The sequence below is a fragment of the Rutidosis leptorrhynchoides genome, chromosome 2, assembly GCF_046630445.1.
Source record: "Rutidosis leptorrhynchoides isolate AG116_Rl617_1_P2 chromosome 2, CSIRO_AGI_Rlap_v1, whole genome shotgun sequence".
Classification (NCBI taxonomy): domain Eukaryota; kingdom Viridiplantae; phylum Streptophyta; class Magnoliopsida; order Asterales; family Asteraceae; genus Rutidosis; species Rutidosis leptorrhynchoides.
In genome coordinates, this window is record NC_092334.1 from 384,348,949 (window position 1) to 384,421,037 (window position 72,089).

Sequence of the window (72,089 nt, forward strand, 5' to 3'; positions counted from 1 at the left end):
ATTACCAAGGACTGCAACTGGTTTTGATACTATTTGGGTAATAGTTGATCGTCTCACCAAATTAGCACACTTCCTGCCAATAAAAGAAGATGACAAGATGGAGAAGTTAGCACGACTGTATTTGAAGGAAGTCATCTCCAGACATGGAATACCAATCTCTATTATCTCTGATAGGGATGGCAGATTTATTTCAAGATTCTGGCAGACATTACAGCAAGCATTAGGAACTCGTCTAGACATGAGTACTGCCTATCATCCACAAACTGATGGACAGAGCGAAAGGACGATACAAACGCTTGAAGACATGCTACGAGCATGTGTTGTTGATTTCGGAAACAGTTGGGATCGACATCTACCGTTAGCAGAATTTTCCTACAACAACAGCTACCATTCAAGCATTGAGATGGCGCCGTTTGAAGCACTTTATGGTAGAAAGTGTAGGTCTCCGATTTGTTGGAGTGAAGTGGGGGATAGACAGATTACGGGTCCGGAGATTATACAAGAAACTACCGAGAAGATCATCCAAATTCAACAACGGTTGAAAACCGCCCAAAGTCGACAAAAGAGCTACGCTGACATTAAAAGAAAAGATATAGAATTTGAAATTGGAGAGATGGTCATGCTTAAAGTTGCACCTTGGAAAGACGTTGTTCGATTTGGTAAACGAGGGAAATTAAATCCAAGGTATATTGGACCATTCAAGATTATTGATCGTGTCGGACCAGTAGCTTACCGACTTGAGTTACCTCAACAACTCGCAGCTGTACATAACACTTTCCACGTCTCGAATTTGAAGAAATGTTTTGCTAAAGAAGATCTCACTATTCCGTTAGATGAAATCCAAATCAACGAAAAACTTCAATTCATCGAAGAACCCGTCGAAATAATGGATCGTGAGGTTAAAAGACTTAAGCAAAACAAGATACCAATTGTTAAGGTTCGATGGAATGCTCGTAGAGGACCCGAGTTCACCTGGGAGCGTGAAGATCAGATGAAGAAGAAATACCCGCATCTATTTCCAGAAGATTCGTCAACACCTTCAACAGCTTAAAATTTCGGGACGAAATTTATTTAACGGGTAGGTACTGTAGTGACCCGGACTTTTCCATGTTTATATATATTAATTGAGATTGATATTTACATGATTAAATGTTTCCAACATGTTAAGCAATCAAACTTGTTAAGACTTGATTAATTGAAATATGTTTCATATAGACAATTGACCACCCAAGTTGACCGGTAATTCACGAACGTTAAAACTTGTAAAAACTATATGATGACATATATATGGATATATATATAGTTAACATGATACTATGATAAGTAAACATATCATTAAGTATATTAACAATGAACTACATATGTAAAAACAAGACTACTAACTTAATAATTTTTAAACGAGACATATATGTAACGATTATCGTTGTAAAGACATTTAATGTATATATATCATATTAAGAGATATTTATACATGATAATATCATGATAATATAATAATTTAAAATCTCATTTGATATTATAAACATTGGGTTAACAACATTTAACAAGATCGTTAACCTAAAGGTTTCAAAACAACACTTACATGTAACAACTAACGATGACTTAACGACTCAGTTAAAATGTATATACATGTAGTGTTTTAATATGTATTTATACACTTTTGAAAGACTTCAATACACTTATCAAAATACTTCTACTTAACAAAAATGCTTACAATTACATCCTCGTTCAGTTTCATCAACAATTCTACTCGTATGCACCCGTATTCGTACTCGTACAATACACAGCTTTTAGATGTATGTACTATTGGTATATACACTCCAATGATCAGCTCTTAGCAGCCCATGTGAGTCACCTAACACATGTGGGAACCATCATTTGGAAACTAGCATGAAATATCTCATAAAATTACAAAAATATGAGTAATCATTCATGACTTATTTACATGAAAACAAAATTACATATCCTTTATATCTAATCCATACACCAACGACCAAAAACACCTACAAACACTTTCATTCTTCAATTTTCTTCATCTAATTGATCTCTCTCAAGTTCTATCTTCAAGTTCTAAGTGTTCTTCATAAATTCTACAAGTTCTAGTTACATAAAATCAAGAATACTTTCAAGTTTGCTAGCTCACTTCCAATCTTGTAAGGTGATCAACCAACCTCAAGAAATCTTGGTTTCTTACAGTAGGTTATCATTTTAATACAAGGTAATAATCATATTTAAACTTTGGTTCAATTTCTATAACTATAACAATCTTATTTCAAGTGATGATCTTACTTGAACTTGTTTTCGTGTCATGATTCTGCTTCAAGAACTTCGAGCCATCCAAGGATCCGTTGAAGCTAGATCCATTTTTCTCTTTTCCAGTAGGTTTTTCCAAGGAACTTAAGGTAGTAATGATGTTCATAACATCATTCGATTCATACATATAAAGCTATCTTATTCGAAGGTTTAAACTTGTAATCACTAGAACATAGTTTAGTTAATTCTAAACTTGTTCGCAAACAAAAGTTAATCCTTCTAACTTGACTTTTAAAATCAACTAAACACATGTTCTATATCTATATGATATTCTAACTTAATGATTTAAAACCTGGAAACACGAAAAACACCGTAAAACCGGATTTACGCCGTCGTAGTAACACCGCGGGCTGTTTTGGGTTAGTTAATTAAAAACTATGATAAACTTTGATTTAAAAGTTGTTATTCTGGGAAAATGATTTTTATTATGAACATGAAACTATATCCAAAAATTATGGTTAAACTCAAAGTGGAAGTATGTTTTCTAAAATGGTCATCTAGACGTCGTTCTTTCGACTGAAATGACTACCTTTACAAAAACGACTTGTAACTTATTTTTCCATCTATAAACCTATACTTTTCTGTTTATATTCATAAAATAGAGTTCAATATGAAACCATAGCAATTTGATTCACTCAAAACGGATTTAAAATGAAGAAATTATGGGTAAAACAAGATTGGATAATTTTTCTCATTTTAGCTACGTGAAAATTGGTAACAAATCTATTCCAACCATAACTTAATCAAATTGTATTGTATATTATGTAATCTTGAGATACCATAGACACGTATACAATGTTTCGACCTATCATGTCGACACATCTATATATATTTCGGAACAACCATAGACACTCTATATGTGAATGTTGGAGTTAGCTATACAGGGTTGAGGTTGATTCCAAAATATATATAGTTTGAGTTGTGATCAATACTGAGATACGTATACACTGGGTCGTGGATTGATTCAAGATAATATTTATCGATTTATTTCTGTACATCTAACTGTGGACAACTAGTTGTAGGTTACTAACGAGGACAGCTGACTTAATAAACTTAAAACATCAAAATATATTAAAAGTGTTGTAAATATATTTTGAACATACTTTGATATATATGTATATATTGTTATAGGTTCGTGAATCAACCAGTGGCCAAGTCTTACTTTCCGACGAAGTAAAAATCTGTGAAAGTGAGTTATAGTCCCACTTTTAAAATCTAATATTTTTGGGATGAGAATACATGCAGGTTTTATAAATGATTTACAAAATAGACACAAGTACGTGAAACTACATTCTATGGTTGAATTATCGAAATCGAATATGCCCCTTTTTATTAAGTCTGGTAATCTAAGAATTAGGGAACAGACACCCTAATTGACGCGAATCCTAAAGATAGATCTATCGGGCCCAACAAGCCCCATCCAAAGTACCGGATGCTTTAGTACTTCGAAATTTATATCATATCCGAAGGGTGTCCCGGAATGATGGGGATATTCTTATATATGCATCTTGTTAATGTCGGTTACCAGGTGTTCACCATATGAATGATTTTTATCTCTATGTATGGGATGTGTATTGAAATATGAAATCTTGTGGTCTATTGTTACGATTTGATATATATAGGTTAAACCTATAACTCACCAACATTTTTGTTGACGTTTTAAGCATGTTTATTCTCAGGTGATTATTAAGAGCTTCCGCTGTCGCATACTTAAATAAGGACGAGATTTGGAGTCTATGCTTGTATGATATTGTGTAAAAACTGCATTCAAGAAACTTATTTTGTTGTAACATATTTGTATTGTAAACCATTATGTAATGGTCGTGTGTAAACAGGATATTTAGATTATCATTATTTGATAATCTACGTAAAGCTTTTTAAACCTTTATTGATGAAATAAAGGTTATGGTTTGTTTTAAAATGAATGCAGTCTTTCAAAAACGTCTCATATAGAGGTCAAAACCTCGCAACGAAATCAATTAATATGGAACGTTTTTAATCAATAAGAACGGGACATTTCATAAAGCCATGCTTTAAGTGATGAATTTCAGGTAAGTATCGACATAGTTGAATGATCTATGACGAAACTCTTAAATATTGAGTATGAAATAGGTATTTATCTGCAGATATCGGATTATTTTGTTGTGATCGGTGTTGTCCTAGCGTTAAATTATTTGAAGAATTGGCTATTTTCTTTGTGTATAGAGGTTAGTGTTAGCCTTTGACCTGTGACACGAACCTAACTAATAATGAAAATTCGATGAAAATGACTTAGTAAATAACCCCACGACGAAATTGATTGATATAAAGTGGAGAGTCGATAGCGGTATTTAGTGACTCTAGTATGTGAACCTGGACTTGTTATGAGACTTTGTGTAGAAATGATGTGGTAGCGGAGTGGTATAAAATAGATATTAATTTACTACGAAATACTATTAAATACGATACAATTTTACACAAGATATTTATTTATTTATAGAATGGATAAACTTAAACCTTGCTACAACACTTATAGGCAGTGTACCTAATCGTACAGTAGTGTAGTTTTTAGTAAGTCCGGTTCGTTCCACAGAGAATCTTTTTAAACAAAGCTTAACGCTATATTAGTTTACTTTTATAAAAATACAAATACATATATATATATATATAAGTAATATTATTATTATAAAGGGGGTTTTTACCGTTTAATGACCGGTTTGTCGATTTTAAAACTTTAGTCGCAGTTAAAACCAAATGTAAAATATTAAAAATAAATACAAGACTTAAATTAAAGCATAAAGTAAATATCGATAATGAAATTGCGAATAATAAAAGTGCGATAAAATAAACTTGCGATAATTAAAAAGTACGATAATTAAAAGTACAATTAAATACAATAACAATAAAAATGCGATAATTAGAAGTGCAATTAAATATAAAATAAAGGAAATTAAATATGAAATAAAAGAATTATGCTTATTTAAACTTCCGTAATCATGATGTTTGACGTGTTGATTTTAGTTTTATGCCCATGGGTTAATTGTCCTTTGTCCTGGATTATTTAATATGTCCGTCTGGTTTTTGTCCATAACAGTCCATCAGTCATAAATATAAAGTGCGAGTGTCCTCGTCAAATTATTCTTATACCCGAAGTTAAATATTCCAACTAATTGGGGACTTAAACTGTAACAAGATTTTAATACTTTGTTTAATAATTACACCAGGATGTCGACTGAGTGTAACCCAAGGTTTTAATATTTTGTTATCAATTATACCAAGTGTCCTTGTACATAATTTCACCCCTGTTTTAATTATTCTAGTGGCTATTAATCCATTCCCGTGTCCGGTTAGATGAACGATTATTCGTACATATAAATACCCCGCCCATCGTGTCCGATTGAGTGTATATGGTAATTTATAGGGACGCCCAATTGTAAATCTTTATATTAACATTAACAAACTATCATTTAGTTAAACAAATATAAAGCCCATTAATAGCCCATAGTCTAATTTCCACAAGTGTCGTTCTTTTGTCCAAACCCCAATTATGGTACAAAGCCCAATTACCCAATTTTAGTAATTAGCCCAACATCATGATTACTTCGTTTTAAATAAGCATAATAATAACTTAGCTACGAGACATTAATGTAAAAAGGTTGAACATAACTTACAATGATTAAAAATAGCGTAGCGTTACACGGACAGAATTTCGACTTACACCCTTACAACATTCGCTAACATACCCTTATTATTAGAATTATAATTAAAATTAAAATATAAATTATAAATATATATATATATATATATATATATTTTACGTATGAGGAGAAGAAGAAAAAAAAGATGATTTTTGCGATCAGAATTCGGTTGCTTTTATAGGGATTTTTGAAACTTGGGGCTCCGCGACTCGCGGCCTTTTTGGCCTTCAAACTCCGCGAGTCGCGGAGTTTGCAATTACAGCTCACTCTGGTTTGGAGTCTTTCTTGCCGACGGTTTTTATTATTTATTATAATATATAAATAATTATAAGAATTATTTAAATATTATATTATATTTATGTGCATAGTTGACTTGTAATTTTTAGTCCGTTGCGTCGAGCGTTGAGAGTTGACTCTGGTCCCGGTTCCGAATTTTCGAACGTCCTTGCGTACAATTTAATATCTTGTACTTTGCATTTTGAATCTTGTACTCTTGTAATTTCGAGACGTTTCTTATCAATAATTGGAACCTTTTTGATTGTCTTTTGTACTTTTGAGCTTTTTGGTCGTTTGCGTCTTCAATTCGTCGAATCTGTCTTTTGTCTTCACCTTTTATTATTTAAACGAATATCACTTGTAAATAGAACAATTGCAACTAAAAGCTTGTCTTTCTTGAGGAATAATGCTATGAAATATATGTTCGTTTTTAGCATTATCAAGAAACCCATTTGACTGACGATGAAACAAGGTGATTAACGAGAATCACTTAGTGATCATAAATAAATTGTACGTAACTGACGATGACCAATGACTTAGTGACCTTTTCAGTTTGAGGTGACCTTTTAATTTTGTGTTGACTTTTGACAGGTATTTGCAAATGTTGTTTATATACTTATATATAATGTAGATTTAATTAATGTTAGACTGATTTTGACGAGACCCATTAATTTCCTTGCGCAAGTTTCGAAGAACTTATATGTCCTTAGTTGAAATGTGAAATTGATTGTGTTTAGGGACGAACTAAACATAGTGACGATCACAATTGTAAGACGTGTTAAGACTTAGATCTCGACGTGACCCGTGGTAGTGATCACAGATGCCTAGAACCCTAGTTGATCGTGACTGACCAGATTCTGAGGACGGAATCTCTTTAAGGGTGGTAGATTTGTAACATTTTAATGACGGACCTAGTTGAAATTTACCTTTTTGCCTTTTTTGTCCGTTATATGTTTTAAAGTGTGTTTTTGTAAATTAATTAATTAATAATTGTTTTTAATTAATTATTAGTCCGGTAGATGCGTTTTATGACAATGGTCACAGAAATATTTTATTTATTAATTTTGGACCTCGTTTGAGTTGTCGAAAGAGGTGCGTAGCGTTACTAAAAACTTATAAATACCCGTGTTTCATAGGGAGTGGATTTAAACCCACTAAATAAAACAAAAGGCTAAGGAAAAAAAAGGTATTTACTCCCCCTGTTTTCTTCAAGTCGCGATCGAGACACACACACACACATGAATCAACAACAAACCCTAAATTAATTTGATGAACATGAAGATGAAATTGAAGATTAAATTTGTGGGTTTGTTCTTCCCTCTCCCTCTCTTTCTCGTTCTCAGCCGCGACCCATCCATCACCACCATGAAAACCTAGATTTTTAATAAGGAAGATGATGATGAAATTGGAAGCTTACACTTATGGATTATTGCTTCCTTTAACATTTAGCTTCAAGGTTTGTTCATAAATTGTACTAAATTCTTGTTTATTTATGGTTTTGCTAGTTGTTATTAAATGATGTAAATGGGTGCTTGAATCTTGATTTTTAGTGATGAAATTACTTGTTAAATGCTAGATTGATGTTAGATAATTATTAGTGGTTGTATGTACACTTGTATTTGGCCTTAATTTGCAAGGAACGTCGAATTTGGGGGTACACAAATGGGCGGACAGCAGCTAAAAGCTGCTGTTGCTGCTGTTTCTGGGCGGCTGACCGCCGCTGCCGGCTGCAGCTGGCGGCCAGCGGTGGTGGTTGGCCGCCGGTGGCGGTGGTTGTCATTTTTTAGTGCCCGGGACGGTTTAATTTGATAGTTTAGACCTTGATTCGCTAGTATTAACTATGTTTGATTTGGTTTTATATCATGACCCATTTTGTTAGTTTATTTTGGATAGTAATTGGTATAGATGGATTTTTGTATAAAATGTTCGGTTTATCGCAGACGTGCTCCTTTAATGATACTTATATGGTCATGAATGGTTTGATGTTTACTTGCCATTTTGCCATGACCCATTTGGATGAATTTGATATAAAGTGTATGTTTAAGTCGTTGGATCGCCCGTTTGGACCCCGTGACCCAATTCTAGTTTGACTTGGGTTTTAAAATATTTAAGTATGACGAATTGTATATTTTGTATAAGAGGTAAGACCCGCTCATTTGGACGAAATGTGTATATATATATATATATATATATATATATATATATATATATATATATATATATATATATATATATATATATGAATATATGTATATGCGTAGATGTGTGAATCATCCATTTTGACCCCGTTGACCCGTTTGGACTAATTATGTCAAAAAATTGTTATTAGTTGATTATGTTATGTCCATAAGATCGAGTCAAAGTGAAAGTGCTTGTTGGACATATTTTAAATAAGGTCTTGAAGTTATTTTGGTTAAAGTAGGGAATTATGACCCAAATGGGTCATAATTGTCCCGTTGACCCGTATTTATGTATTTGTGATTTATGTATGGTGTGTTCACCCGTTTTGACCTTGACCCTCTTAGTTGACTTGATTGGTATGATAAAAAATATATATATATTTATATATATGAATATGATGAAAGTGCGTAATATATATATATATATATATATATATATATATATATATAGGGTGAGGATCCATGGAGAACCAAAGGTAGTAGAGAACCCATGGAACTCGTGCAGATTCACATAAATATTTTTTTTTTTTTTTTTTTTGTGTGCAGATTTTTTTTTTTGCAGATTGAGTCAATCTGCGTGCAGATTGATGATTTTTCCAGTTTTTTTTTTTTTTTTTTTTTTTTTTTTTTTTTTATGCAGATTGAGTCAATCTGCGTTTTTTTTTGCAGATCGACTTTTTTCTGTGCAGATTGACTTTTTTTTGTGTGCAGATTGACGTTTTTTTGCAGTTTTTTTTTTTTTTTTGCAGATTCACTTTTTTTTTCTGTGCAGATTGACTGTTTTTTTTTTTTGCAGATTTTTTTTTTTTTTTTTTTCATAGATTGAAGCTCAATCTCCACATAGATTGAAGTTCAATCTATGAGTTCTATGGGTTCTCTACGTACTCTAGTTCTCTAGGGATCCTTTCACTATATATATATATATATATATATATATATATATATATATAGGGGAGAGATCAAGGGATAAGTGGAAATTTGGGGATAAGGAAATAAGTAAATCCGGACCACAGATCCGATCTAGATAATAAAAAACGCGGAGGGGTAATTTCGGAAATTTGTAATTCTTGATTAAATAATGTAAAAGAAAACGGAAAGGAAACAAAATACGGCATCTAGGGTTCAGACATTCTTTGACATTCATCATTCATTTCCTTTCTACGTTTTTTGAAAGAAGACGAAACAACTAAACTACAAAATCCTGAATGGCGTCATCAATATGTGGGTTATCAACAAAATAAAATTGAACAATAGAATTCATATCCCTTGATTAGAGCAAGCCTGCTGTTGCAAATTTTGTGTGTTGGATCCACTTTTGTTTCGTGAAGTAGTTGATTATAAAATTACAGAACATCAACAACAGAGGAGAAAGCTAGCGGGTATTGAAAAAATCCTTAATTAGTTAGTTATCTATTGTTTGAGTGGCGTTTTGGGGCAGGAAGGTGAATTATCTGCTTTTGAACAATAGAATTCAAATTGTTGATGTAGATTTTACCCGCTCACATTTACATCTGTGAAGCGTTCTGGTACATTCGATAGAGTTTTTTTATATAAACATAAAGTATTATTAATTAGCTAGCAATCTTTGTATTACATAAAAATTTGATTTTAAGTTGAAGGTGGACCTTGCATGCCTAGGTTTTGATTTGAAGGCCAGATTTATTGCAATAAAAATGAGCAGGTTTCTTTTCATCTTTTGTAGTCATATTGTTTGGTTCTTACTGGTCCCGACAATTTGTGATAATGAAAATAACTAATACAACTACTTTGATCTGTAATTGTGGCGCTAGTTCTCTAGTGGATGTAATGAACTATGTTCAGGAAACGTAACTATTTCGATTCAAAATAATTAGTCACCAGTTACACAATTCAAATTATATCCTTATTTGCAAGAAATTTAAGAAACTTTGTAAAGGTTTTAGTGGAACATCATCTTGGTAAAATATAAATAAGGAACATAAAAGGCGCGACTTTTGCCAAGTAACAAACTGAAAATTTGAAAGGGCAAGTATTTCAAGATGAATCTTATGATGATGATCTTGAACATACTTGCAAACAGCTAGCTCGCTCTTATGAAAGGATATGAATTCTAAGTCATCATATGTATAATAAAAATCTCTAAACATATTAACATTCATCAGATGTATAATAACATATTAAGACCACTCACAATGGTTCCACCGTTGTGTCACGGAGTCCGTCTTCAAGGACACCATTACTAGGCTACTAGCACTGCGTCATGAGCATGTCTTGGTTAGCCCGTCTCGCATCTCGTTGTTGCTAGGCATAATTGAAGACTGAAGGCTTGCTTCTTTGATTTGTACATTATGCTTTTAATCTTGTACTTTGATAGTTACTAATTCACTGTTTTGTTTGTATGATAATCTCTGACAAGAGGGAAGTTCCACTACATTAACATTCATCAAATATATAATAATCTCTTAGACGTTAACATTCACAAATGTATAATAATATATATTTTTAGGGAAAAGTGGACGGTACCCCAGCAAAATTTTATTTCATCAAAAATAAATATGTACATGGTGGGGGATCACGCCCAAACACTTTGACAATAACACCTACACTACATCAAAATGAAAATCTATACATTCAAAAATGCCTAAAAAACAAAATAACCTCAATCTAAACATCCACTAATACCAAAGTACATGACTATAAAAATTCAAAATACCAAACCAAAATACCTGCAAAAGATCACAATATAGAATAATATCACAATTCATACCTGAGATCCATATGCATAACAATAACTTCAACTGACTTTAAAAATCTTCAAAACTTGGTAATCTTGAAACTTGACAGCCACATCATCCATCTTCCAATCATCAAAATCTTGACCTTGTAAAATCTCTATAAATTTAAACTTCAAAATAACTTCATAACTTGAGACTTCAATGATGAGAATCTTCAATCTTCCATAAACCATGCCAAAGTAAATGAAGTGCCTGCCATAAAATCCTTCCACAGCAACAACAAACAAACACATCACATAATATACTTCTTTATCACATTTGCCTTTACTTCTTTTCCTTTGACATTTTCCACAGTATACATGAACAAAATCACCAAAAGTCAACAACGATAACACCACCACCAAACCAAACCACGTGCTAGGCACTTCAAGGGCCAATGAAGATACCAAAAAATGAACACTAGCACCTAGATAGTTGGAGCCAAGCCAACTACCCATCAAACTACCTCCTGACCAAAAAAAATGGTCAAACTAAAAAAGTCAAAATACACAAGAAAATGGAGGCGTGTGCTACATCCCCTCCACACAACCACCCCTTGAGATTCTAACCCTAGCTTGAACTTTCGGTTATAATGCTCTTGAGCAATTAAGCACACCAAGACTAACACTATAACTTCTACAAAAAATAAAGCTTGACCATAACAAGTCAAACTAGTCAAACTGGCAGTCAAACAGAAATACCAGCAAGATGATCCAAGATTAACCAAATCAACATGACAAAGCTCATTACAGGAGCTATGAAAACTAACAAGAAGGAAATATTAGTTTGTACCAGCATGATTACCATCATGAGCAATTCCACTGTTTGAATGACTAAGAACAGTGAACTTCCAAATAGCAGCAGCACCCAAAGCTTGAGAACTTGGTGTAATTTTAAGACCAATTAGCCTTAGCCGCACAACATCATAAATTCTTTTGCTCAACATAACATGGGTGGATTCTTTTGAATGAAAACACCTTAAATTTCTTTCTTGCCATAAGTGGTAAACCACAGCAGCTGCAACCAATCTTCTTATAATACTCCAGATTGACTTAGAACATGACTTAGCACTAATCAAATGAATGAAATCATGACAAGAACACCGACCAGCCACAATAAGATCAATAATAACATCCATTGCAGCCCTCTTTTTAAATGATTTTCACACCTCGACAGAATAAGAGCAGGTCATAAAAAGATGATCATGTGATTATTGAACTTGACCACATAAATGACAGAGTTGACCTACTATCCTAGGTTGTCAATATATATAATAATATATTGAGTGATAAATATAAAGAAATCATAACAAATAATGCATTAAAAAAACTATTCCGTAATAAATCAGTATAGATTCATCATATGTATGATAACATATTATGTATAACATATTAAGTAACTAATATAAAAAATTCACCATATGTATGTTAACGTTAACATTCGCCAGATGTACGTTAACGTTAACATTCGCCGGATGTAGGTTAACGGTAGCATTCGCCGGATGTATGTTAACGGTAACATTCGCCGGATGTATGTTAACGTTAACATTAGCCGGATGTATGTTAACGTTAACATTCGCCACATGTATGTTAACGTTAACATTCGCCACATGTATGTTAACGTTAACATTCGCCACATGTATGTTAACGTTAACATTCGCCAGCTGTATGTTAACGTTAACACTCACCAAATTACTATAAATATTAACATTCATCAAATGTATGTTAACATTAACTAGATGTAAAATAGAAAATTTCAGGACGTTAACACTCATTAGATGTATAATAAAATATTAAATGATAGATATAAAAAATTCACAAAAATTTAATGGTTATCATCGAAAATATTAACATCGGACCATTAAAAAATTAATAAATTAATATAAATCTATTATTCATATGATAATCTAATAATTTAATATAAATAATCTTAAAATCATTAATTAACTATTTCAAACAACGTACCTTATCATGTTTTACGAAGTGCAGTTTGAAAGGGTGACATTAGTAGAAACCACAACAATATCAATAAGTCCATATTAGCTGTTAGCAAAGGAGCAGTGGTCAACCCATACCTTTGAGGATCTAAAGATGGAAATGGCATCACCATCACTTGGATTTGTTTAGTCCACCTGATGCCTCAGCGTGACTTGAACAGAACCAAAACGACTAAAAGCCAAAGGTATAGAGATTCAAGGATTAGTGTCACGTGTATATCTTTATGTGCTATCATTTTGACATATCTTACAAAATATTACAATTGTTGTATACCTGGCGAATATGTATAGCTTCTTCATTGGGCTGCTGTGAGTTTCGACGATGAAATAGGGCCCCTGGATGATTGATTAAAGATCCCAAATATTCTCGAAAGCACTTAACTCACGTCTAATTTATCACGAGTCTTTGGCAACACATCCATATTCGATGTTCACCATTTTCATCTTATCATCAATTCAATAGTTCAAGTAATGAACAAATGACCCTTTTTTACTAATCAACAGTCAGGAGTCATGGTAACCATTTAATCAGAAGGAGATGTGAAATTAAAAGTAATCATGAAAATGATGAATGAGTACAAAATTTGCAACTAATAATGCATGTTGTGTACTTCATAGAGGCTAAACAATTGATGTTAGAAGAGTATGGAGGGTCAGAACGTATTCAAGGAGGCAATACTAATCATAACATATTACAAGGCATGCTTAATATCTAGAACAATCATAACAAATTACAGTACAAAAATCACTGAGACATTTCATCAAACACTTCATGTGTGTGTTATACATATTAAATTATGTAACGAAAGCCATCTTCATTATGGCAGAGATTCTACACATGTCCATATATTTCAATTTCAAGCAATAAATATGTAATTGTTATAATTCAGTAGGCTTATAACTACCTTTAGTGGTTTGATTCTTGATGTTATAATTCAGTAGGCTTATAACTACCTTTAGTGGTTTGATTCTTGATTAAGAATGCTAATAATGAAGTGTAAGAACAAAGATGATAATGGAGAGAAAGAAAGAAACACTTTGTAAGTGTGAGAAAATGGTGCAAGTTTAATGCTTGCATTCATGGCTATTTATAGCAAAAATATCACAAGTTTAGGTAATACAATAATATTACTTTTGTGTATCAATAATTGACTATCCATTTATATATATATTTATATATTATAACACTCCCCCTTGGATAGCAATTTTGTTTGTTGAAGATCAACTGTAAGTTACTGCCTCGTTAAAAACCTTGCTAAAGAAAATCCAGTGGGAAAAAAACTTTAGCTAAGGGAAAAAGAGTGCAGCATGGAGTTGACTCCCCCTCAAGTAGACATCGCTTCAGTTGTTACATCTTTTGAACATGTCTCATACCAATGTTATGAACGTGTGTTCTGAAAATAGCAGTTGAAAGTGCTTTCGTGAAAAGATCAGCATAGTTTTTGCTGGATTGAACATATCTCATTTCAATCTCGTTGTCCTTAATGAGATTTTGAGTGTATGAGAAGAATCTAGGAGGTATGTGTTTGGTTCGGTCACTTTTGATATACCCTTCTTTCATCTGTGCTATGCAAGCTGCATTATCTTCATAGATAATTGTTGGACTTTTATCGCGTTCTAGTCCACAAGAATCAGTAATGATTTGTGTCATTGATCTCAACCAAAAACATTCCCGAGTAGCTTCATGTAATGCAATCACTTCGGCATGATTTGATGATGTAGCAACAAGTGTTTGTTTTTGAGAACGCCATGATATTGCAGTACCTCCATTTAGGAATACATATCCAGTTTGAGATTTAGCTTTATGTGGATCAGATAAATAACCTGCATCAGCATAACCAACCAAATCTTGTTTTGATTCGTTAGAATAAAATAATCCTAAATCAGTAGTTCCTCGAAGGTATCGAAATATGTGTTTGATCCCATTCCAGTGTCTTTTGGTAGGAGCAGAGCTGAACCTTGCCAATAAATTAACTGCAAAAGAAATGTCAGGTCTTGTACACTTTGTAAGATACATAAGAGCTCCAATTGCACTAAGATATGGTACTTCTGGTCCAAGAATATCTTCATGATCTTCACATGGACGAAATGGATCAGTTTCAACATTGAGTGATCTAACAACCATAGGAGTACTTAATGGTTTTGCCTTGTCCATATTGAAACGTTTCAGAATCTTTTCAGTATATGTTGTTTGATGTACAAGTAAACCATTAGGCATATGCTCAATTTGTAAACCAAGGCAATACTTGATTTTTCCGAGATCTTTCATTTCAAATTCTTTCTTTAGAAGTTGAATGGCTTCATGGATCTCTTTATTTGTACCTATGATGTTAAGATCATCAACATAAACAGCTATGATCACATATCCGAATGTTGTTTTCTTAATGAAAACACAAGGACAAGTAAGGTTATTTGTATACCCTTTGCTTATCAAGTAATCACTTAATCGGTTATACCACATACGTCCCGATTGTTTTAACCCATATAAAGATCTTTGTAATTTAATCGAATACATTTCTTTGGGTTTTGCATTTGATGCTTCTGGTACCTTAAATCCTTCAGGTATCTTCATATATATATCACTATCAAGTGATCCATATAGATAAGCAGTCACAACATCCATGAGATGCATTTCTAAATTTTTAGAAACTGCCAGGCTGATTAAGTATCTAAAAGTAATTGCATCCATAACAGGGGAATAAGTTTCTTCATAATCAATTCCCGGTCTTTGAGAAAAACCTTGAGTTACAAGTCTAGCTTTATACCTTGTAACTTCATTTTTCTCATTTCTTTTTCGGACAAAAATCCATCTGTATCCTACAGGTTTAACATCTTTAGGAGTGAGAATGATGGATCCGAAAACTTTTCTTTTATTGAGTGATTCTAATTCAGCTCGTATTGCTTCTTTCCATTGAGCCCAATCATGTCTATTTTTACATTCAACCATAGATGTTGGTTCTGGATCATCATCATTATTCATGATGTCATATGCAACATTAAATGAAAATTTCTCATCAAGATTTTTCATTTCATTTCGGTTCCATAATATTTTTGAATGTGCATAATTGATTGCAATTTCTGTATTGACATCATCAATCTCCTCTGCAGTAGGAGTACTGATTTGTGGTTCTTCTTGAACACTTTCTTTTACCTTATTATCAGCTGATTTTCTTTTTCGAGGTTTTTTACCTTTGGAACCAACTGGTCTCCCACGTTTCAGACGTGGCATAGATTCTTGAGTGACTACATTATCAGTTTTTCGATTTGGAATCTCAACTCGAACTGGAGTATTAACTGCTGGTATATATGATTTAGTCACCCTTTTTGTATCTGTGAATGCATCAGGCAATTGATTTGCAAGTTCTTGTATATGCATTATCTTTTGAACTTCTATCTCGCATTCTTTTGTGCGAGGATCAAGATACTTTAATTGAGGTTCACACCATGAAACATCATTTTCTTTATTTTTTATTTCTCCCCCTGAAACAATGTTTCATTAAAATGACAATCAGCAAAACGTGCTGTAAAAACATCACCTGTCATAGGTTCAATATACCTTATGATTGAAGATGTTTCATATCCAACATATATTCCCAACCTCCTTTGAGGACCCATTTTTGTACGTTGTGGTGGCGCAATTGGAACATATACTGCACAACCAAATGTTCTAAGGTGGGAAATATTTGGCTCTTGACCAAAAGCAAGTTGTAGGGGGGAATATTTATGACTTGCACTTGGTCTGATGCGAATCAATGCAGCAGCATGTAAAATTGCATGACCCCATATAGATACAGGGAGTTTTGTTCTCATTATCAATGGTCTAGCGATTAACTGTAAACGTTTAATCAGTGACTCGGCTAAACCATTTTGTGTATGCACATGAGCAACAGAATGTTCAACAACAATTCCTATAGACATGCAATAGTCATTAAATGCTTGAGATGTAAACTCACCAGCATTATCAAGTCTCACCTTTTTAATGATGTAATCAGGAAAATGTGCTCTCAATTTAATAATTTCGGCAAGAAATTTTGCAAATGCCACATTACGGCTTGATAACAGACAAACATGAGACCATCTACTAGATGCGTCTATTAGGACCATGAAATATCTAAATGGTCCACATGGTGGATGAATTGGTCCACAAATATCACCTTGAATTCTTTCAAGAAACATTAGTGATACTTTCTCAACCTTAAGTGGTGAGGGTCTAGTTATCAATTTTCCAAGAGAGCAAGATATACATGGAACCATTGTATTATGAAGGATTTTTCTATCCTTCAGTGGATGTCCATGTGTACATTCAATAATTCTTTTCATCATTGTTGATCCTGGATGGCCCAATCTGTTATGCCATAAATTAAATACACCAGGATCAATATACTTTTCTTTAATCACCATATGTGCTTCTGGTACATTTATATGTGTATAATGTAATCCAGAATTAAGTCTTGGCAGTTTTTCAATCACGTGATTCTTGTTAGTGATACTTAAATATTTCTCATTTTCTGCCGTTACTGACTGATAATCATATCCATTAAGGTATATGTCAGAAAAACTCAATAAATTTCTGCTTGACTTAGGAGAGAATAAGGCATTATTAATTAAAAATGTTGTACCGTTTGGTAATATGAATTTTGCCTTTCCTATCCCTACTATCAAGTTAGCAGCACCTGATATTGTATGTATAGTTCCTTCCGTTGGTTTCAAATCAATGAAATATTTTTCAGATTTAAGTATAGTGTGTGTAGTACCACTATCTGCTATACAGAGATCTCCACTACTTGATTGATGTTGTGTTCCAGCAGAATTCATATTAAACTTCATATATAAGAAACAAACAGTAAGTATATAAATGTTACACAAAATGTTTATTACACACAAATAGATAAAACTGAAACATTTGACATACATAGAATTGAAACATCAAACATAGAACTGGAACATTTGATAAAACATATAGAACTGAAACATTTGAGAAAACATGATGACAAAGGTTAAATCGTTTTATTTATAAAAGAAACATATTAATTTAATTCAAGAAATCTTCATATAAATCAGATGGTTGCTCAGTGACTGTTGGATCAATATTATCCACAAAGTTTACTTCCTTTTCTTTACCTTTCAGCGAATCCTGATACATCTTAACAAGATGTTTAGATGTTCGGCAAGTATTAGCCCAGTGGCCCATTCTACCACATCTGTAACAAGATTCTTCAGAATTTTTAGAAGAATTTTCTTCAACATCTTGTTTAGTGGGCTTGTTTTGTGGTTGATATTTATATTTTCGTGGATTATTATTTCTTTGACCACCACGGCCACGACCACGGCCACGTCCACGCCCATTCCCATTACCATAAGGATGGTTTCTACCATAGTTATGGCTTTTGGCATGATGATGGCGATGGTTATTATAACCACGGCCTTGCCCGCGTCCTTGTCCCTGTTTATAATTATTTGCAGTATTTGCTTCAGGGATTGCAAGTGTACCAGTAGGACGGGATTGCTGATTTTTCATTAATAGCTCATCATTTTGCTCTGCAACCAAGAGATATGAATTAAGTTCAGGATATGTGTTGAACTTTAGCATTCTCAAATTTCTTTGCACTGTGATGTTGGCAGCATTCATTGTGGAGAAAGTTTTCTCCAACATGTCTGCATCACTTATTTCATATCCACAGAATTTAAGTTGTGAGACTGTATTATACAGAGCTGAGCTGTATTCATTTACTTTCTTAAAGTCTTGGAACCTTAATGTTCTCCATTGATCCATAGCAGCTGGAAGTAAAATTTCTCTTTGATTATTGAATCTGCTTTTGAGACATTCCCATAAAACATGTGGATCTTCTACAGTCACATAATTATTTTGTAAGCATTCATCAATATGTTGATGAATAAAGCAACATGCCGTTGCTTGTTCTTTTTCAGAACAAGTGTTGTTTTCTTTTATGGTTTCAAGAATGCCCATTGATTTAAGATGCATTTTTACTTTTATAACCCATGGCATGTAGTTGTTTCCCGTTGATTCTAAAGGAGTAAATCTAAGCTTTTCCAGATTCGACATTTTCTATTATCAAAAATTAAAACAAACAACATGATAAATTAGAGTCAATTTATATTCATAAGTATATAAACATTAAACATAAATTTAATATAACATAAATGATAAGTAGGCGACAATGTCGACCATATGTAAGCAATCATAAATAAATGTTATATAACATAAATGATAATTAGGTGACAGTGTCGACCATATAAATGTTAGATAATAGAAATATAAATGTTAGTAACATAAATGATAATTAGGCGACAGTGTCGACCATATATCATTCAGGTGGTATAACCGACCATATATCATTTAGGTGGCAGAGCCAACCATAATTAGTATTAAGATTATCGTGCTGATAACGTGTTATAATTCAGTAGGCTTATAACTACCTTTAGTGGTTTAATTCTTGATGTTATAATTCAGTAGGCTTATAACTAGCTTTAGTGGTTTGATTCTTGATTAAGAATGCTAATAGTGAAGTGTAAGAACAAAGATGATAATGGAGAGAAAGAAAGAAACACTTTGTAAGTGTGAGAAAATGGTGCAAGTTTAATGCTTGCATTCATGGCTATTTATAGCAAAAATATCACAAGTTTAGGTAATACAATAATATTACTTTTGTGTATCAATAATTGACTATCCATTTATATATATATTTATATATTATAACAGTAATTAGCATAAAAATTGAATTAGACAGCCAACAACTACATAAGCTACTTCAACCGACTCTAAATCGTATCTAGTAACCGATACTTATTACAAAATCAATGAAATTTGCACCAGAATAGATTCACCTGGATCGGAGAAAACCGAAAGTAGATAAGATATAGATGAATTAAGGAAGAACTATAATCAACAGCTGACGGAGTCGATCTAGTCGTATGAACTGGAGGTTAATTAGTGATATATAGTAGAAATGAAATCAAACGTGAAACTGATTTAGGTTGGATTGGCGTTGAAAGTGACGAGCGATAATTAAATTTGGTATAGACCAAACTACCAGCAGTGGCAAATTCAGGATGAAAATCCAATGGGGTCCCGAAAAAAAAAATTCAAAGCTAATTATAGTTGAAGGGTACTTTAGTGGTTGTTTACCTCTAAAAAACTATAAATTTAAAAAATATATGGGGTCCTATAATTAAATTTAGTGGTGTCCTATACGATTTGAAGAGTAGACGGTATAAAAAAAATTCAAGATAGTGGGGTCCTATGACCCCACTCCTCTTAAGGTACAATCGCCACTGCAGGATCATTACATATAAGATGGAGCTGAGGTTGATGAGAAGAGATGGAGGGGTAGATCATTGCTTATCTCCTTATCCCAATTTTTTCACTTAGCGCTAGATCTCTACCTATATATATATATATATATATATATATATATATATATATATATATATATATATATATATATATATATATATATATATATATATATATATATATATATTGTTATAATTCAGTAGGCTTATAACTACCTTTAATGGTTATAAGAACAAAGAGAGAAAAGAGAGAAGAAGGAGAGAAGAAATATTGATATTGATATTTCAAGAGAAATGGTGCACCTTAAATGGTTGCCATACATGTCTATTTATAGTATAAAATATTACTATGCAAGAAATATAATAATAATAAAATTAACATCCAATCTAGATATTTTATAACACAATCTAGATATTTTATAACACTCCCCCTTGGATGACAATTTTATTAGAGAATAACTAGTACTGCCTCGTTAAAAACCTTGCTAAAGAAAACTCATTGGGATAAAACTTTAGCTAAGGGAAAAAGAGTGCAGCATAAAGTTGACTCCCCCTCAAGTAGGCAACGCCTGAGTTGTTACATCTTCTGAACATGCCTCATGCCAATATTATGAATGTGTGTTCTGAAAATAGCAGTTAGCAGTGCTTTGGTATAAAGATCAGCAGAGTTGTTGATTGAACGTATCTCATTTTAATCTGGTTGTCTTTTACGATATCTTGAGTATATGAGAAAAATCTGAGATTTTCATCTGATATCATCTAAATCTTTTATGTACAAGTTTGGCCCTCGTAATTTGTCTACAGTCTCCTTCATGGTTTGTTCAAACCGTTGTTTCAGTTCCTATTCCCTTTCAGTCTTTTTCTGAGCCTTACCAATATACCATTCTTTTCCATCAAACTTATGACCGTTAAGACCGTTTATAGCTTTAGCGCCTCGTCAGCATTTATGTTTTGTTCTGTCATTTTTGATACTCTTCTTTCATTTGTATTATGCAAGCTGTATTATCTTCATAGATAGTTGTTACGCTTTTATAGCGTTCTAGTCCACAAGAATCAATAATGATTTGTATCATTGATCTTAACTAAAATCATTCCCGAGTAGCTTCATGTAATGCAATCACTTCGGCATGATTTGATGATGTTGCAACAAGTGTTTGTTTTGAGAACGTCATGATATTGCGGTGCCTCCATTTAGGAATACATATCCAGTTTGAGATTTAGCTTTATGTAGATCGGATAAATAATCTGCATCTGTATAACCAAACAAATCTTGTTTCGAGTTGTTAGAATAAAATAATTATAAATCAGTAGTTCCCCGAAGGTATCAAACTATTTGTTTGATCCCATTCCAATGTCTTTTGGTAGGGGCTGAGCTGAACCTTGTCAACAAATTAACTGCAAAAGAAATGTCAGATCTTGTATAATCTATAAGATACATAAGAACCTCAATTGCACTAAAATATAGAACTTCCGATCTGTTAAAATTTTCATGATCTTCGCAGGGATGAAATAGATCAGTGTCAATATTGAGTGATCTAACAACAATGAGTTTGTCTTTAAAAAAAAATGTTTTAAAATCTTTTCGGTATAAGTTGTTTGATGTACAAGTAAACCATTAGGCATATGCTCAATTTGCAATCCAAGGTAATACTTGGTTTTTTCAAGATCTTTCATTTCAAAATAATTCTTTAGAAGTTGAATGATTTCATAGATCTCTTTATTTGTTCATATGATGTTAAGAACATTGACATAAACAACTACGATCTCATATCCGAACATTGTTTTTATAAAACATACGTGCAAAATAAGTTTATATTTATACCCTTTTTTTTTTATCAAGTAGTCATTTAATCGGTTATACCACATACGTCCCGTTTGTATAAACCCACTTAGAAATCTTTGTGATTTAATAGAATATATTCCCTTGGGTTTTACATTAGATGCTTATGATACCTTAACCCTTTAGGTATATTCATATATATCACTATTAAGTGATCCATACAGATAAGTAGTAACAACATTCATGAGATGCATTTAAATAACTACCAGGTTGATTAAGTATCTAATAAGTAATTGTATCCATTACAGGAGGATAATTTTTTCTCCTAATTCATTTCTGGTCTTTGTGGGAAATATTGAGTTACAAGTCTAGTTTTGCCTTGTAACTTCATTTGCACATTTCTTTTCGGATAAAAATTCATTTGTATCCCATACGTTTCACATCTTTAAAAGTGATAACGATTGATCCGAAAACTTTTCTTTTATCGAGCGATTCTAATTCAGCTCTTATTGCTCCTTTCCATTGAGCTCAATCATGTCCATTTTGTATATTCAATGACAGATTTTAGTTCCAGATCATCATCTTTATTCATGATGTCATTGTAACATTATATGAAAATATCTCATAGAGATTTTAGTTTCATTTCGGTTCCATAATATTGCATAATTTATCGCAATTTTAGTATTTACATTTATCAATATCCTCTGCAGAAGGAATATTGATTTGTGGTTCTTCTTGAACACTTTCTCTTACCTCATTATCAGCTGATTTTCTTTTTCGAGGATTTTTATCTTCGAAACCAATTGATCTTCCACATTTGATGCGTGGCAAAGACTCAACAGTGACATTATTGCCAGCTTTTGGAATTTCAGTTCGAGCTGGAGCATTTATCGCTGGTATATATGATTTAGTCACTTTTTTATATCTGTAAATGCATAAAGTAATTAATTTGCAAGTTCTTGCATATGCATTATTTTTGAACTTTCGTTTCACATTCTTTTGTGCGAGTTCAATATACCTTAATTGATGTTCACATCATGAAGCATCATTTTATTTTTTATTTTTATTTCTCCCCCTAATCTAGGAAACAATGTTTTATTAAAATGACAATCAGCAAAACGTGCTGTAAAAACATCACCCATCATGGGTTCAATATATCTTATGATTGAAGATGTTTTATATCCAAAATATATTATCATCTTTCTTTGAAGAACCATTTTATTGTGTTGTGGTGATATAATTGGAACATACACTGCACAACCAATGTTTTAAGGTAGAAAATATTTGGCTCTTGGCCAAAATCAAGTATTAAGTGAAAATATTTACGACTTCCACATGGTATAATGCGAATTAATGTCGCAGCATGTAAATTTACATGTCCACATATAAATATTGAGAGATTTGTACTCATTATCAATTGTCTAGTTATTAGCTGTAAGCGTTTATCTATTGATTCAGCTAAACCAATTTTGTGTATGCACATGAGCAACTGGATGTTCAACAACAATCCCTGTAGATATATAATGATCATTAAATGCTTGAGATGTTAACTCACCAGCATTATCAAGTCTCATCATTTTAATGGTGTAATCAGAATAATGTGTTCTCAATTTAATAATTTGTGCAAGAAACTTTGCAAATGCCATATTACGGCTTGATAACATACAAATATGAGACCATCCGCTAGATGCGTCTATTCGAACCATGAAATATCAAAATGGTTCACATGATGGATGAATTGGTTCATATATCTTACCTTGAATTCTTTCAAGAAACATTTGTGATTCTTTTTCACAATGTACTTTTCATTAATCACCATATGTGCTTTCCATTAATCACCATATGTGTGTTTTTTTTTTTTTTTTTTTTTTTTTTATAAATCACCATATGTGTTTTTTTTTTTATCATATATCATTTTCACCATATACGCTTTTAATCATATGCGCTGTGTTTTTCACCATATGCGCTTTTAATCATATGCGATTTTCATCATATGCGTTGTGCTTTTCATCATATGCGCTCATCATATGCGATGCGCTTTTTATCATATGCGCTTTTTTATGTGAATAGTAAATTAATTAATTTCGTTTTACTATTCATATGAATTAATTTAGATTTACTATTTTGTTAATTGAGTAATATATATATACATCATATACTTGTGACTCCGAAGGCTCAAATGAATTTGACCATATAGTTATACGTTGTACCTTGCACATTAATTTTCAGTAGAAGCTTTAGATGCATATTATTTTCAGTAGAAGCTTTAGATGCACTTTTTTTTTTAATCACCAAATACCACAAACACTTTGTTTGCGTTTGTTCATAGTCATCAATGAAAACCATTTTCTTTAATTTTATTTTATACAATAAAATTAACGCATCATTATTCTTTTCAAAAACAATAATCTATTGTTATTGTTCACTTGTGCCATGTTTAACAACAAAAGTCAACAACCTCTGTCTTGTTTGTTGTGGCAACCAAAAACAACCTTTGCTTTTGTTACCGAGAATCCAAGACCAAAAAACAATTAATTTTTAATTAATCTTTTATCAAAACCATAAATGATTTTATTGATCTACGTTGATATGGCCATAAAGAATTGACGGCTGACCTACTTTTGTAAGTGTATTTCGGCTATCATCCCGAAAACGCACAACGACCCTTTTTTTTTTATGAACTATTTGTTTCATATCTAGCTTAGGCAATTATTGTGAACATTTGGTCCCTATAAGAGCATTTATTTTTTAGACTTTTAGTTGATTTGTACTTGTCACAATTAGGGATAGCACCCGCGGGTCGTGGATGCGGATCCATTGGATCCATCACCCGTACCCGCGGATTTTTTTTAAGAGACATCCAATTGAACCCTTGTTCGTTGAAACAATTTGACTATATTTTTACTCCCCATTATTAAACGGGCCATTTTGATGCACACTCTTAAAAAAATAATTTGTTTTTTAAGTTTTATTATTCAACCTCCTTTTTTCAACGGTCACGTTTTTAACAAAATATTTGACAAGTTTGAAAAAAAGTTTTTTATTGATTATCATCAAAAGTTTTCTATTGTCACTCTACTGGATGGAATTATGGCATACAACCAAAATTGCAACCCAACACTACATAAGAACAAAAAGGTTGTTTTTAATTAACATATGTATATGTGTTAAACTCGGAATAATAATAACTTATTCTAGAAAATTAACATAAGACATGTTGAAACATTTTTGTCACATTTAGCTCATCAAATCTAATACTTATCATTGATAGATTTTATCACGTCTAGGAGATGTTTACTTTTTTCTTGTATTAAGTCCTACTTTCATTTACCTTTGTTGGGAAAAAGTTTTTTTTTTACTTTGCTTTCCCCCTTTCTGTAAAACTCATTTAAACACTTTCTTTGTTTTTTTTTTTAAAAAAAACTTCCTTTTTTTTACGTTACCCGTAAATTATAAATATATAAAAAAAAACTTTTTGTTTAATTTTTTTTTCTAGTTTTTAAAAGGCCACTTGACCAATTTTTTAATTCTTTCACAACACCTGATATCGTGATCGTGACCTTTCACCAAAGCAAGAGATATTCTTGATAAACTAAACACGGACTCGTGTTTGAAATTGTCGGCCACAAAAAAATTCATTTGATAAAAGTATATATATTTTTTAGTTATAGAAGGAGACCACTTCATTTTCAATACTTCATTTTTGACAAAAAACTATTCCATTTTACCATCCCTTTTTTTTCTTACTTTAACTTTTAAGATATACTTTTAATAAAAATACAAACTACTTTTTCTTATTTTAACTTTTAAGATTTACTTTTAATAAAAATACAAACTACTTTTTGTATTTTAACTTTTAAGATTTACTTTTAATAAAAGTACAAACTACTTTTTCTTATTTTAACTTTTAAGATTTACTTTTAATAAAAATACAAACTATTTTTTTATTTTAACTTTTAAAATTATAAATTTAAGAATAAACATTAGTATGCATGAAATAAATAATGATTAATTGCATAAGTAATCATAAATGTTAGATAACATATAAAGACCCCGTCGTATTCGTATTGATCGGAATTAATCTCGACCCATGGTACCGTGTTGTCAAATGACGTGTTGCGTACATAAAGTACCGTGTTGTCAAATGACGTGTTGCGTACAATCATGAGGTCTTATTAACATAAATATAAATGTTAGTGAAGTTAATAAGAGTTAGATTACAGAAAATATAATTAAGGTGGTATAACCGACCATATATAACTTAAATAACATAAATATAAATGTTAGTGAAGTTAGTAAAAGTTAGATTACAGAAATATAATTCAGGTGGTATAACCGACCATATATTACTTAAATAACATAAATATAAATGTTAGTGAAGTTAGTAAAAGTTAGATTACAGAAATATAATTCAGGTGGTATAACCGACCATATATAACTTAAATAACATAAATATAAATGTTAGTAGTTCAAAATTTGATATATTCGAGTCTGAAAATTATTAATAATTTCATACCTTGATTAGTGATTCGTGATCGTTTGAGATATCTTTTAATTACACTAAGCTTTTCGTGCTGATAACGTGTTATAATTCAGTAGGCTTATAACTACCTTTAATGGTTATAAGAACAAAGAGAGAAAAGAGAGAAGAAGGAGAGAAGAAATATTGATATTGATATTTCAAGAGAAATGGTGCACCTTAAATGGTTGCCATACATGTCTATTTATAGTATAAAATATTACTATGCAAGAAATATAATAATAATAAAATTAACATCCAATCTAGATATTTTATAACACAATCTAGATATTTTATAACATATATATATATATATATATATATATATATATATATATATATATATATATATATATATATATATATATATATATATATATATATATATATATATAGGGGCACGATCCATGGATAAGCTTAAAAGGAGTACAAACGGGATAAGCAAAATAAAATTTTTTTTTTTGAATTTTTTTTTACATTCATAAATCTGCATTAAAATGCACCTCTAATCAATTTTTTTCATAAAAAAAAGTTCAAAATCTTTCAAAAATCGATGATGAATGGTAAAATTAACCATTCATCGGGTTAATTTATCATTCATCTTATTTACGATGAATGATAAAATTAATCAATGCTAAAAAAAACCAGATGAATGGTTAAATTAACCATTCATCTGTTTTTTTATCATTCATCATAAACAGATGAATGGTTAAATTAACCATTCATCTGCTTTTTTTTAGCATTGATTAATTTTATCATTCATCGCGAACAAAAAGAATGATAAATTAACCAGATGAATGGTTAATTTTACCATTCATCATCAATTTTTACCATTCATCATCGATGTTTACCATTCATCATCGATTTTCGAACGATTTTGTTAAAAAACTTTTTAAAATTTTTTCGTTTTCTTCTATTTGAATATTAAAGGATCGTTTTTTTTAAAAAAATTTTTTTTGAAATTTTACTTATCCAGTTTGTGCCCCATTTAGTGCTTATCCATGGATTGGTCCACTATATATATATATATATATATATATATATATATATATATATATATATATATATATATATAAGTGATGTATATATATAAGGAAATATATACATGTATATATATATACATACAAGGAAATATATATATATATATATATATATATATATATATGGGCAGGATCAATGGGGAAGTAATCAATCGGGGGGAAGCAAAAAAAAAAAAATCGTTTTTTTTGAATTTTTTTTTCCGGCATCAAGATCACACGAAAATATGAACATTTAGAAGAGACACCTCGTGATGAATGTTATTATTTAGGCTGGAAAACGATCGACAAAAATAACATTCAATATAATATTGTTTGTGAAGAATATATGAACGTTTTTTTTTCTTCATGTTTTGTGAAGTAAAATTTAGCCCGATTTAGAGTTTAGTGTTTAGGGTTTGGTGTTTTGGGTTTATTCCATAAACCCAAAACACCAAACCCTAAACCCTAAACCCTAAACTCTAAACCGTTCGTGTTAAAAACTCAATCTAAATCCTAAATCTAAACCCTAAATTTAAACCCTAAACCCTAAATTTCTAAACTCTAATATCTAAACCCTATAAACCCTAATATCTAAACCCTAATATCTAAACCCCAATAGCTAAAACCTCAAAATACGTTCGAAAAACACGATAATTGTTATATATTACTTCTTCGAGCGTTTTCTTGCCAAAATAAAAACATTTATCAAAAAGTGTCTCTACTAAATGTTCATATTTTCATCTCATCTATAACGTTCGTGAACAAAGTTTTTTCAAAAAACGAAAAAAAAAGTTTTTGCTTCCCCCCGCTTCCCCCCGAATGGTTACTTCTCTCTTGATCCTACCACTATATATATATATATATATATATATATATATATATATATATATGTATGTATGTATATATATGTATGTATATATATATGTATATAATATTGAGTATACATATATATTGAGATATTATTAGTAAATGGGATACGATTTACGAACTTGTTCAGCATTTATTCTTAGGTGATACAAACGAGGAGAAGACTCGGTGACATTAGACTACCGAGTGGTGCGGGTATCGGTGAGTGGGACTAACTGGAGTATATAGTATAGAGTAGCATGTTATATTATGATTTTCATGCTTGTTAGATATACTTGCTACTATGGTTAGTTAGTATGTTGTGATGACTGCATGTTAGTTGATGCTTGTCTGCTGGAGCCCAGTGCGTCCCTATTGTGTGGTAGCCTCGGTAGGAGAGATCAACCCGCGGGTTGGGTTCCTCATGTGGTAGCCTAGACAATCGTGGTGTATATATGTGTGAATGACGCGTCTGTCGCGTGTGGATTATATATATACAACACGGTGGTGGAGGAACTTATGGTAAGCCACAGTCCGATCAACTGGTGGTTAATGGTTTGGCCGAGCCGCCAGAGTCTCTGTAGACGGCACTTGGGTGATGATTATGTGTTAGCCTTTGTGACATGATTAGTATAACAGCTTTGTATGCTATTACATGTAGTTAGTTGCACCCACTTAGCTTCGTGCTAACTCCCCTCCTCTTCCCTGCAGATTGACTGTTGCATGCTTGATAGAATCCAGGGAGACAGATTGTTGGGAGATATGTTTGACTAGTCGGAACTCTGATGTCGCGTATTTTCTATTAAAGTTGTACTAATGTTTGAATATAACACCCGGTCATTTATTTATTAACGTGTTTATTATTAATGGGATTTCATATATATATATATATATATATATATATATATATATATATATATATATATATATATATATATATATATATATATATATATATATATATATATATATATATATATATATATATATATATATATATATATACATGATTATATTATGTATCTGTAAATTGATCTTCCGCTGTATTTAAAAAAAAAACTGGGGTGTTAAACCTAGCAACTAATGCAAGGGATCCAACACTATGTAAATAGGAAATCGAATCAGCTAAGCCCACTAAGTCTGTTTGTTTTAAAAGGAGCACTTGGACTACATATATTGGGCCTAAAATAAAGTCAAAAATACTTAAACCCGAGTCCACTATTCCGTGTGACAATACGTACTCTGTTTTATCCAAAATACAAGATAATTTTCCTGAAGCAAACGTCATTTCAAATAATTCAAAATACACTTCTTGGATTCTTGACTGTGGAGCGACAGACACTATGACTTTTGATAAAAACGACATTATTTTTAAAACAAAACCAAGAAAAAACAAAATACAAATGGCTAATGGTGGGATTTTTCAGGTTAAAAGTGGTGGAACTATTGAGATTTCACCCACAATTAAGCTACCTAATTGTCTATATATTCCAGCTTTGTCTCATAAGCTGTTATCGGTAAGTCATGTTACAAAAGAATTAAACTGCAAAGTCCTGATTTATCCGACCTCCTGCATCTTCCAGGACATTCGGACAGGACTGTTGATTGGGTGTGGCATTGAAAAAGCGGGGTTGTATTACGTTGATGAGGTTTCTCAACAAGGTACCGTGTCTCTCGCTCACGGAACACCTACGAGGGAAGCCTGGTTATGGCATAAAAGATTAGGTCACCCATCAGCCGGATATTTACATGCTTTATTTCCTAGTTTATTTCCATCGAATGTTATTCTGAACTGTGAAACTTGTATTTTGGCGAAAAGCCACCGTAGTACTTTTAAACCTAGTGACACTAGGAAAGATGTACCTTTTGCTTTAATTCATTCCGACGTATGGGGCCTGCTCTAGTTAATGGGGGGAAATCTTCGTTATTTTGTACTATTTATTGATGACCATACAAGAATGACATGGATTTATTTTTTAACCCACAAATCAGAAATATTTGAAAAGTTTTCCCATTTTTATAAAATGGTACAAACGCAATTTAACAAAAATATACAAATTTTAAGATCTGATAATGGGGGAGAATTTGTCAATACCTCCATGAAACTTTTTTGCGAACAAAATGGGATTATTCACCAAACATCTTGTGCCCACACTCCCGAACAAAACGGAGTAGCCGAACGAAAAAATCAGCTACTTTTAGAAATGACAAGGGCTTTATTGATTGAATCCAAAGTCCCAAAGAGTTTTTGGCCCGAAGCTCTTGCTTCCGCTACCTATCTGATTAACCGTTTACCTACTAAAGTTTTGGGCACAAAAACTCCTAGAGATACTTTATCTCAATTTCATACTCTACCGACCTCATTAAACCTTGAACCACGAATATTCGGGTGTGCCGTCTTTGTTCACATCCCGAAAAGTGAACGTACTTGTGACGCCCCATACAAAATTAACGTGTACGGATCATTAACAACAGGATCATTACAAGGTCAAACACTATATGCTGTTTGAAAACCAGTTTTGCATTCATGAAAAGATAACGTTTTACAAAAGATCACGGGCTTCCTATGAATTGAAGCATTAACATAATTATGTGACCCAAAGGTCGTTACAAAACTATTATTTGAAAATAACGTAAGTTGCGAATGCAAAAATCAAAGTTCCATGATTGGGACATCTCTAAGTAATGCAGCGGAAGTCTAACACAGCAAGTTTGTAACACCAAGGCAGCAAGTCTAACAGCGGAAGCAACAACGTCTAAGCACCTGAGAAATACATGCTTAAAATGTCAACACGAATGTTGGTGAGCTATAGTTTGTCTGTAATCAGTAATGTAATGTAGGCCACGAGAATTTCAGTGCTTCAATCAGCAGTTGAAATCAGTATTTCAAATCAGTAAGAAAAAGTATATGTTCAACCGTGGGCACTTGGTAACTAACTTAACGTAAATATCACCCCCTAATAGTATACTTGGCGAGTGCGTATGTTTACGAAGTATTAAACACCCGTTAAATGCTAGCGCGACTAGTCCGAGTGGGGATGTCAAACCCTATGGATCCATATCTAAGATTCGCGTTCACCGGTTCAAAGACTAATGACTAAACGTTACCGAGCTAAGGGGAAAGTTTATACTGTTGTATAACTCACACATATATAAAGTTTAAGTACTCGTGCCTAGTATGTAAAACGTAAAACGCGCATGTATTCTCAGTCCCAAAATAGTTAAAGTAAAAAGGGATGATATAACTCATAGTGAAAAGTAGTTAAGTTGATACGAGATAAGTTTGCAAGTAGTTGGTCCGAAAGGTCCTCAACCTAAGTAAAAAGTTACTAAGTTAGTAAATCGTTCCCAAAGGTTTAAAAGTATGTAAATTAGGTCTTAAGTATCATCATCATTCATCATAAGTCAAAAAGGGTAAAGTAAGTTTCACTCAAGAATAGAGATCGAAACAAAGGATGACTTTGATCAGCTGTTACGACCTCTACGTAAATCGAAAAAACGCGTAATCAGTGTCTATGGCTCCGTATGTGAGTCCACTAGTTGCTGACCAAAATTCAGAACCAAACTCGTCTTCATTTGACCGTGGCAACGGTTTAAGTGCGAGTAGGTCAGAAATTTCAGCACAACGTTACAAATGTGTAGTGACCTTCGGAAGGCTATAAATCCTAAACCGTAAATCGGATTAAGACGAGTATTAAACGAAAAGTCATCTACTCGAACTGAACGATCTGGAAATTAACTTTTCCAGTAGCCCAGGTTACTGATCAGTTCCAGAAAACAGTAGGTAAGGTGCTCCGGTGGGTTCTTGGTGCTTGATGCTCATCACGGTTCTCATCCTTGATGCGTGTAGCTTCAAGTGTACAACTCATTGATGGGTTTGCATCATCTTTACCAAGTTTTTACCATCATAACACTAGTGTATGTCTAAGATATGTAGCACAACTCATTTAAGTGTTGTAAGTAGTTTGATGAACCAAAGTTACATCAAGATCTTAGATCTGACACATACATGAGGTCTAATAGTAATATAAAGCTATAAACTTGAAAGTAAACTAAATAAACAAGATCTTAAGTTGTAGAACCTTGATCTTAGTTAGATCTTAAAGATCCTAGACTAGAAAGTCTAGATCTAGTGTTCTTAAGTTAGATCCTAAGTTATAAGACTTGGATCCTTACTTTAATAAAACCATAAGTTATGAAACTTAGATTTTAATCTTGTAAAATGTATATAAGCTTATAAGCTCTTGTTTACAACAAAATTGAAAGACCATAAGCTATTGAAACTTAGATCTAACATAAGTGTATGAAGTTATAACTAGAAAGTTATACTTCCATGTTCTTGAAATTATAAAGTTTAACTTTAGTTTCAAGAAATATGAGATCAAGTTTAACTAGTAATACTTGACCAAATTAACAACATCACAACTTTAAATAAATAAAATAAAGAAATAAACTAAAGTTATAAGTATTATGTTCATGTTTGTTTCATACTTGAGAAGATTCAAATCAAAGTTTGGATTTTAAGGAAATAAACTTCAAGTCTACAAAACATGAACACAAGTAAGCTCTCAAGGCTTATGAGTTTTAGATCTTTAAAACATTTAAGTGTAGAACCATAAGTTATAGAAACTTAGATCCTTGTTCTTGGTTCTTCATGAAACAAAGATGGAAGTAACAAGATTGCATGAAGATACAAGCTAGATAACTTGATCTTTAACAACAACAAACAACAAGTAACAAATAAAATGATGATGAACTTGATGATTTTTAAAGGAAAAAGAAGAAAGAAAAGTAATGTTTCTTACTTACAAAGTAGAGAGAAAAGAGTAGTGCAAGTATGTGTGTGTGGAAAATGAAATGATACTTGCAAATAAGTAACAAAATTGAAAAAAAAGAACTCCATCCCCATGCTTGAAAGCCTACGGTTTTGGGGGGTTAAAGAGGGAAGTCAAAAGCCAACTTTCAAGTATTGGGAGATGGTGTAAGCTTAAAATGGATTAAAGTTAAATGTATGGGAAAGAGGTCTTGCATGCTTGAAACATTTTTGTCTCCAACTTAGCTTAATTAATCTAGTTTAGTCTTAATAAATTACTAGCATAAAAGTGGGCTCCTAATAGTCCATTAAGAAAAGTAGGGTGGGCTTCCAAGTCCAAAAATAATAAGGGCCCATGTAAGTAAGCAACAAATTAATAAAAGCCCAAGTAATTAACTACTTACATTAGTTAATTAAAAATGATTAATAAAAATTAATCATGAACGTAAATAATATTCGAAATATTATTCGTGAAAGGCGTGTGTCACAAAGACAAGTCGGGCCATGGAAAGTCAATTACAGTGTTAAGTCCATTAAGGTAACTAGTAAGCATTAATGAACACTAAGTTTAATTAAATAAGCCCTTAAGCCAAGTAATTGTATAATAAATAACAATCAAGTTTACGCAGTCATAATATTCCAATTACGACAAAAGTTTAACGTTTACCAAGTACGTATCTCGTTTAAAACGATAAGTGACACCAACGGTCGTAAAAGCTTTCGAGGATCAAGTTAAGTGATTACACACTAAATAGCACGTAGTAAGATATTAATGAGAGTAATTAATCACGATAAAAGATCCCAGAGCATAAGCTAGCTCAGTACGCACAAATACGCAGTTTCGTGAAAGCACAAAGCACAAAAGCAAGTCGAAAAAGTCGGGTCGTTACAGTACTAAACTTGACCCATGTGCCGAGAAATGTGTTATGGTTGGGTATGATATAAACCAAAAAGGGTATCGGTGTTACAGTCCTAGAAAACGCCATATTTTCACCACAATGAACTATGACTTTATCGAAACTGAATACTTTTATAATACCCAACTCACGAGTGAGGGGGAGAAAGAGAATAATGACACTCTTAGCTGGATAAACTGGGTACCTAAACATGATAACATTCAAACATCGTCACCAACCCTCGGTCTCGAATCACCTAATCCTTGTCACGAATCACCAAATCCTTGTCCCAAATCACCAAACAATTCACCAAATGAGTCACCAAATGAATCATCAAATCCCGGTTCTGAATCACCAAATCCTTGTCCTGAATTACCAAACATCGAACATAATGAAATCCCTTCAAATAATGAACAAAGGGAACAAAACAATTCGACTTCCACTGAAACCACCAAAAAATACGTGTTACCACAAAGGGTCAATAGAGGTGTTCCACCAAAGAGATTCTCCCCAGAAAAAGAAGATCGAAGATTAAGGTACCCTATTGCTAATATAGCACAAGGAAACCTATCTAGTGAAGCTCGAAAATTCAGCTCTGCTTTGTACTCCGAAGAGATTCCAACAACTGTTGATCAATCTATGAAATCAAAAGAATGGGAAAAGGCTATAGAAGAGGAAATAGGAGCACTTAAGAAAAATGACACATGGGAAATATGTGTTATGCCTCAAGGAAAGAAAACCGTAGGGTGTCGATGGGTATTTACAATAAAACGCAAACCAGATGGCACCATTGAACGATATAAAGCTCGTCTAGTTGCCAAGGGATATACTCAAACCTATGGGATAGATTATTTTCGAGACCTTTTTCCCAGTTGAAAGAATTGATACTATTAGAGTTCTTTTTCCTAACGCTGCAAATGAAGATTGGCCTCTTCACCAATTTGATGTAAAGAATGCTTTTCTTCATAGAGAATTAAAAGAAGTTTATATGGATGCTCCACCAGGATTTGCGGGAAACTCTAATGATAGAGAAGTTTGTTGACTTAAAAAATCTTTATATGGCCTAAAACAATCTCCACGAGCTTGGTTTGGGAGATTTACATCATTTATGAAAAAATATGATTTCAAACAAAGTAACTCGGATCACACTCTCTTTTTTAAACGAAAAGGAAATCTAATTACATGTTTAATCATTTATGTTGATGATATGATAATAACATGAAATGATAAAGAGGAAATTTCGAACTTAAAAATGAATTTATTTAAAAAATTTGAAATGAAAGATTTATGCAAACTTAAATACTTCTTGGGGATTGAAGTATTAAGATCCCAACAGGGAATATTTATTCGTCAAAAGAAATATATTCTTGATCTTCTTGTAGAAACAGGGATGATTGATTGCAAACCAGCCGAGACTCCAATGATTCCGAATCAAAAACTATTTATGGAAGATGATGCTGAGCTTGTAGATAAAGGGAAATACCAAAGGATAGTGGGAAAACTCATTTATCTTGCTCACACCCGACCTGATATAGCACATACAGTAGGAGTTGTAAGCCAGTTTATGCATCAACCACAGGTTCATCATTTGGAAGCAGCAATGAGGATTATCCGATATCTAAAGAAGACACCAGGTCATGGAGTCATATTTAGAAGGAATGGGTATCTAAGAACACAAATATATATGGATGCAAGCTGGACTGGTGAGAAAGGGGATAGAAAGTCGACATCTGGTTTCTTTTCAATTGTTGGGGGAAACTTAGTGGCATGGAGAAGTAAGAAACAAAAAGTCGTCTCTTTATCAAGTGCTGAATCAGAATTTAGAGGAATAGCAAAAGGGGTAGTTGAAGCACTATGGATTCAAAAACTTTTAACCGAAATTGGATTTCCCCCAAAAGAAGCCATTCAAATCCTATGTAACAACGAAGCCGCGATTAAAATCTCAGAAAATCCTGTTCAACATGACCGAACTAAACACGTTGAAATTGATCGACATTTTATCAGAGAAAAATTAGATGGTGAAATTATTTCTCTTCCTTCAATTCGATCAGAAGATCAGCTAGCCGACATCCTTACCAAATCCGTCAACGAAAGACTCTTTAGTGATGTTCTTGACAAGTTGAACATTGGAGATCCCACTATTCAACTTGAGGGGGAGTGATAAACTGCAGCACCAAAATAGCACAATGTCAAATTACCATTTAAGGTAATTTGACCTTTGGGATCAGAAAGACACTTTCATCCTTTCCCGATTAAGAACAACTCACAAGATCACAACTAGCAGCCAACATAACGGATCAAAGGCAGCTTAATCTGACAGTATTTCCCAATCTTTATCAAAAATATTGTTCTTATTTTCAATACAAAGATCAGTTCATAATTCTTCCAATTTATTAGCAACACTCCAAATAAGACTCGTTTGTTTTATATGAAGACTTCTAAGGAATTACACTAATCATAAAGAGATAAGCATACTTAGGCATGTAAGTAATGCTTAATGATTAATCAAGTGGAGAGCATCTCTTTAGAATGACCATCCTAATCATGTCTACATTTATTTTAGATTTAAAAAGGATGACTTGCAAAATGACATTTAGCAACAATTATGTGTTTAATATTGATCACAAGCTAAAGTGTGACGACCCGGAAATTTTGACCAAATTTAAACTCAATTCTAATTTAATTTCGACACGATAAGCAAAGTCTGTAATATTGAATCTCAAAAACTATGAACTGAGTTCATGTATACATTTGACCTTTGAACTATTTATATGGAACTAGTAAACCCTTGACTATTCCCGACGATTCACGAACAATTGTGTGTAACAAATATGTAAATATATATATATATATATATATATATATATATATATATATATATATATATATATATATATATATATATATATATATAATATTCTGAATTAGTAAAATATCTTTAATCAATTTGAAATTTGAATTGAAAATTTATGAACATAATAATTAAGTTATTATCATTAATATTAATATAATTAGTTTTAATATCCATTAAATCATTATTTAAGTATTGTTATGAAAATACAATTTATTATTGTTATCATAAATGTTATTATTATAAGTATTGATAATTACAATATTATGGTTATCATTATTAGTATCATTGTTATTAGTAAAATTATAATTATTATTATGATTATTAAAAGTATTATTATCAATTTGATTACTAAAAATATCATTATTATTCTCATTAGTATTATTATGAAATAATATAATTATTATTTCTATTATTACTATTATTAGTTTCATTATTGTATAAATATTACTTAATATTGAATTTTAATGTTTATATTGGTATGTTCCCATATATATATATATATATATATATATATATATATATATATATATATATATATATATATATATATATATATATATATATATATATATATATATATATATATATATATAAAGAACAAATGTAGATATATTATGCAAGTAATTATACAGGATACATATACACATATATGGATATATAATTATATATAAATACATATTATGCAAAAATAAATAGAGAAAATATGCATTCTGTTCCAATCAGTTTCACACTTTATCTAAAGTAAATTTTGTACCTAAAACTAGTACAAATCACGACTTATGGCACGCTAGTATCCAAATGCAGTTGAGAGTCTCAATCGTTTCATTTTCTAATTAATTATTTATATTTCTGATTTATTATCTGAATCGAATCATAAGGCTATAAGACAAAGAGGTTACACTGAAATGTGAGGAACTTCGATCATCCTTACATCCTCAATATCAATTACCACTTCTTACTGCGTTTATTTAATCGAATTAAATTAAAAACATCGAAGAACACAGGCACTGCCCTGTTCTTGATGAAAATTTTCAAACAGATCGAATTGTTAATGAATTTCAAAAATTTGAAATGCAGTGTTGCTAAGAATCCTATACTTCAACTATACTGAAAGTTTCAGATTTCAATTTGTCGAATTGAAATCAAATTTTGGAAGTCAATGTTATATTCAAAAAGCCAAAGCAATCGATCTTGGCAAAAATTTGAATTAATTACGATGTTTTAAGCCTAATTGAAGATCCAGAAAGTTTGTAGGAGTGAATTACAATATTTTTCATGTTGTAAACTCTGTCTAAAAACGCTTTAATTTCAAAATCAACACTTGAGTTCTTGTTTTGTATGAAAACGCTGTAATGATCGTTTGATTTTATTTTATTATGATTAAATCCAAACTGTCAAACTTATGAATCATTTATGCTTTGGTTCTAATCTTGATACTAATCCAATGGGTATTATAGCTATGATGTATATCACTGGTCGATATCACGTCTGGTGGACTAGGTATATTGAGGAAGATGAACAATTTAAAAGTCGGGTTATAATAATTTCGTGGGGTAGAATTTCCAGGAAAGCAGCGATGGTTTGATGGTTGTGGGTGTTAGTGTGTAGCGAGAGGTCGGGATTTCAATCCTGGACAGAGACAAATTTTTTTATTTTAAAGCTATTTAGAGGTAGTTACTTAAATTCCTTATTATTTTTGTTGTTATCATCATTATTATTATCATTAGGCATTAGAATTATAATTATTTTTATTATTATTATTAGTAAATATTATGAACATTAGTTATTAGTATTATTATTATTACTAATACTAGTATTAATTACCCTTTCATATTAATATTATTAACATAACTCTAATTACAAGCATTATATTCATTAATATTAATATTATTATTATTATTATTATTATTATTATTATTATTATTATTATTATTATTATTATTATTATTATTATTATTATTATTATTATTATTATTATTATTGCTATTTATGTAAATATTAGTAATGGTACCATTTTTAGTACTATTATTACTATTATTATTATTAACCCAAGTATTATTATCATTTTTACTGCTAATATCATTATTATTATTAATTATTAATACCATGATTCTTATTATAATAAGTATATGTAATGTTATTTTTGTTAAATTATCACTACTATAAAATACAACGATTATTAATATATATATATATATATATATATATATATATATATATATATATATATATATATATATATATATATATACTTATAAGTAATATTACACAAAAGTAAGAAATTATTGATATTAACAATCTTTATATAAATATTCACTCATAACAAACTAAGTACTTTCAGAATAAATGAATATATATGTATATATAACTATATAAAAGATAATCATTTTTAAACATATATACAAATTAAATATATAATGTATAAGGTTATAAAATATGAAATTGTTCAATTACGAATTATATGTATTAATATATATATATATATATATATATATATATATATATATATATATATATATATATATATATATATATATATATATATATATATATATATATATATAATTGATATAGGTTCGTGAATCCGGGGCCAACCCTGCATATAATTGATATAGGTTCGTGAATCCGGGGCCAACCCTGCATTGTTCATTATAGTCATATGTATTTTTACTACAAAATACATTAGGTGAGTTTCATTTGCTCCATTTTTAATTGCTTTTGCAATATATATTTTTGGGCTGAGAATACATGCGCTGTTTTATAAATGTTTTACGAAATAGGCACAAGTACTAAAACTAATTCTACGTGGGTTTAAACCAGAAATATACCCTTAACTTGGTAACATTAAACTACTTGTCTATGTACGGTAGGCGCGAATCCTAAAGATAGATCTATTGGGCCTGACAAACCCCATCCTGACTATGGAATGCTTTAGTACTTCGAGGTTATTTTAAACACACCTGATCTGGTGTACTTCAGAGGGTAAAACATGAACGTTAAGGCTTGTTACCGGGTGCCTATGTTTATAAAATACTTTTATACACTTGCGATTGTACATATATTTATAAACGGAAATCTTGTGGTCTATTAACATATTGAATTGGTTGTTATGATAAACCTATGAACTCACCAACCTTTTGGTTGACACTTTTAAGTATGTTTATTCTCAGGTATGAAAAAAATCTTCCGCTGTGCATTTGCTCATCTTAAAGATACTATATGGAGTCATACATGGCATATTTAGGTCAGTACCTCGCAATGGGACCAAATGTTGATGACTTCGTCTAGGTGGATTAGGACGGGTCTTCACAGTTGGTATCAGAGCGATGGTCTTAGCGAACCAGGTCTTGCATTAGTGTGTCTAACTGATAGTTGTTTAGATGCATTAGTGGGTCTGGACTTCGACCGTGTCTACATGTCAAAAGTTTTGCTTATCATTTCGTGTCGAAAATTATTTGCTTATCTTCCTTAAAGTCTAGACACGTTTTACTGCCTCTATTTCATGAATAGTGTATAGACAAAAATTCATATCTTAGCGTATCTATTACGATAAACTTTGCCTGATATCTCCCGTAAATTTCTCCGTAATTTAAGGGATCCGGTACTATATATATCTATGCATATTATGCACTAAGAATACCATCCAACTATCAGTAGCAATCACTAATCTTTTCATACCGGAAATCTTTTCTGTAATCGCATAAGATGGCCTCTACGAATCGACCAAGTTCCTCTGACTTTGAAGACAGCGTGACGGGAGCACAACAACCAATCAACTACCGTGATTACTGGAGAAAATGGGGGTGGGTTCGTGACCTACTCACCTTATGGAGAAGGGAAGAAGGTACTCCATATCATGAACCGAATCTACCACCTAACCTTGGAGTACTTGACCCGCTCACCGGCGAACCTGTTCGCAACACCGTTTATACCCTTTTTGCGAGAATTTTTCGTCTTGAGGCTACCATTAACGGAACTAGAGAAGATATCCGATCTCTACCTCACACTGATAACCAACCAGGGTTAGTAGAGGAAGTTAAAGAAATTCGAGCTCGAGTGCTAACCTTGGAGAATATGGTTCAAAACTTACAAGCACCAGCAGCATCATCGGCACTAACAGTACCACCAACATCAGTACCAGCAGCACCAGTATCACTAACAACAACATTCTCATCACACGTCTCGACACCATAATCTATACCTCGAACATCAACATCATACGCACCATAAATACCAAAGAGTACCAACAACAGTGAACGATGAAGTATTGATCCATAACTTCATCGATATTCTGCGAAGAATATGTAGTTCCTAATAGTTTTAGAGATTACTTATTCTAGCTAAAACTAAAAAGCAAATGAGATTAATATCATATTAACTCATTAAATCCATGATTACATCTGAAGAAAATATATATATGTATATATGTTTTCATAAAGATTGTAATTAAAAATTCTTTGGTACAAAATATTAATGGTGAAAATATTTTAACGGGTAGGTAATACCCGAGGAATATTTAGATTTCACATTAATAAGTTACACTGTACATTCTTCGAATCTGATTCAACAGTCATTTACTATCTTACTCACATCCACAGATATATGAATCCGTTCACCACAGAATAACCATTTTTATTCAATTTCATATTTGGATTTTGACTTCTCAGAATCCAACAAGTGGCATAATGAAGAAAACATTGGACAAAATAAAATTTACTAGAAACAAACAAATTAATTATAAAGAATTTTGTTAAGAATCCACGCTAACTGTTCCTAGCTAACTGTTCCTAGCTAACTGGTTACATTTTATTTACCGCAATTTAATTATCGCAATTTACATTCTCGCAATTTCATTTATCGTCATTTAATTTCTGTTATTTACTTTTACGCACTTTAAATATTGGGACACGTATACAAGGTTTTGACATATCATATCAACGCATCTATATATATTATTTGGAATAACCATAGACACTCTATATGCAGTAATGCTGGAGTTAGCTATACAGGGTTGAGGTTGATTCTACAATTGAGTTGTGATCGAGTCTGAGACATGTACACGGGTCACGATACGTATTAATTAATTCGAATATTATATATTAAACTATATATGAATTATTGGACTGTAACTGTGGACTATCGACTGTGGACTAATAATATTGGACAATTAAAATGAATTAAAATATTGAATATAACATATGAAACTAAACATTTCTTCAAGTTTGCCACTTGATTTCATCTTAAGCCTCATTTGAATCTTGACGATTCTAATTCGTGTTCGAACCTTTCATGATTTTTGAAAACACCTCAATCGAGAGGATGAACCAACCGTACTTCATCTACGGAAGGAAAGATTTATGCACATAGTTATGCACCTGAAAAACTCTCGGAACCTGAGTAAACGTTTAACACGTAGTTGTAGTAATTCCTTTGCCATTGTTATTACCGAAAATAACATTTCCATTCTTTTTCAAAATAGCCAATTTTGTCACAGCTCCAACAAGACAACTTCGACTTTTCGTTCGAAACAACCTTATTATAACTTTGATATATATGCGTGCTCTTTATTTTTACCGGAGAATCTTTTATATTCCACCATATTACCATAAGCGTTCAATCATCTAAAAACAAAATTCTCTTGAAACCACCTTGGATTGATAACCGGTAATTCAGATATCGTAGCATTAAATGCCGAGGAAACAGAAAAATTGTAGATGGTCTAAACGGTCAAAAGTTTGATGATAAAGAAGGGAGTGTTAGGAACGCTCGATAAAAAAATTGGTGCTGAAAAACGGATTGAGCTAACCATGAAGGAAACAAAGAACAAATACAAGGACCAAACCCTATATTCAAAGAATTCAGGTAAATCTGGATCCGATGAAATCTTTAGAGAATATCTTGTTCCGTACCCACGTTAAAATCTTGCGGAAATTTTTTTGTCATCAATCTTCAAACTTAGAAATTCCAAAATATCATCATAAATATCTTCGATATTTCTGAGGATATTTTCATAAATATTCTTGTCCGAAATTATCTACCTCTTCGTGTTTTCTGTATTCCATTATATTGGAAACTTCTGTAAAATCTAAGTATAAATTATAAATGAATTGTGGAGAAGTGTTGGGAATTGAAGCATGGGTTAGTATAATATAATGACGCTTGGCCAACGTGATTATATTACAGTAAGTCATGCTGGAAGTTCTATTGGAGCATGATGATTCACAGATCATAACGTCATCATGTGCCATGTTACATAACTCTTTCATTCTACTTAACTTCTGAACATATCAAGAAAATGTATTCTTGATGGTTCTATCTTCCGTGATGTTGATAAATTTGAAAATCAAATCGTGTTAATACATTCCTTCCTGCTTAGAATACTACAATCATTCGAAACTCTATACCTACGAATTCTGGACCATTATTCGCTTGATTTAGAATCGGGAAGAGAAAACAAGAGCATGAAGCTCCGAAATATAACAAGAAATATACAACCGATCATAAACACAGAAATTACAAACCGTGTATATCAATGTTTATGACAACATAAAGACACGGGAGAATTAAAAATATTATAACCCAAAGGGCGAAGTAGAAGAAAACAGATTCCTCCAGTGGTAAAAGGAAAAGGAGAATGATTGTGGCGATAGTGAGGATAAGAACAAGAATCAGAACTGGATTAAGCATTTTCACAATCTTTTGAATTTAGGAATTGAGTATAGAAGTGGTGAAAACTAATGGAACGTAAAAGGTAAATTTATAATGGAAAAATCAGACGTAACAATCGAGACAGATGACCGCATTTAATTAAAGAGATCTTAATTTCCATAAATCCCGAAGAATCAAATCTTTTAGATTTCGAAGATTTTTTTTAAATCCCTTGAATTCCGGAATTCAACCCTGAATCCGTCAAAAGTTAAGACGAAACTTTATTTATTCATTTCACTCTTTTGTGATAGCTTCACTCGTACTCTTCAGATAAACGAATTGTTTATTCCATATTATTCATTGGTGATAAAACTCTATTTATCAACTCATATTCGTCATGAAAACATATTTATGGTTAACCATGACAACCTCACTCAAATTTCGGGACGAAATTTCTGTAACGGGTAGGTACTGTGACGACCCGGAAATTTCGACCAAATTTAAACTCAATTCTAATTTAATTTCGACACGATAAACAAAGTCTGTAATATTGAATCTCAAAAACTATGAACTGAGTTCATGTATACATTTGACCTTTGAGCTATTTATATGGAACTAGTAAACCCTTGACTATTCCCGACGATTCACGAACAATTGTGTGTAACAAATATGTATGTATGTATATATATATATATATATATATATATATATATATATATATATATATATATATATATATATATATATATAAAATATTCTAATTAGTAAAATACCTTTAATCAATTTAAAATTTGAATTGAAAATTTATGAACATAATAATTAAGTTATTATCATTAATATTAATATAGTTAGTTTTAATATCCATTAAATCATTATTTAAGTATTGTTATGAAAATACAATTTATTATTGTTATCATAAATGTTATTATTATAAGTATTGATAATTACAATATTATGGTTATCATTATTAGTGTCATTGTTATTAGTAAAATTATAATTATTATTATGATTATTAAAAGTATTATTATCAATTTGATTACTAAAAATATCATTATTATTCTCATTAGTATTATTATGAAATAATATAATTATTATTTCTATTATTACTATTATTAGTTTCATTATTGTATAAATATTACTTAATATTGAATTTTAATGTTTATATTGATATGTTCCCATATATATATATATATATATATATATATATATATATATACATAAAGAACAAATGCAGATATATTATGCAAGTAATTATACAGGATACATATACACATATATGGATATATAATTATATATAAATACATATTATGCAAAAATAAATAGAGAAAATATGCATTCTGTTCCAATCAGTTTCACACTTTATCTAAAGTAAATTTTGTACCTAAAACTAGTACAAATCACGACTTATGGCACGCTAGTATCCAAATGTAGTTGAGAGTCTCAATCGTTGCATTTTCTAATTACAAGCATTATATTCATTAATATTATTATTATTATTATTATTATTATTATTATTATTATTATTATTATTATTATTATTATTATTATTATTATTATTATTATTATTATTATTGCTATTTTCGTAAATATTAGTAATGGTACCATTTTTAGTACTATTATTACTGTTATTATTAACCCAAGTATTATTATCATTTTTACTGCTAATATCATTATTATTATTAATTATTAATACCATGATTCTTATTATAATAAGTATATGTAATGTTATTTTTGTTAAATTATCACTACTATAAAATACAACTATTATTAATATTATATATATATATATATATATATATATATATATATATATATATATATATATATATATATATATACTTATAAGTAATATTACACAAAAGTAAGAAATTATTGATGTTAACAATCTTTATATAAATATTCACACATAACAAACTAAGTACTTTCAGAATAAATGAATATATATGTATATATAACTATATAAAAGATAATCATTTTTAAACATATATACAAATTAAATATATAATGTATAAGGTTATTAAATATGAAATTGTTCAATAACGAATTATATGTATATATATATATATATATATATATATATATATATATATATATATATATATATATATATATATATATATATATATATATATATATATATATATATATATATATATATATATATATAATTGATATAGGTTCGTGAATCTGAGGCCAACTGAAATGTCCCGTTCTTATTGATTAAAAACGTTCCATATTAATTGATTTCGTTGCGAGGTTTTGACCTCTATATGAGACGTTTTTCAAAGACTGCATTCATTTTTAAACAAACCATAACCTTTATTTCATCAATAAAGGTTTAAAAAGCTTTACGTAGATTATCAAATAATGATAATCTAAAATATCCTGTTTACACACGACCATTACATAATGGTTTACAATACAAATATGTTACAACAAAATAAGTTTCTTGAATGCAGTTTTTACACAATATCATACAAGCATGGACTCCAAATCTCGTCCTTATTTAAGTATGCGACAGCGGAAGCTCTTAATAATCACCTGAGAATAAACATGCTTAAAACGTCAACAAAAATGTTGGTGAGTTATAGGTTTAACCTATATATATCAAATCGTAATAATAGACCACAAGATTTCATATTTCAATACACATCCCATACATAGAGATAAAAATCATTCATATGGTGAACACCTGGTAACCGACATTAACAAGATGCATATATAAGAATATCCCCATCATTCCGGGACACCCTTCGGATATGATATAAATTTCGAAGTACTAAAGCATCCGGTACTTTGGATGGGGCTTGTTAGGCCCAATATATCTATCTTTAGGATTCGCGTCAATTAGGGTGTCTGTTCCCTAATTCTTAGATTACCTGACTTAATAAAAAGGGGCATATTCGATTTCGATAATTCAACCATAGAATGTAGTTTCACGTACTTGTGTCTATTTTGTAAATCATTTATAAAACCTGCATGTATTCTCATCCCAAAAATATTAGATTTTAAAAGTGGGACTATAACTCACTTTCACAGATTTTTACTTCGTCGAGAAGTAAGACTTGGCCACTGTTGATTCACGAACCTATAACAATATATACATATATATTAAAGTATGTTCAAAATATATTTACAACACTTTTAATATATTTTGATGTTTTAAGTTTATTAAGTCAGCTGTCCTCGTTAGTAACCTACAACTAGTTGTCCACAGTTAGATGTACAGAAATAAATCGATAAATATTATCTTGAATCAATCCACGACCCAGTGTATACGTATCTCAGTATTGATCACAACTCAAACTATATATATTTTGGAATCAACCTCAACCCTGTATAGCTAACTCCAACATTCACATATAGAGTGTCTATGGTTGTTCCGAAATATATATAGATGTGTCGACATGATAGGTCGAAACATTGTATACGTGTCTATGGTATCTCAAGATTACATAATATACAATACAAGTTGATTAAGTTATGGTTGGAATAGATTTGTTACCAATTTTCACGTAGCTAAAATGAGAAAAATTATCCAATCTTGTTTTACCCATAACTTCTTCATTTTAAATCCGTTTTGAGTGAATCAAATTGCTATGGTTTCATATTGAACTCTATTTTATGAATCTAAACAGAAAAAGTATAGGTTTATAGTCGGAAAAATAAGTTACAAGTCGTTTTTGTAAAGGTAGTCATTTCAGTCGAAAGAACGACGTCTAGATGACCATTTTAGAAAACATACTTCCACTTTGAGTTTAACCATAATTTTAGGATATAGTTTCATGTTCATAATAAAAATTATTTTCTCAGAATAACAACTTTTAAATCAAAGTTTATCATAGTTTTTAATTAACTAACCCAAAACAGCCCGCGGTGTTACTACGACGGCGTAAATCCGGTTTTACGGTGTTTTTCGTGTTTCCAGGTTTTAAACCATTAAGTTAGCATATCATATAGATATAGAACATGTGTTTAGTTAATTTTAAAAGTCAAGTTAGAAGGATTAACTTTTGTTTGAGAACAAGTTTAGAATTAACTAAACTATGTTCTAGTGATTACGAGTTTAAAACTTCGAATAAGATAGTTTTATATATATGAATCGAATGATGTTATGAACATCATTACTACCTCAAGTTTAGTAGGTAAACCTACTGGAAGTGACAAGAAATGATCTAGCTTCAAAGGATCTTGGATGGCTTAAAAGTTCTTGAAGTAGGATCATGACACAAAAACAAGTTCAAGTAAGATTTTTACTCGAATTAAGATAGTTTATAGTTATAGAAATTGAATCAAAGTTTGAATATAAATATAACCTTGAATAAGAAAGATAACCTACTGTATATAACAAAGGTTTCTTGATCTTATATGATTACTTGGAATGGATTAGAAAGCTTGGAAGTAAATTAGTAAACTTGAAGGGATTTTTGAAGTGTTCTTGAAGTGTTCTTCCTATGATGATTATAGCTTGATTCTTGAAGTGATTTTTTATGAAGATGATGATTAACTACTGGAAAAATACGTTCATAATAGTGTGTGTGTGTTGAGAGAGAATTAGAAAGAGAATTGGAAGTGAAATGGAGTGAATGATGAGTGGTAATTGGTGAGTGGGGTTAAAAGGAGTTCTAGTTAGTTGACTAGCTCATGGTAGAAGTTAAAATTGATTAGTCATACATGACATAATCAAGAGTGGAATCCCATGCTAGTTCCTATTGGTATATACCCATAGTAAGTACGTTTTGAAGCTGTGTATAATACGGGTAAGAATACGACTAGAATTCTTGATGAAAGAAAAGAATGGGAAAGTAACTGTAACCATTTTCGTTAAGTATGAGTGTTTTGATATATGTCTTGAAGTCTTCCAAAAGTATTTTAATACATCTAAATACACTACATGTATATACATTTTAACTGAGTCGTTAAGTCATCGTTAGTCGTTACATGTAAGTGTTGTTTTGAAACCTTTAAGTTAACGATCTCAATTAATGTTGTTAACCCATTGTTTATTATATCTAATGAGATGTTAAATTATTATATTATCATGATATTATGATATATTAATATATCTTAATATGATATATATACATTTAAATGTCGTTACAATGATAATCGTTACATATATGTCTCGTTTCGAAATCCTTAAGTTAGTAGTCTTGTTTATATGTATATAACTCATTGTTAATATAATTATGGAGATACTTACTTATCATAATCTCATGTTAACCATATGTATATCCATATATATATCGTCATGTCGTTTTTACAAGTTTTAACGTTCGTGAATCGCCGGTCAACTTGGGTGGTCAATTGTCTATATGAAACATATTTCAATTAATCAAGTCTTAACAAGTTTGATTGCTTAACATGTTGGAAACATTTAATCATGTAAATATCAATCTCAATTAATATATATAAACATGGAAAAGTTCGGGTCACTACAGTACCTACCCGTTAAATAAATTTCGTCCCGAAATTTTAAGTTGTTGAAGGTGTTGACGAATCTTCTGGAAATAGATGCGGGTATTTCTTCTTCATCTGATCTTCACGCTCCCAGGTGAACTCAGGTCCTCTACGAGCATTCTATCGAACCTTAACAATTGGTATCTTGTTTTGCTCAAGTCTTTTAACCTCACGATCCATTATTTCGACGGGTTCTTCGATGAATTGAAGTTTTTCGTTGATTTGGATTTCATCTAACGGAATAGTGAGATCTTCTTTAGCAAAACATTTCTTCAAATTCGAGACGTGGAAAGTGTTATGTACAGCCGCGAGTTGTTGAGGTAACTCAAGTCGGTAAGCTACTGGTCCGACACGATCAATAATCTTGAATGGTCCAATATACCTTGGATTTAATTTCCCTCATTTACCAAATCGAACAACTCCATTCCAAGGTGCAACTTTAAGCATGACCATCTCTCCAATTTCAAATTCTATATCTTTTCTTTTAATGTCAGCGTAGCTCTTTTGTCGACTTTGGGCGGTTTTCAACCGTTGTTGAATTTGGATGATCTTCTCGGTAGTTTCTTGTATAATCTCCGGACCCGTAATCTGTCTATCCCCCACTTCACTCCAACAAATCTGAGACCTGCACTTTCTACTATAAAGTGCTTCAAACGGCGCCATCTCAATGCTTGAATGGTAGCTGTTTTTGTAGGAAAATTCTGCTAACGGTAGATGTCGATCCCAACTGTTTCCGAAATCAATAACACATGCTCGTAGCATGTCTTCAAGCGTTTGTATCGTCCTTTTGCTCTGCCCATCAGTTTGTGGATGATAGGCAGTACTCATGTCTAGACGAGTTCCTAATGCTTGCTGTAATGTCTGCCAGAATCTTGAAATAAATCTGCCATCCCTATCAGAGATAATAGAGATTGGTATTCCATGTCTGGAGACGACTTCCTTCAAATACAGTCGTGCTAACTTCTCCATCTTGTCATCTTCTCTTATTGGCAGGAAGTGTGCTGATTTGGTGAGACGATCAACTATTACCCAAATAGTATCAAAACCACTTGCAGTCCTTGGCAATTTAGTGATAAAATCCATGGTAATGTTTTCCCATTTCCATTCTGGGATTTCGGGTTGTTGAAGTAGACATGATGGTTTCTGATGCTCAGCTTTGACCTTAGAACACGTCAAACATTCTCCTACGTATTTAGCAACATCGGCTTTCATACCCGACCACCAAAAATGTTTCTTGAGATCCTTGTACATCTTCCCCGTTCCAGGATGTATTGAGTATCTGGTTTTATGAGCTTCTCTAAGTACCATTTCTCTCATATCTCCAAATTTTGGTACCCAAATCCTTTAAGCCCTATACCGGGTTCCGTCTTCCCGAATATTAAGATGCTTCTCCGATCCCTTGGGTATTTCATCCTTTAAATTTCCCTCTTTTAAAACTCCTTGTTGCACCTCCTTTATTTGAGTAGTAAGGTTATTATGAATCATTATATTCATAGATTTTACTCGAATGGGTTCTCTGTCCTTCCTGCTCAAGGCATCGGCTACCACATTTGCCTTTCCTGGGTGGTAACGAATCTCAAAGTCGTAATCATTCAACAATTCAATCCACCTACGCTGCCTCATATTCAGTTGTTTCTGATTAAATATGTGTTGAAGACTTTTGTGGTCGGTATATATAATACTTTTGACCCCATATAAGTAGTGCCTCCAAGTCTTTAATGTGAAAAACAACCGCGCCTAATTCCAAATCATGCGTCGTATAATTTTGTTCGTGAATCTTCAATTGTCTAGACGCATAAGCAATCACCTTCGTTCGTTGCATTAATACACAACCAAGACCTTGCTTTGATCCGTCACAATAAATCACAAAATCATCATTCCCTTCAGGCAATGACAATATAGGTGCCGTAGTTAGATTTTTCTTCAATAACTGAAACGCTTTCTCTTGTTCATCATTCCATTCAAATTTCTTCCCTTTATGCGTTAATGCAGTCAAGGGTTTTGCTATTCTGGAAAAGTCTTGGATGAACCTTCTGTAGTAACCAGCTAGTCCTAAAAACTGGCGTATGTGTTTCGGAGTTTTCGGGGTTTCCCACTTTTCAACAGTTTCTATCTTTGCCGGATCCACCTTAATACCTTCTTTGTTCACTATGTGACCGAGGAATTGAACTTCTTCCAACCAAAATGCACACTTTGAAAACTTAGCGTACAATTCTTCCTTCCTCAATACTTCTAACACCTTTCTCAAATGTTCACCGTGTTCTTGGTCATTCTTTGAGTAAATAAGTATGTCATCAATGAAAACAATGACAAACTTGTCAAGGTATGGTCCACACACTCGGTTCATAAGGTCCATGAACACAGCTGGTGCATTAGTTAAACCAAATGGCATGACCATAAACTCGTAATGACCGTAACGTGTTCTGAAAGCAGTCTTTGGAATATCATCTTCTTTCACCCGCATTTGATGATACCCGGAACGTAAGTCAATCTTTGAATAAACAGACGAGCCTTGTAGTTGATCAAATAAGTCGTCGATTCTCGGTAGTGGGTAGCGGTTCTTGATGGTAAGTTTGTTCAACTCTCGGTAGTCGATACACAACCTGAATGTACCATCTTTCTTCTTGACAAACAAAATAGGAGCTCCCCACGGTGATGTGCTTGGTCGAATGAAACCACGCTCTAAAATTTCTTGTAATTGGCTTTGCAGTTCTTTCATCTCGCTGGGTGCGAGTCTGTAAGGAGCACGAGCTATTGGTGCAGCTCCTGGTACAAGATCTATTTGAAATTCAACGGATCGATGTGGGGGTAATCCCGGTAATTCTTTAGGAAATACATCGGGAAATTCTTTTGCAATGGGAACATCATTGATGCTCTTTTCTTCAGTTTGTACTTTTTCGACGTGTGCTAGAACAGCATAGCAACCTTTTCTTATTAGTTTTTGTGCCTTCAAATTACTAATAAGATGTAGCTTCGTGTTGCCCTTTTCTCCGTACACCATTAAGGGTTTTCCTTTTTCTCGTATAATGCGAATTGTATTTTTGTAACAAACGATCTCTGCTTTCACTTCTTTCAACCAGTCCATACCGATTATCACATCAAAACTCCCTAACTCTACTGGTATCAAATCAATCTTAAATGTTTCGCTAACCAGTTTAATTTCTCGATTCCGACATATATTATCTGCTGAAATTAATTTACCATTTACTAATTCGAGTAAAAATTTACTATCTAAAGGCGTCAATGGACAATTTAATTTAGCACAAAAATCTCTACTCATATAGCTTCTATCCGCACCCGAATCAAATAAAACGTAAGCAGATTTATTGTCAATAAGAAACGTACCCGTAACAAGCTCCGGGTCTTCTTGTGCCTCTGCCGCATTAATATTGAAAACTCTTCCGCGGCCTTGTCCATTCGTGTTCTCCTGGTTCGGGAAATTTCTAATAATGTGGCCCGGTTTTCCACATTTATAACAAACTACATTGGCATAACTTGCTCCGACACTACTTGCTCGGCCATTACTCGTTCCGACACCATTTGTTCCTTTCGTTCTATTAACCCCTGGTCCGTAGACCTCACACTTCGCCGCGCTATGACCATTTCTTTTACACTTGTTGCAAAATTTGGTGCAAAACCCCGAGTGATACTTTTCACACCTTTGGCATAGCTGCTTCTGATTGTTGTTGTTGTTGCGGTTATTATTGTTGTTGGGATGATTGTTGTAGTTGCTGTTGTTGTTGTTATTGTTGTTGTTGTTGTTGTTGTTGTTGTTGTTGTTGTTGTTGTTGTTGTTGTTGTTGTTGTTGTTGTTGTTGTTGTTGTTGTTGTTGTTGTTGGGCCTTTTGTTGTAGTTGCGATTGATGTTGCGATTGTTGGGATAATTGTTGCGATTATTGTTGTAATTGCTGTTGTTGTTGTTGTATTGGTGATTCTTATCACCGTTTTCCTCCCACTTTCTTTTGACTTGCTTCACATTGGCCTCTTCAGCAGTCTGTTCTTTAATTCTTTCTTCAATCTGGTTCACTAGTTTGTGAGCCATTCTACATACCTGTTGTATGGAGGCGGGCTCGTGTGAACTTATATCTTCTTGGATTCTTTCCGGTAATCCTTTCACAAATGCGTCGATCTTCTCTTCCTCATCTTCGAATGCTCCCGGACACAATAGGCACAATTCTGTGAATCGTCTTTCGTACGTGGTAATATCAAATCCTTGGGTTCGTAACCCTCTAAGTTCTGTCTTGAGCTTATTGACCTCGGTTCTGGGACGGTACTTCTCGTTCATCAAGTGCTTGAATGCTGACCACGGTAGTGCGTACGCATCGTCTTGTCCCACTTGCTCTAGATAGGTATTCCACCATGTTAACGCAGAACCTGTGAAGGTATGCGTAGCGTACTTCACTTTGTCCTCTTCAGTACACTTACTTATGGCAAACACCGATTCGACCTTCTCGGTCCACCGTTTCAATCCGATCGGTCCTTCGATTCCATCAAATTCCAAAGGTTTGCAGGCAGTGAATTCTTTGTAGGTGCATCCTACACGATTTCCTGTACTGCTAGATCCAAGGTTATTGTTGGTATGTAGCGCAGCCTGTACTGCGGCTATGTTTGAAGCTAGAAAAGTACGGAATTCCTCTTCATTCATATTCACGGTGTGTTGAGTAGTCGGTGCCATTTCCCGTTAATTTCATACTTAGTAGCTAATATACAATTCAACTACTACAATTCTATTTGAAAAACTGATTATAATAATATTTCACGTTCAAACTTTTACACAATATTTTACAAATTTACAATACTGCTTATTTTACATATAGCATGAAATATAGCACACAATAAATTTGATACAAGATGGTTGTGAAGATAATTCTAGCTAGTACACAAGTTGTTCAGCAAAGGCAATAAAGACACGTAATTCATACGTCCAGAAACAAGTCATGCATTCTGGTTTTACTAGGATTACTTCCCATCCTTGGTCTTGTGGAACATAACCGTTATGGCCGTTGATAAGACAGCGTGTTGTAACGTCGTCAAAGGGACGAGGGTTACGTAATGTCCAACAGTCCCGTAAAAATCTAAAAACCTCATTTCTTACCCCAATTACCGACTCCGTCACTTGTGGGAACGTTTTGTTTAATAGTTGTAGTCCGATGTTCTTGTTCTCACTTTGGTGAGAAGCGAACATTACTAATCCGTAAGCATAACATGCTTCTTTATGTTGCATGTTAGCCGCTTTTTCTAAATCACGAAGTCCAATATTAGGATATATTGAGTCAAAATAATTTCTTAACCCATTGCGTAAAATAGCATTTGGGTTCCCCGCAATATATGCGTCAAAGTAAACACATCGTAACTTATGGATTTCCCAATGTGATATCCCCCATCTTTCGAACGAAAGCCTTTTATAAACCAAGGCATTCTTGGAACGTTCTTCGAATGTCTTACAAACTGATCTCGCCTTAAATAGTTGTGTCGAAGAATTCTGACCGACTCTAGACAAGATTTCATCAATCATGTCTCCGGGTAGGTCTCTTAAAATATTAGGTTGTCTATCCATTTTGTGTTTTTATACTGTAAAATAGACAAGAGTTAGATTCATAAAAAAAAAATACTTATTAATACAAGCAATTTTTACATATATCATAAAGCATAAGCACACTATATTACATATATTACACCACACGAATACAACTATCTTATTCCGACTCGATTGTTTCTTCTTCTTCAGTTTTGGTTCGTTTTGCCAAGTTTCTAGGGATATATGATGTTCCCCTAATACGAGCCGTCGTTTTCCACATTGGTTTAGAAAAACCTGGTGGTTTAAAGGTTCCCGGGTCATTGTTATAATTTAAGGACTTCGGGGGTTGACGATACATATAAAGTTCATCGGGGTTGGAATTAGATTTCTCTATTTTTATGCCCTTTTCCTTATTATTTTCTTTTGCCTTTTTAAATTCAGTTGGGGTAATTTCTATAACATCATCGGAATTCTCGTCGGAATCCGATTCATCGGAGAATTGGAAATCCTCCCAATATTTTGCTTCCTTGGCGGAAACACCATTGACCATAATTAACCTTGGTCGGTTGGTTGAGGATTTTCTTTTACTTAACCGTTTTATTATTTCCCCCACCGGTTCTATTTCTTCATCCGGTTCCGATTCTTCTTCCGGTTCCGATTCTTCTTCCGGTTCCATCTCTTCTTCCGGTTCCTCTTCGGGAACGTGTGAATCAGTCCACGAATCATTCCAATTTACATTTGATTCTTCATTATTATTAGGTGAGTCAATGGGACTTGTTCTAGAGGTAGACATCTATCACATAATATCAAACGCGTTAAGAGATTAATATATCACATAATATTCACATGTTAAAAATATATAGTTTCCAACAAAATTTGTTAAGCAATCATTTTTCAAGTAAACACGGTCGAAGTCCAGACTCACTAATGCATCCTAACAAACTCGATAAGACACACTAATGCAAAATTCTGGTTCTCTAAGACCAACGCTCTGATACCAACTGAAATGTCCCGTTCTTATTGATTAAAAACGTTCCATATTAATTGATTTCGTTACGAGGTTTTGACCTCTATATGAGACGTTTTTCAAAGACTGCATTCATTTTAAAACAAACCATAACCTTTATTTCATCAATAAAGGTTTAAAAAGCTTTACGTAGATTATCAAATAATGATAATCTAAAATATCCTGTTTACACACGACCATTACATAATGGTTTACAATACAAATATGTTACAACAAAATAAGTTTCTTGAATGCAGTTTTTACACAATATCATACAAGCATGGACTCCAAATCTCGTCCTTATTTAAGTATGCAACAGCGGAAGCTCTTAATAATCACCTGAGAATAAACATGCTTAAAACGTCAACAAAAATGTTGGTGAGTTAGAGGTTTAACCTATATATATCAAATCATAATAATAGACCACAAGATTTCATATTTCAATACACATCCCATACATAGAGATTAAAATCATTCATATGGTGAACACCTGGTAACTGACATTAACAAGATGCATATATAAAAATATCCCCATCATTCCGGGACACCCTTCGGATATGATATAAATTTCGAAGTACTAAAGCATCCGGAACTTTGGATGGGGCTTGTTAGGCCCAATAGATCTATCTTTAGGATTCGCGTCAATTAGGGTGTCTGTTCCCTAATTCTTAGATTACCAGACTTAATAAAAAGGGGCATATTCGATTTCGATAATTCAACCATAGAATGTAGTTTCACGTACTTGTGTCTATTTTGTAAATCATTTATAAAACCTGCATGTATTCTCATCCTAAAAATATTAGATTTTAAAAGTGGGACTATAACTCACTTTCACTGATTTTTACTTCGTCGAGAAGTAAGACTTGGCCACTGTTGATTCACGAACCTATAACAATATATACATATATATTAAAGTATGTTCAAAATATATTTACAACACTTTTAATATATTTTGATGTTTTAAGTTTATTAAGTCAGATGTCCTCGTTAGTAACCTACAACTAGTTGTCCACAGTTAGATGTACAGAAATAAATCGATAAATATTATCTTGAATCAATCCATGACCCAGTGTATACGTATCTCAGTATTGATCACAACTCAAACTATATATATTTTGGAATCAACCTCAACCCTGTATAGCTAACTCCAACATTCACATATAGAGTGTCTATGGTTGTTCCGAAATATATATAGATGTGTCGACATGATAGGTCGAAACATTGTATACGTATCTATGGTATCTCAAGATTACATAATATACAATACAAGTTGATTAAGTTATGGTTGGAATAGATTTGTTACCAATTTTCACGTAGCTAAAATGAGAAAAATTATCCAATCTTGTTTTACCCATAACTTCTTCATTTTAAATCCGTTTTGAGTGAATCAAATTGCTATGGTTTCATATTGAACTCTATTTTATGAATCTAAACATAAAAAGTATAGGTTTATAGTCAGAAAAATAAGTTACAAGTCGTTTTTGTAAAGGTAGTCATTTCAGTCGAAAGAACGACGTCTAGATGACCATTTTAGAAAACATACTTCCACTTTGAGTTTAACCATAATTTTTGGATATAGTTTCATGTTCATAATAAAAATTATTTTCTCAGAATAACAACTTTTAAATCAAAGTTTATCATAGTTTTTAATTAACTAACCCAAAACAGCCCGCGGTGTTACTACGACGGCGTAAATCCGGTTTTACGGTGTTTTTCGTGTTTTCAGGTTTTAAATCATTAAGTTAGCATATCATATAGATATAGAACATGTGTTTAGTTAATTTTAAAAGTCAAGTTAGAAGGATTAACTTTTGTTTGTGAACAAGTTTAGAATTAACTAAACTATGTTCTAGTGATTACGAGTTTAAACCTTCGAATAAGATAGTTTTATATATATGAATCGAATGATGTTATGAACATCATTACTACCTCAAGTTTAGTAGGTAAACCTACTGGAAGTGACAAGAAATGATCTAGCTTCAAAGGATCTTGGATGGCTTGAAAGTTCTTGAAGTAGGATCATGACACAAAAACAAGTTCAAGTAAGATTTTTACTCGAATTAAGATAGTTTATAGTTATAGAAATTGAATCAAAGTTTGAATATGAATATTACCTTGAATAAGAAAGATAACCTACTGTATATAACAAAGGTTTCTTGATCTTAGATGATTACTTGGAATGGATTAGAAAGCTTGGAAGTAAATTAGTAAACTTGAAGGGATTTTTGAAGTGTTCTTGAAGTGTTCTTCCTATGATGATTATAGCTTGATTCTTGAAGTGATTTTTGATGAAGATGATGATTAACTACTGGAAAAATACGTTCATAATAGTGTGTGTGTGTTGAGAGAGAATTAGAAAGAGAATTGGAAGTGAAATGGAGTGAATGATGAGTGGTAATTGGTGAGTGGTGAGTGGGGTTAAAAGGAGTTCTAGTTAGTTGACTAGCTCATGGTAGAAGTTAAAATTGATTAGTCATACATGACATAATCAATAGTGGAATCCCATGCTAGTTCCTATTGGTATATACCCATAGTAAGTACGTTTTGAAGCTGTGTATAATACGGGTAAGAATACGACTAGAATTCTTGATGAAAGAAAAGAATGGGAAAGTAACTGTAACCATTTTCGTTAAGTATGAGTGTTTTGATATATGTATTGAAGTCTTCCAAAAGTATTTTAATACATCTAAATACACTACATGTATATACATTTTAACTGAGTCGTTAAGTCATCGTTAGTCGTTACATGTAAGTGTTGTTTTTAAACCTTTAAGTTAACGATCTCAATTAATGTTGTTAACCCATTGTTTATTATATCTAATGAGATGTTAAATTATTATATTATCATGATATTATGATATATTAATATATCTTAATATGATATATATACATTTAAATGTCGTTACAACGATAATCGTTACATATATGTCTCGTTTCGAAATCCTTAAGTTAGTAGTCTTGTTTATATGTATATAACTCATTATTAATATACTTATGGAGATACTTACTTATCATAATCTCATGTTAACCATATGTATATCCATATATATATATCGTCATGTCATTTTTACAAGTTTTAACGTTCGTGAATCGCCGGTCAACTTGGGTGGTCAATTGTCTATATGAAACATATTTCAATTAATCAAGTCTTAACAAGTTTGATTGCTTAACATGTTGGAAATATTTAATCATGTAAATATCAATCTCAATTAATATATATAAACATGGAAAAGTTCGGGTCACTACACCAACCCTGCATTATTCATTATAGTCATATGTATTTTTACTACAAAATACATTAGGTGAGTTTCATTTGCTCCCTTTTTAATTGCTTTTGCAATATATATTTTTGGGCTGAGAATACATGCGCTGTTTTATAAATGTTATACGAAATAGGCACAAGTACTAAAACTAATTCTACGTGGGTTTAAACCAGAAATATACCCTTAACTTGGTAACATTATACTACTTGTCTATGTACGGTAGGCGCGAATACTAAAGATAGATCTATTGGGCCTGACAAACCCCATCCTGACTATGGGATGCTTTAGTACTTCGAGGTTATTTTAAACACACCTGATCTGGTGTACTTCAGAGGGTAAAACATGAACGTTAAGGCTTGTTACCGGGTGCCTATGTTTATAGAATACTTTTATACACTTGCGAGTGTACATATATTTATAAACGGAAATATTGTGGTCTATTAACATATTGAATTGATTGTTATGATAAACCTATGAACTCACCAACCTTTTGGTTGACACTTTTAAGCATGTTTATTCTCAGCTATGAAAGAAATCTTCCGCTGTGCATTTGCTCATCTTAAAGATATTATATGGAGTCATACATGGCATATTTAGGTCAGTACCTCGCAATGGGACCAAATGTTGATGAATTCATCCAGGTGGATTAGGACGGGTCTTCACATAAAGTGTCATTAAGTTGTCATTAGGTGTGATTAACCAAGATTAGCCTTCTAGTGACCAAAAATCTTTTGAATATGAAGGGGGCAACTATTGTAAGCATGTTAAAATGAATTTATAAATGATAGATGCCCCGAAGTGGTCAAACTATATTTGGTAAAAAATTCGGATAGAGAGAACTGCAGTCGATCCACGGTTGACCGTAGAGTCCACAGTGCACCTTGTTTCTCAGAACCAAGGTACAGGACATCCACGGTCTGACCAACGGTCGATCGTGGACCTAGCCGTGCGTATCCTGAGTTTTTCAAATGACTATTTTGACTTGTTTATTATGTGTATTGGTCATTTGCTAGAGATCATGTAGGCTTGTGAACTTGTATTGTTCTATACGCTTTTAAGCACATAAGACTTGGTGTCATCATAAAAAAAAAGTGGTTAACATTTGAATATTATAATTGGATTACTAACCAGCATAAAGTACCATCATTTATGAGTTCGCGAATAAAATGACACCTAGCTTGATGTGTTTCCTACGACTATGAAACACTGGATTCTTTCTAAGATGAACCGCACTTTGATTGTCACTATATAAAACGCTATAGTCTTTATTTGTCTCCAATTCACCCACTTAGTTCTTCAACCAAACTAACTCTTTCGCAGCTTCTGTGGCGGCCATATATTCAGTTTCGGTTGTAGATAATGCAAAACTTCTTTGTAATCAAGATATCTAACTAACCACCGTCTTACCAACCGTGAACACATAACCCGTAGAGCCTCTTCCCGAATCATCACATCACATCCAACCAAATCATCACATCCAACCAAATGAGCTTCTTCCCGTAATGCTCTTTCCCTGGATTAAACATGTAGCGACTAACAATTCCCATCGAATGAGCAATATCTGGTCTCGTACAAACCATGACATATATAACACTTCCCATAGCCGATGTGTATGGAACCTTTTCCATCTCCGCTTTGTCCTCCTCCGATTTAGGTGATTGATTCTTTGATAACTTTACCGCGCTATCCAAAGTCATAGAATGGGCCGTTGATTTATCCATGTTGAACTTATCTACCACTTTCTCAATATATTTAGATTGCGACAAATATATAGTACAATTTACACGGACACGTACAATACTCATACCAAGTATTTGCCTAGAACCACCAAGATCCTTCATCTCGAACTCACAGGAAATGAATCCCTTCAACTTGTTGATTTTTGACACGATGAATCCCGCAAGTAACGTATCATCAACATATGAAAACAAGATTATGTAAGAGGAATTGAATTTCTTCAAGTAGCAACAATGATCCGCTTCACATCGCAAACCCGTTCCTCTTCATAAACTCATCAAACTTCAAGTAGCATTACCGAGGTGCTTGCTCCAATCCATACAAATGTTTACGTAACTTACAAACCCACTTCTTTACCATCACTAGATAGCCAGTGGTTGGGGACCTGAGTTCCTTGCAATAGGTCTCAGGTTCGAATCCTGTTTAGGATGAATATTTAGTGGTGGCCCGGGATGGGTTAGAAACAGCCAGAGAGTAATCCTGTTGGGCTGCGTACATCAGAGTATGGGGTCAGATTAATCGTCCTCCCGGGTAGCCCGAACAGGGATAACCTTCTACCTCTACCTTTACAAACCCATTTCTCGTTACCTTTTACTTCAAAGCCCTCGGGTTGCTTCACATAGATCTCCTTATCAAGATCACATTGTAAGAATGCGGTCTTCACATCTAATTGTTGTAGATGCAAGTTCTTGGATGCAACCATACAAAGTACTAAATGAATAGTAGTCATTTTAACTACAGGTGAAAATATCTCATTGTAGTCAACCCCTTCCTTTTGTTAAAAGTCTTTAACCACCAACTGAGCCTTCTATCTTTTCTTGCCATACACATCATTCTTAATACTATAAACCAATTTGTTTTGCAACACCCTTTTATCTTGAGGTAGTTTCATCAGGGACCAAGTTTCATTCTTCTCAAGTGACCTCACCTCTTCTTTCATGGCAAGTTTCATCTCACCTCAATGTAACTTTCGGGTTCACCTTTTTCGGTATAGATCAAGTAGTTTGTTGATGAAGAATATCTAGGATTATGCTTTGGCACTCTATTCTAGCGTGTTGGAGTAGAAGCAACCGGAGTGGTTGAACCGATTTCGTTAAAAACCTCCTCATCACTAAAACTCGCACTATGTTCAGCATTATCACTACTTTCCGAACCATCTTTATCATTGTCACATTCTAACCTCTCACCATTATTTAGCAATTCATTATTTCCGAAACTCCCACCATAACTTGCACATCAATAGAAACATTATCAAAAGTAACATATATCAGTTTAGGGTCCACTATTTCCGATTTCCATAAACCGAGTCTTCATCCAACGTAACATCACCAGAGCAAATCACATTTCTAGCTTCGTTATCTCAACATCACTAACCCATTTCATTTGAACCATAACCAATGAAGGTACACTTCTTTGACCTAGCCTTGAGCTTGTCGCTATCTGAATCTTTGGTCTTCACCCACAGATTTTAAGATGACCATAATTTACCTTTTTACCTAGCCATTCTCCTCGGGAATTCAGAAACTCAATGGTGTTGATGGTCCACTGTTAATCAAGTAAGTCGCGTATTGAACGCATCCTCCCAAAACATCTTAGACAACCCGACGTGTAGTCTCATACTCTTAGCCCTTTCATTCAACGTACGATTCATACGTTTGGCAGCCCCATTGTGTTGCGGTGTCTCCAATACCATTTTCAACATTTTGATACCTAGCTTTGCACAATGTCTTTAAACTTAAGACTACCATATTCTTCTCCATTATCTGACTTCAAGTACTTAACCTTTATATTAGTCTCATTCTATATCATAGCTTTTCACTTCACAAAAGTATCAAACACATTGAATTTATCTTTAAGAAAATAAAGTCACGCCGTTCGAGTGGAGTCATCAGTGAAGGTGACATAATAGCGAGACCCTTCGTGTGATTCTACATTTGTTGGACCAAACACATCCACATGAACTATCTCTAATTCCTCCAATTTGGGTGCATTCCCCGATTTTACAGTAGTCACCTTCTTTTGCTTCCAATAAACACATGATTCGCAAAACCAAGCTCCACCTTTTTCAAATCCAAAATTATACAACTAGAAACAAGCATCTTCATACCCTTCTCACTCATATGCTCGAGTCTTCGGTGCCATAGAGTAGACGCGGCCCCAACATCAACCGTAGCAACCACCGTGTCTTCATGAAACAACTTACCCATGTAAAGCATTCGCTTTTTATGTCCACTAGCCACGACACAAATACCCTTAACTACCTTCCATGGGCAGTTTTAAAAAGTAACCGCGTCACCTTCCTCATTCGAATGAACGACCGAAATAAGCTTCATTTTTAACTTAGAAATAAACCTCACGTCTTTCAAAGTCCAACTAGAGTCAAGAGTAGTACTCCAAATAACATCTCCAATGCCCTCAATCCTAAGCCTTTTGTAGTTTGTCAATCTTACCTTACCTTGATTCGACCAAAAATTCTTCATCACGCTCATAGTGGGAGAAGCGTGAAAAGAAGCTCCCGAATCTAGAATTCAAGACTCCACTGAATTTTCAACACTACAAAAATGCATCATCTGTATCCACCGTGGTCAAGTTCACACCTTTAGTAAGAGTATTTTTGCAATTACGTTGATAATGCCCCTTTTGATTACAACCCCAACAAAAAGCTTCACTACGGTCCTTAGATGGATACCTCTTCTTATACTTTCTCCTACCTTTCCTTTCATCGCAATCAATTTTCATACCACGGTTGTCGGTACTCAACAAAGAATCGGATGACGATTCCCCCGAGTTTCTCCTACAAGTGTGTTCACCGAGAATCAAATCCCTAATTCCTTTAAACGCTAGCTTAGTAGTTCCCGTAGAGCTATTAACCGCGGTAACCGTACCCGACCAACTTTCTGGTAAAGATGAAAGCAAAATTAGCGCCTTTAGTTCATAATCAAACAGAATTTCAACCGTTGCTAGCCTTGAGATAATATTGTTGAACTTGTTGATATGATTTGTTGCACTCATCGTATTGAATAATTGACGCATAAGAAAAATCTTATTGGCGGAGTTAGGTTTTTAATACATGTTTGAAAGAGCCTTCAAACACGTGAACGCAGTTTCCTCATTCATAATGTTGCCAACAACGGTCTTAGCAAGTGCAAGAAGAACTGTACCCAAAGCTTGATGATCCAATAGAGTCCAATCGGCATCACTCATGCCTTCGGGTTTAGCTTCCGACAAGGGTTGGTGAAGCTTTTTTTGATACAAGTAATCTTCGATTTGCATCTTCCAAAAAGCAAAGTATTTTTTTTTTCAAACCGATCGATCTTAAACTTTCCTTCTTCTGCCATCATTCACAAACTCGAAGCCTAAGCTCTGATACCAGTTGTTAAGATATTTTGGGACCTAAACATCGCATGTGATTAAGCACAATCACCTACCCACAACGACAAATGAAAGTAAAATGTGAAAGAATAAAGAAAGCGAAATATAACGTGGTTATATGTAATCAATGTGATTACTTATATCCACTGACCAAACTAGAGAGTATTTATTAATAAATTTCGTGCATACAAGTTATGAGATACATAAGGTCTGTTTATAGTGCATAAAAGAGTCCAAATCCAAAGATAACAAGGAATCCTTGATTATATCCAATTCTGGCCGTCTAGGAGCTTTTTCGCGATCGCGAGTCTTCGAGGCAAAAGCATCTCCGCGTTCGTGAACTGTACATCAAGCACTTTTTTCAGTCGCGAGCTTCGAACTTCCCCTTCGCGATTCCATTTGATTTGCAGTTCGCGTTCGCGAGCTTACGCTCCCGTTCGCGATTTAGCTCTAACAGCACTTTTGTGTCTTTGTTTGATGTTTCTTTACCATCCAACAGGGATGACATTATGGTGAGCTCAAATGACATCATAGATACTAAATAGTTGTCCATTTGTCATTTTGAAATATTGGTAAATAATATAATTAACGAACATTTACAAATTTTATCAAAAAATTTATATGATGGTTTAACTAAGTCAAGAAAGAAAACACGATTAACGGATTTTAAGAAGAAAAGGAATTGTACCTATAATGATAAACAAAAAAAAATACATAATTTAATAAAATACCATCATTACACTCTATTTTTTATTTTTTTGAAAGGCAAGTATATTTTTAAATATATAAAAAGAAGAACACGAATTACACTAGCAAGTAGCTAGATAAAACACAGACCGCACAAACGCACATGAGACCACACACTAAACCCACGAATAAAACTCACAAAACAAACAAAACTCGAAACAGTAAAGGGACAATAGTATAACACCCCGCCAAATTTCCATCTGACAGCGCTTTAATCCAGGTCCCACAGTTAACAGTTACGCCCTCTATATGAGACGTTTAAAGTAATCACATTTAATTTTATTAAAAGTTGACTTTCAAAGCATAAGTCAATAATCCCAAAATAGAAATACTGTTGTGATCGTAACCACAAGCCAATAGTATTTAAACAGTTATAAAAGTTTTAAATGCGAAAGTAAATAATGTTCATTAAATCAAATGCTGACTCCACGGCGAGACATGCAGCAAATACAGCGGAAGACTACCTCTTAAGGACCTGAGAATAAAAACACGCAAAAACAAGTCAACAATAATGTTGGTGAATCTACAGGTTTAAAGTAATGTAGCAGTATCTAAAAAACAGTTATCAGAAAAATAGTTTAGTTTCCTTGACCACGAGATTTTAACGTTTGCATAATCTGAGCACCTGAATACTAGCAATGACTCGAATATAGAAGCCACTATACGCGCCTTTACCTCCTAAAATGTTATACACTTGTTCGAGCATATCTAATGTTCAAAATAAATGCACCACAGTTTTTTATAGCGGGTGAGGTTGTCAACCTAACGGATCCGTCCATCTAAAACGTGCTTACACCGATGGTATTAAAAGTATTCAAGCTAGAGGCTTTGTGAACAAACTCAGTACGCATATATAGTACTCATGTCAATACAAAGCAATTGATAAAGTAAGTATAACGGCGTGTATTCTCATCCCTGAAAACATGTAAAAAGCGAGACTGTAGACTCACCTTTGAATAAAGCTCGGATTGAAAAGTGGACAATTAACTTGTACGGTTTATAGCCGAGTAATGCAACCTAAGTATACGTATTTAGGTTGGTCAATATATGTATCTTAAATAAGGGTGGTTTCATAGTATAAGTTGTCTTATTGTTCGACTCGACGCGTTTCAAAGTAAAAGTCAACTATATCATGCAAGTCAAACAAAGTCAACCGAAGTCAAACCGAAAGTCAAACTTGGTCAAAGTAGTCAACTAAAGTTAACATCAGTAGATTCATGTCAAATGTTGGTCAACATGTCAAACCTAAGTCAAACAATACGTTTCAGGTCATGAATAATCATTTTCACAATTTCAGTTTATCGTTGTGCACAAAGTTCATGAACACGTAGCATACTTAGCACAATATCTCATAGTACAAAATTCACGTAAACATGGAAAACTCCAGATCATAAATATACTTAAAATAAATTCCAAAAAGTCTAGCCAGGGACTCATACGATAATTAAAAGTTAGGAATCAGAAGGGGTACATTTGGGGTTTGCCCAGTCAGTTTCTGACTGCGCACTGATTTCGTTTTGGCTATAACCGGAGTTATGAACATGAAATTGATACAAGACCAGTGGCCATAGTTCAAGGACAAGTCAAAGTAACACATATAAAAAATATAGCAACTTTTGTTTAGCCAATTTGTACAGTTTATTCATGCAAGTTGGATGTTTAGTTTTTCAGCTCAAATCAGAATCCACATAAAGTACGGCTCTATTGTGCCCAATGCATAAGGTTTCAGAGATTGACATGAACTAAAAATAAGTCACATATCATGTTAAAATTCATATTCCAGAAGATTACATGATCATTCAATAAACACAATCCACAGAGTATAAAACAGATAGCAATTTATAGATTCGATTCTAGTTTAGTTAGTCACATTCGCACGCGATTATCCGAAGATCTAGATACAATTAGCCTATGATATCAACATGAAAGATGAAGTACTTTTTGTTTAGATTTTAAATATGCAAAGGTTTAATCACAGAAGTTACCACATTTTATCATACAAGGTTATTTTCATGCAAGTGCTGTATAAAACTACTTTTACACTAATTCAAGCATATATCGGGTTATACATAAGAAAATGACATGATATCCTAGTATAAATTGAGTGTTTTTAAATTATATTTCCAGTGGTATAAGTTTCACATGCCAATTCTTTGTCTAACAATTCCAGATTTCTGATCAATCACGAAAACACAACGTTAATTTCAATTAAGCATAACTTGATCATCCGGAAACGAAATCAAGCGAATCAAAAGCCTAAACTCAATAGTTTTAAGCAAGGAATCTGAATATAACATAATAATTAACATTTCAAAATCTTAATTTTTCTGATCATGCAAAAACAAATTCGTTTTTAAACCCTAGCGCATCAAACAATCAATATAACGATTACAATTAACACGTACGCGTATAGACTTGAGCAATTGACAACATAACTATGAAACACCAATGAAAATCTGATTTATAGGATTAGGGTTTAGTTAATATACCTTAGATCGTAAAATTAACGATACACACGCGTAGAGGAGATCGAGAATTGCAACTTTAATAAAACGAGATTGATCAAAATTAATTTTTGAGTGTATGTGTGTGCTATGGGCGACGAACAAGAGGGAGAGGGAGAGCAGAAGAATGTCGACTTGTGTGTGTGAAGTGGGGAGGGTTCCAGTGATTTTTAGGTCTAATTAAAATGTTACACATTGGCCCTAAATAATCATATAATTAACAAAGTAGCCCAAAACAAGAAAATAAGGGGGAATAGGGGAGGGGTCGGCCGAATATGGCCCATGGGGTACTCCCGGGCTCGTGTTGTCCAATTCCTTGTACTCGTGGTCCGTTTCAAGTGTCGTTTAGTCGTACCGAAGGCCCAAAACGCTAAACCGATCGTTAAAACGCAACCAAACGTTAATTTATTAAAAACCCAATAAATTAATTATTTTTAAAAAGTTAATAATTAATAAAATTAATTATTAAAATAAACCCGAGCGTTTCGTTGCTCAAAAAGCAGTTATCAAAATTGTATCGTTTTAATCGTATTTCATCATTCGAAATATTTATTTAAATTAATATCAACCCCTATTAATTATTATAACCCTCCAAAGATTAAGTACGCATTTATTACACGTAAACGCACAAAAGTTAAATAATCGCCGTTAAATAAAACGGAAGGTTAACGGAAGTAACGGAAAAAGCAGGGTTGTTACATTACCCACCTGTTATTAAAAATTTCGTCCCGAAATTTTAGTGATCGTCCTCTGAAGAAGTTTCCTCGGGAAACAGTTGCGGGTATTTCAGTCTCATTTGGTCTTCACGCTCCCACGTGAACTCTGGTCCTCTACTCGCTTTCCACCGAACTTTAACGATAGGAATTCTGCTTTGTTTTAATTGTTTGACCTCACGGCCCAAAATTTCGACAGGTTCCTCAATGAAATGAAGTTTGTCGTCGATACGTAGTTCCTCTAAAGGAATAATCAAATTCTCCTCTGCTAGACACTTCTTTAGATTGGATACATGAAAAATGTCGTGTATACCACTGAGAGCTTGTGGCAGTTCCAATCTGTAAGCTACCGGTCCAACTCTTTTAGTTATCTCAAATAGTCCAACATATCTAGGACTCAATTTACCTCGTTTCCCAAATCGTACAACACCCTTCGAAGGTGATACATTAAGCATAACTTTGTCACCAACTTGGAATTCAATGTCCTTCCGTCTAACATCGACGTAACTCTTTTGACGACTCCGATCCGTTCTCAATCATTCCTGAATCTGTAGAACTTTCTCAGTTGTCTCCTGAATAATCTCAGGGCCTGTCAACTAACTATCTCCCAATTCACTCCAACAAACGGGAGATCTACACTTCCTTCCGTACAATGCCTCGAAAGGTGCAGCCTTAATGCTTGCATGGTAGCTATTATTGTATGAGAACTCAGCTAGTGGTAAATACTTATCCCATCCGTTACCGAAATCGATGACACATGCCCTCAACATGTCCTCAAAAGTCTGAATAGTTCGTTCGCTCTGGCCATCTGTCTGGGGGTGAAATGCTGTACTCATATCTAAACGAGTCCCCATTGTTTTCTGTAATGACTGCTAAAATCTGGAAGTGAATCTACTGTCATGATCGGATATAATGGATATAGGCACTCCATGCCTAGAGACGACTTCCTTAATGTAAATCTGAGCCAACTTCTCCATTTTATCAGTTTCTCTTATCGGTAGAAAGTGTGCAGACTTAGTGAGATGATCCACGATAACCTAAATAGTATCGTGACCTCCCGCCGTTCTCGGTAGTTTCGTGATGAAGTCCATGGTAATACCTTCCCACTTATACTGGGGAATCTCTAGTTGAGTTAATAATCTTGATGGCTTCTGATGCTCAGCCGTGACTTTAGCGCAAGTCAAGCACTTACCGACATAGGTAGCAATGTCAGCTTTCAAATTTGGCCACCAATAAAATTCTTTCAAATCCTGGTACATTTTGTCTGATCCCGGATGAATTGAGTACCTTGACTTGTGTGCTTCCTCCAACACTAGTTCTCTCAATCCACCAAACTTTGGTACCCAAATTCGATTGGCAAAGTACCGTGTTCCATCCTCTTTGATGTCAAATTTCTTATCCATTCCTCTGAGAAATTCCACATCGACATTTTCTTGTTTCACTGCTTCTTGTTGTGCTTCGTGGATTTGTGATGTGAGATTCATACGGACAACTATGTTAAGAGCTTTAACCCTAAGAGGTCTCTCTCGCTCTTTTCTGCTTAAAGCATTCGCCACAACATTCGCCTTGCCCGGATGGTATTGAAGTTCGCAGTTATAATCATTAAGTAGTTCCATCCAACGTCGTTATCGCATGTTGAGTTGTTTCTGGTCGAATATGTGCTGTAAACTCTTATGTTCAGTGAAGATAGTAAATTTGGTTCCATACAGATAGTGCCTCCACATTTTAAGTGCAAAGACAACATCTCCTAGTTCAAGGTCGTGCGTAGTGTAGTTCTGCTCGTGAATCTTTAACTGTCGCGATCCATAAGCAATAACTATATTTCATTGCATAAGCACGCAACCCATTCCTTGACGTGAGGCATTACAATAAACAACAAAATCTTCACTTCCCTCGGGTAGAGACAATACTGGTGCAGTTGTTAACTTCTCTTTCAACAACTGAAATGCAGACTCTTGCGGTTCTGACCACTCATACTTCTTGCCCTTATGAGTCAACGCGGTCAATGGTCGGGCGATCTTAGAGAATCCTTCGATGAATCTCCGGTAGTAACCAGCTAGACCCAAAAATTTCCGGACCTGAGTTGGCGTCTTTGGAGTTTCCCAATTCTTAACCGACTCAATCTTTGCTGGATCTACCTGTATTCCATTGGCCCCTACAACATGGCCAAGAAATTGTACTTCTGGTAACCAAAAGTCACACTTAGAGAACTTTGCATACAACTTCTCATCTCTAAGCATAGTCAAAATCGAACGTAGATGTTGTTCGTGCTCTTATTTGTTCTTGGAGTATACCAATATATTGTAACATCCCGCGTTTTTCCGTTAAATTTATTTTAACACCGTCTTTTTTTTAGATAATATCTTTCGTTATCTAATTTCGTATCTTTCGCTAACTAACATTCGTGATATTTCCATTATTCGATTATAACATCTCCCGTATATTCTAGCATTTTTAAAATATTCGTTCGGTTGATTCACGTACCCGCTTTCAAACTCGAGGGACCGAAGTTGCCAAGGGGCCAAACTAGTTGACTAGGTCAACTAGTCAACCCACCTTTCTCATCCATTCATTTCATTCATCTCCCACCTCCTCTTTCTCTCTTCTCTACTTCCATTTTTGGAACTTAAACACACAACTCACAAAATCATCATCTAAATCCGGATCAAGAGGCAAACATAAAAAAAATTATATTTTCGTGATCCTCTCTTTATCCTCTACATTTTGGTACCAATTTCATCACATTTGGGTAACATTTCTAAAATACTAGATTTCTCTAAATTCATTTTATATACTTGAAATGGTGTTAGTTAGTGTCTATGGCTCGTGTATAACATGAATATATGTTTTGTTTGCTCAATTTGTTGTTTCGGAGTAACTAGCATGAACTTGAAAATGGGTGTGCTTAATCTTTGATTTTGGATGAGTTAATGTTGTTAAATTGTTAAAGTTCATGTTTTAATTGTGTTACTAGTATCACTAGCTTCGTTTTGATGCGTAGGTTGATTAAGAAAACTTCAAACACATGATTATTGATTTTTGTGAATTTTGGTTAGGGTTTGATAGACTTAAAACAAACTTTCGATGTTTTGAATGCCATGAAATGTTATTAGTAAGTATTTAGTTGTAATATATGTTTCATTACCATCAAAATGGCATATCATATGTGTGAATTGGATTCCCGAATCTTAAAATGCAATTTGTGAACTTGAAAATTTGAAAATAAACCTTTAATGATCACTTGACGAGATTTCGATTATTGCAATTGATGTTTTTACTTGATGAAAAGTGGTTAGTTGTGTTCCTCGTCAAAATACCTTTCCAACGATATAAGATACGTGTTCTAAGTGCTCACGGTTTGTGTTTTGTGCTAAATTGAAGTTTGGTTGAGACTTGAACTTTTGAAACAGACCAGGCACCAGGCCACGCCTATTGGCGCGGCGCGACACCAGGGGCCGCGGCGCGGCATTTGCCGTATTTGACTTCTGACCTACTTTGTCAAATTTTGAAAAATGTTTGCTATGCTACGCACCTCCGATTCACATGTAACTTGTTCTAACATGCTTATATATGATTAAAAACCTCAGAAAAATAGTTCGGGACCTGACCTGAATGTGTTGACTTTTTTGTTGACTTTGACTTGACCGAGTTTGACTTTTAGTCAAACTTAACCAAACACTTATGCAATCGTTCAAATCTTATTTTATACTTGATTCTTGCATGAAACTTGACAACGTGATTCACATGCTATATTTAATCGAGTCGTAACGAGCCATAGGACTAAATGAGCACATTTCGCCCGACCTTGTGACGTAACTGGTTAATTGATACAACTTACTTGTTTAGGTCAAGGCTAAGCAACTTTCATGCACACGTTTACTTTGT

At 33.0% G+C, this 72,089-nt stretch overlaps 1 long non-coding RNA gene across 1 annotated transcript; it reads left to right on the forward strand.

The window, feature by feature from the left end:
* Nucleotides 1-7,430: 7,430 nt before the first annotated feature.
* Nucleotides 7,431-29,538, forward strand: LOC139892124 (uncharacterized). Its single transcript, XR_011773978.1, has 3 exons — nucleotides 7,431-7,722; nucleotides 28,838-28,895; nucleotides 29,385-29,538. It is a non-coding gene; the product is annotated as an uncharacterized lncRNA (long non-coding RNA).
* Nucleotides 29,539-72,089: the final 42,551 nt, after the last annotated feature.